This window comes from Pituophis catenifer, unplaced genomic scaffold (genome assembly GCF_029215685.1).
Source record: "Pituophis catenifer annectens isolate HBS135680 unplaced genomic scaffold, rPitCat1.0.hap2 SCAF_3, whole genome shotgun sequence".
In the NCBI taxonomy this organism is placed as follows: Eukaryota; Metazoa; Chordata; class Lepidosauria; order Squamata; family Colubridae; genus Pituophis; species Pituophis catenifer.
In genome coordinates, this window is record NW_027256883.1 from 72474786 (window position 1) to 72535733 (window position 60948).

The window sequence follows — 60948 nt, forward strand, 5'->3', positions numbered from 1 at the left end:
GATATATTCTGTCAGTCAAGCTGATCAGATCTCTCACAACATCACAAAGGTTACTTGGAATAGTTATTCTTCCCTCCTCTTCCAAAAGTTTGCCATCACCAATATCAAGTAATAAGTTAGAAAACTCTTCTGTCCTCAAATCACGTTGAAGGTGGACATGCATGTTAACTCTCAAAAACAGGACTTTGACATTAGGCTATAAAATGGATGACTTGAGACAGGCCTTGACTTCATCTGCATGTGTTCCTCGTGGCACAACAGGCAACGTCTGTCTAAAGTCACCAGCCAAAAGCACCGTAACTCCACCCATAAGAAGGTTCTGCCCCTAATGTCCTCAAGTGTCCTGTTTAGAGCCTCAATACTTCCTTTGTGAATCATGGTGCACTCATCCCACACGATAACTTTGGCTTCTCAAAGCACCTGAGCCATGTCACTCTGCTTAGAGATGTTACAAAGTGCAGACTCAGAATGATTCAGGTTGAGAGGTAACTTGAAGGCAGAGTGAGCTGTCTTTTTTCCGTTGATCAAGGTAGCTGCAATTCCTGAGGAAGCAACGGCAAAGGCAATATTCCTTCCGCCCCTAATTTTGGCCAGCAACAGAGTGATCAAGAACGTTCTGCCAGTGCCACCAGGAGCATCAAGAAAGAACAACTGTTCAGAATCAGAAGCAGTACTGTGCATGATTTCATCATAGGCTTTCCTCTGTTCTTGATTTAATTTTGGAACAATCACAGCAACTGCTTCTCTCAGCTGAACGGTATTATAAGACAGTTCATTCAGGTATTGATGGTTGCTGACAATGGCTCTTTGCTCTCGTGAAGGTGGTGGAAATCCGAAGTGATATGGATATGACAATATCCTCAAGAAGGATAAGGCATTGGTTGTAAACAATTTGGAGGACCAATTGGGCATCTCCATAATCTCTCTCCATTAGCCGTCTAACATCTTCCGCAAGACTGTCTCTGTATTTCTCCCACAAGCTTTAAGTGTTAATTTATCAAGCCCGATCACATAGTTTTGTAGCGAAGCAGGGGTATCCAGCTAGTAAGAAATATTTGTATAGCAAGAGTTATTTAGCCAGCAGAGGCAATACATCTTTAATTTTAACCCTTCTACAGTACGTATATAGAGAGCCAGGGAGATAGCCTTGAAATAAATATTCAGAAACAATTATGTAAACAAAGAGGGCAGAAGCATTTTTAAAATTTCTTTTCTTTGAGAAGGGAAGTAAGATTAATAAGAGTCTCAGGATGATTCATCCCAGACTCGCTTGGTCTCAGATTTGCAGAAGTCTGTTACTGTAGCCTATGGTATGTGTGGTGTGTCTCCTGATCTGGTCTGCTTTAAAAGCGTGACATCACGCATGCTTAGAAAAAGTTACTTAGCAAGCTTTACAGATTACATCACTGTATTGTAACTCACTCTTAGCTGTGAGCCTTTTATTCAGTGTGAAATTCAGTCAGCATTATCCGGATCACGCAATCAGGTAGCATTGGTGGCAGGAGGCTCCGCCCACCCACCCGGACATCATCGCGTCCCATTTTTGACCCTCTGCACATGAGTGGAGGCATGCACGAGCATAGCAAGTGCACACACTCACATTTGCGAATTGGTAGCGAAGGTAAGCGAATACTACCCCTGTGTGTATTCCTAGTTGTAATAATTAAAATAAAACCAGCATGTAATCTAATTTAACATCTTGGGGGGAGCTAGGTATAAGAGCAATGGCCACACATTAAAAAACAATGATTCCCTTAAAAATGTTTTTAGCAAAGGGCTCACTTAATCTGGGTTCCCAGATTATTGATTGGAGATACCAAACTATCCCTAGGTTTCGTCTGCTAGAAATGATGCCTTATTTTTGGCAGAAAGTCGATTATTTGTGTTTCCAAGTTATCAACCAGAGATATTGCATTGGTTTCTAGGGATACCATCTTGCTTAAAAATATCTCTTAAAAAGTCTACTGTCTGAAGTTATGGCCAAGTCTCTGATAAGATGTGATATCAAGCCATCTTCACATATTATTGTCTGTACCTCCTGTCTCTTAGGAATGGAGGCAAAATCCCCCAGGTAGCTTAAACCTCAGAATAGACCTAAAATCCTGGAGGAAAAGGAATTGTGTAACTGTTGGCCCAGGAACCTGTCTGGTAGCACATTGGGGATTACTGATAAAACTTAAAAGACAGGAATGGGGTACATGTTTCCCTGTAACTCTCAATTAAATCCTTTTTGACATTTTATTCTGGTTTTAGCTTGTTGTCCAAGACTCCTAAAGAACTTACTATCTCCTAACTGGCTGCCATTAACACAATATATAAGCAAGAGAAAACTTACATTTTAACAAAAGCAGGGCACCTTCATAAGAAGTCCTTCAAGTTTAGCCAATATAATTAGTACTTAGGGATGCTCGGAATTGCAATTCAGCATCATCTAGATGGGCACAGATTGACTACATTTTATGTAAATGGGCTGCTATTATGCATTTTTGGATCTTTGAGAGGAATCCAATGCCTGACTATTCAAAAGTATGTACTATTACACTTAATAGGCCGATTCTTTTTTTTTCTTTTTTTTTTAATAAAAAAGTTTTTATTTTCTGATCAAACAAGTATACAATATAAACAATCATTCATACTATCATCAGAAAAAAAGAAAAAAAAATCAATTTGGTAAACTCAATCTTCAACCCCTCCTTACCACCCCCCACCCCCGACTTCCCAGAACAAAAACAGGGCATAGATTTCACCAAACATTCGCTAAAATAAACTAGCTAGCTGCAAGATTTAATAACTCCCAAAACCCCTTAACTCCCCTTTTACAATTTCATCAACCTCCCTTTATATAAACACAAAGTAACATGTGATCCAATAACTCTAAGAATTTTAAAACCATTAACAAATCTTAAACATTCAAACCTAAAAACATTTTTCCCCCCCTCCTATTTTTCTCAAAGTTCAGATATTTTGAAATCTCATAACAAAAAATAAACCTTAGATATTCACTAATTAAATTTCTACATTTTTATAATTAACCATTAGTACATTAACTAGAAAACCAAAAAAGATTAATCAACCATTAATACATCATATTTAAAAAATCAATATTCAACTTTATACTTTTTCCCCCTCAGTAGTTATAACACCTAAAACATAATCAATTTAAACCATGAATAGAACAACTGCAAAGCCAAAAAAAAAAAAAAAAAAATTAATCTTCCATTCTTGGTTTCTTATTTTGAAATCTCATAACAAAAAATAAACCTTAGATATTCACAAATTAAATTTCTACATTTTTTAAGTTTCTAAATTTCCCCCCTTCATTATTCCTCCCTCCAATTTTTAAAATTTAAAAGATAATCAACAACATAATTAACCATTAATACATAAACTAAAAAACCAAAAAGGATTAATCAACCATTAGTACATCATATTTAAAAATCAATATTTAACTTTATACTTTTTCCCCCCTCAGTAGTTATAATACCTACAACATAATCATTTTTAACCATGAGTAGAACAACTACAAAGCCAAAAGAAAAGGTTAATCTTCCATTCTTGCTTTCTTTTTATATTTTTTCCAATCTTTCTGCATCCCTCCTACTTCTATTTTGAGGAGGTTTTTCATTTTAATTTGAGGTTGATATAACTGCAAAAATTGTCCCCTTTTTAAAAAAGTTTCCTCTGATTTAGAGCCCCCAAATCGCCTCTTCATGCTTATATAAATCAGTTCATCCCTTCGTCTGTAAAACCAAAGTTTGTCAAGAGTTTGTGAAGAAAAGTTCAATTGTTTCTTTTCTATTAAATGTATAGATGCCACTGACAAGTCTCCTTCATCTTCTGAAACTTCGAAAGTCTGGTCATTTACTACTTTTTTCCAAACCAAGTCATAATTTTGAAAGATTCTATCGATTTTTCCGAAAAGAGCAGAGAGTAAGCTCGAAAATTCTTGAGAAAATTCTTCCACCCTCTCTGCTGCAATATCTCCTGAGTTGTCATCATGCTCCGTAGTTGTTTTGGTTTCCTCAGTCATTTCTGTTGTTATCCCTTTAAGAATTGCTATTTGGTTACTTATAGCTGCAGTATGATTATTCATGGCTTCTTTTATAAATTCTGTAAGTTCTGCATCAAAATCTTTACAACTCTGTAAATCAGACAACTGATTCGTTTCTGACACCTCCAAATAGCATCCAGCACTTTCAAGATCTCCTTTCTTAGAAGCCATTTTATTTTAAAGAAATTTTCTTTCTTCCCACAACCATAAAATCATAAAGTCAGAGCCATCCTTTTGAGCAGCATTCAGCAATTTCTTTATAAACAATCTTTTCCCAAACAGCTCTTCAAAATCTATTCCAGCAACTTAAAGCCAGTCTCTGAGCACGAGTCTGTTAGCAAAAACTTTTTCTAACTTTCCCTTTTAAAATCGCAACAAAGAAACGCCATCTTAACTTCCAGCTCAGAAAATCCAATTAGAAACATTGTATCCCCGGAGTTAAGTGTTATACTTGCAAAAAGCTTGTCCTCCTGCTTCTGTTCCGCCTGCTTTTTTGAAATCATTTAATCTTCTGTTTGACAGCAGAAATTGGACGCAACACCTAGCTCTGTAAAAAAAAACAGAGTCCCCCCGGATCCGGAGCTTCAGTGGGCTGAACGGGGAGCTCTCACCCTCCTAACCCCTGGAATTAATCCAGGGGTTTTCAGGGAGCTCTACCCTCACCCACCTGCTCTCCTCCCCTTCTTTTCCCGAAGGGGAGATTTTCAAGCCGTTTGACAGCTGATTAACGCTGTCAGAACGGCTCAACGGAATCACGGGGGCGGCGGTCTAAAAAGACCGTCAATGGTGCTGCGGAGCCAACCCGGAAGTCGCAATAGGCCGATTCTTAAGAGTCCATTGAGTTGGGCAGCCAGTAAATTTGAATAAATAAATTAGTAATTTCTGGCTCTAATGAAGAACATCTAATGAGGTCTCCAAAAGATTGTTAACCTATATACTCTGTGTGTGTGTGTGTGTGTGTGTGTGTGTGTGTGTGTGTGTTTATCTGGATCTCATTATTGCAGTTACTTTTGAGTAGACACATCTATCAAAATCCACTATCTCATTTTGTCACAATGATATCTATGATATTTGAAGCCTTGTTCTTTCCAGACAGTTTCTAGAAACAAAAATCTACCATTTCAGAAGACAATTTTTTTAAAAAAAGTCACAGAAAATTTTACACAGCAGATGTGACTATTAACTTTAGAAGACAAATTGATCAAACCAGTAAGGCTAGGAAACAAGGAAATGTTGATGAAATTTCCTAAGATTAGATTAAATTTAACTATGTTAACATAGATACATACGGAATAAAACCACAAATTATTATTATAGCGTTTATTATGGCACAAACTTTGAGTATATTTTCATCAAACAGAAGCTTTAGATTAAGCTACTTTTGAATAAAATTGGTACAAAATATTATTTAAAACATTTTCTGTTAAAAATGTATTTTGACTATAATTTAAATATTAAAGTCTCCAGTCTGTACTAAGACAAATTCTATTTTTGTACAGCAGATTTTAAGGTGTTTTCCCCCCCTATATTTCCTGAACATTTTGCTAGAACAGCACTGGCCAGTGAATTCTATATTAAAGACATCTAATTATATGTGTGAAAAGTAATTGAAAGACTTCTTTCAGCCTAGCAATGCAAAATATTTGAACTCTGTTCCTAACAGCATGTCTCCCTTTCATCATCTTGATTATTCTTTTTCAAGGCTGCCAGATTGAATTTTCTGAAGTTCATGTAATAGTTCCCCAGCTTGTGGCTTGGAAAGATCACATTCATGATTCAGATACTCATGAGTTCAGCTATATTTACAAGCTCTGACAAGAGCAAAAAAAAAAAAAAAATCAGATATACAGCCTAATCTGTATTTGTTCTGCAGGCAATGTAGGAAGGTAAACATCATAAGAAAATTGTTGTGAATATATACAGGAAATACTGGAAATTCACAAAAGAGCACAAAAATAACCATGATTACACCCAAGTTCTTGTTATTTGGACAAAACCAGTTCAATATATTTAAAAACATCAGAGTTCCTGTCAATCAATTCATATTAGGATGGCATCCTTTGTGTTGTATGTGTTGTACCTGGAAGACCACTGGCAACCAGTGCAGGTCATGAAATGTTACATATGTGTACTGTAGTATGTCCCTAATTAGCCATGGTGTTGCATTCTGGACCAAATGTCACTTTAGAGTAGCTCACTAGGACCTTTCATGTGGAGTGCACTGCAAAAATCCAGACAAGAGGGAGGTATGGAATGAATGACCATCAGTTGGGCGTTCCCACCTGGTGAAATTGGCAGACAGGATGGATGTGTGCAACAGCCTTCTGAGTCACGGAGTCTATATGTTTTCCAAGTAGGATCTGTGAATTTCAGAGAATACACAAATTGTACACAGGGGAAGTGTAGGGATGCCAGAACATAATCTTGCTCTGCCCATGACCTGTTTGCATTTCTCAGCTGCCTCTCTCCTATTTGACCAGCTGCTTGGATGGAAGCAACTTTTTGTCCTCTCTTTTTGCTTATCTGTTGTGGAATGATGAGACCAAACAACATTCCTGGGTCAGCCCAGCCCAACAGTTTTATTGCGCAAGGTTCAGAGCCAGTTTTGTACTTGAAGCTTTGAACAAGGAAAGAACTCTGATACAACTGGTTTTATACATTTCTAAGACAAAGGATTCGGTGAGATCATGCATTTTCCATATATGGTCAACATGAGATCATACATTCTCCATATATGGCTAACACGCACCTGTCATATGATAATTGACACACTTCCTAATTAATAAACCATTAGTAAACCATTATTTTTAGTTTATAAAATTATCTTAGCTACACAACTTTTTCTTAAGTGCTTGTAGTTGTTAATGGGAGAGTTACTGCTGTCCTTGGGTAAATTTATTGGATTAAGTAACTCTTTGTAACATATATGTCTTTGTGTCATTCATAGTGAGGTCACTCAGATGTTTTCCATATGGCTGTCCTTTCGTGACATCTAGGTCTCATCAGAAGATATATTACCACTTAATGAGGTTTAACTGTTTGTTAATGTAATTTCCAACAAGCAATTTTCTATCTTATAATAATGTGAATAGAGAAGTTCTCTCAGAGTTCATGTATCTAAGCACGTCTTCCCCTTATAATAATGTGAATAGAGAGGGTCCTTTAGAGCTCATATATCTGACTCTGTATGCTTCCTTTCTTTTATCCACATTATATCTACCTGACCCACCTAATCCCTGCCTACCTAACCCAGGACTGAAATGTTCAAATACCATCCCTTTCTCTCAAAAAATTAAAATTATGCAGTTGGTTTCTTCAATTAAAAAAACCTTTTTAGAATATAACTGCACAATAGTAAGAACCATGTAGACAGATCAATGAGAATACTGCAAAATTGTAGGGTTTTCCAAAGCATTTAAAGGGCTGTGGTAGTAGCATCAAAGCACTGAGGAGGCACATTCTCAGAGACTGATGAAGCTCCTTTGAAGATTCTCATGTTGTATCTATGTGAGATTCCATGTATAGCTTCTTTGCTTTGCTAGTAGTTCCACCTAACTTTTTTGTATTTTTTGTATTTCTCCCTCTCTCTCTCTCTCTCTCTTTCTCCCACCCTCCCTCCCTCCCTCCCTCCCTCCCTCTGTGTGTGTGTGTGTGTGTGTGTGTGTGTGTCTGTCTGTCTGTCTGTCTGTGTCTGCATATATAGTTTGGGCAAGCCTGAGAAATTATTCTTCCAAAGGATGTAGCTCTCTCAACCCCCCCAAGAAGGGGTATTCATGCAAACATGTGTTGCAAACCATCTTGAGCATATTTTATAAGGATCTACTGACTAATAAAGCTATGAGTCTTTCAGAAACAATTAAGAAGAGGAGCTCCCAAAAGCAATGTGTATATGTGTGTGTGTGTGTTTTCACAGACTTCCTGATGAGCTTCAAAAAAAAAAATGCAGCTGCTTTTGTGATTAAGGATCACGTTAAAGATGTAGCTGCTTTTACAAATAGAGCTGTTAAATAAAACCAAGTGGTACACAAGCCCCCCCCCTCAAAAAAGGTTACATCTTCTTTAAAAAATTGCTACGCTTGCTCTTCTGCATCTTCCAAAGCAGCTCTTCTTAGTCATTTTTGAAACAGATATAGCCCTACTAAAGAATCCAGCGGCATTCTGTTCCTTGGTAGCCAGCAAAGCCCTGACAAGATTGCTATTACAACTGCCCTCCCATTCATTTATACAGAGAAGTGTGCTGTTTCTGAGTCTGAAGGTTACTGTTAGGATGATTAGAAGCCACTAACGGTTTCATCCAGTATTGATTTGTCTAATCTCTTTTAAAGCGACAAAAATTGGTGACCTTTCTAACAAGTGCGGCAGTATATGTCATAGTTTAATTATGCCCTGTGTGGATCATTGACAGTTTAGCTTCATTTGATGATGGCTCTAAAAGAGAGGAATAAAAATTCTCCCTCTCTGCTTTCTCTCTGTAATTTTGTACTCCAGTATTGTCTCCTCCGTAACGCACCAAGATTGTCACTGTTTCTTAGGGTCTGTTAGGCATGCCAGAGTACTGATAAAAATCTGGGCAAAGTATCAAGGAGAGCACTACTCCATTCCAATCTCACCAGAGTTTATCAACAAATGCAACCCATGGTATCTGAGTACCTGGTATTTATCTTCAATATATTTCAAATCTTATGAAATCTTATGCCTTCAAGTCATTTGCCTAATATGGACAGATAGAAACTGAGGACAAGGCAAATACATACATACATACGCATACAATTCTCATGTTCTCCATATTTCATGCATGAACATTATACTAGTTTTATTACTGCTCTTGATTATTCTTCTGTCACTCATGTTTTAGTCCCTGATAGATTCAATATTTAGGTTTCCTTTTAAATAAAATTTTTGCAGAGGAATTAGTTTGAATCTCTTTTGAGCAGATTGGAAAATTCCTAACCAACATGTTCTCAGTTATTATAAACCGCTTTTGTCTTCTGCGGTCTTTCATACTGTCAAATGAAGAAAATATCACTTTTTACTGCTACTAAATGGTTTTATTTTGCACTTAATCAAATAAAATGGCAATAAATAGTTCCCATGGATTTGTGATTTTTTTTACCACCATACTTTTTAAAAGTTTGGGTAAAGCTCAAATATATACACTAGCGATCAGTTGGGGAATGTTGGGCAAATGCCATTAACTGTTATTGTGTAATCTTGTGCACATTCACTAATACATAAACCCCACTGAATCAATGTTTATTTTTTGGGATCGGCACTTATCACTTGCAGCCTTAAACCCAAGAAGGCATTTCTCCTCTAATTCAGCTGTTGGAAGAAATGTCCATCTGGGTTAAGCTCCAAGTGGGGAAAAAGACACTGGAAACATGGAGATGCTTGGAAAGATGGTTTAATGGTGGAGAGGAATCACATGGCTTGAGTTCCTGAGTAGAAAGAAGAAGAGCCAGATGCTGGGAGTGCCTTGATATGGTTTTGTTTTTAAACAATTTTTTATTTTTTTCAGACATACAAACATAAAATACATACCGTATTTTTCGGAGTATAAGATGCACCTACCTTTTGGGTTTTTTTTTTTAATTTTTAATTTTATTTTTTAGACAAACACACATACAATGTATTGTCTTTGAACAGAGTATTTGGCTGGTTCACAAATTTAAACAGTGTTTAGTCATTTCAATTAAATTTACAATTTCTATATTTCCTTTTTGCCATATTTATTCCTCATCTATTTTTTTAAAAAACCAATATTATCCTTCATCCTCATCTCTAATCTTAATCAAATTCAATTTTTCCCTTCTATTCTATATTATACCCCTTCCCATTGTCTTCTATTTTTATATCCTTCCTCACATTGGTTAATTATGTAATATTACAATTGTTTAATACAAATTCAACATTTTAATATAAATCAATTAGTTATTTAACTACATTTTTGTATATTAATCAATATGAACATGAATATTCCAATTATTTCCATGCAATCCAATTTCTTACAAATCAATTAATTATATTTACCAATAATAATAAACCAAATAATTTCCCCTCTTATGCTACTCATTTTCACATCTTAAACTCTCCCAATAACCCACATAGTTTTGCCCATATAATCCTCCAAATCACAACTTAATCATTTCTACTTTCATCACAATATATAATTAAAAATATTTCAATCATTACAATTTCCCTAATTAAATTTAAAAATGTTCTAGCTGTTATCCAAGCTACAATTTAATCCTTTTTTACTTTCACCACCATATACCATTAAAGGTATTTCAATTGTTACAGTTTATACTTATTCATATTTCTAAAAAAAATAAAAAAAATAAAAACTTATCATTGTCTAGATTTCAAAAATACAAAGACAAATATTCCAATTATTATTCATTTCATTTTTACAATCATGATTTCCCCATTTATTTCTTAGTACTATTCATATTTCAATTCTAAATATGTATAACATTTTTCTCTTTCATTTCTTTTTCTCCCTTCCCATTTTTCTTTTTGCCTTTTTTGTTCTCCTTTTTTTCTTTTGTGTTTAAAATCTTGAACTCTCCTCTTTTGCCCTAAATTTCCCATTGTTTGTACCTACCTTTTTTGGTGAGGAAAAAGAAGAAAAAGAAATCTCCCTGTGTTTCTGCCTAATTTTGCCTCGTTGGAGCAAACAGCAAACAGCCTGCTTTACTTTCAGTTTCGTTTTCTGCGTAGCTTGATTAGCACAAGGGAAAAAAAATCTGCTCCAGCAATTTAGCTCTTTGTAGCAAGCAGCAGAGCCCTGAGCAAAACAGCTGAGAGCAAATCAGCTGAGAGTCGGAAGGCGATCTAATCAACTTGTGTTAATTAGTCTATCCTGAAGCTGAAAGGAGCTGTTTTTTCTTGCTGTTTGCTTGCAAGGAGGTAACTGCTGCGAGGCACAGGCCAAAGGGTGGGGGCCAGTGGGTGGGCAGGGCTACATTCGGTGTATAAGAGGCACCTAAATTTTCACCCCCTTTTGGGGGATAAAAAGGTGCCTCTTATACTCCGAAAAATACGGTAATTTCTGAACTTTCCCCCTTTTATCTATATTTTTTGTAAAATATATAGTCAATATTACCATTTGCCCTCGCCTCCTTACCTTCACCTATCACAATTTTTTAACCTTTTGAGACTCTTTACTTTAAGCACAGTCATTCAAACATTTAATTTTTCACAATATTACTACTTTATCTGTTATTTTACCCTTTTAAGCATATATTTCTTTATATTTGTTTTACATCACCTTTATCTAAAAATTAATCATTTTACCATTTTACCCAAAACAATACCATTCTTTCCATTTACTTTTATCACCCCCTTTTTAAGTAAACCTAACTTCCATTTCAAAATCATTCCAACTTTCCCCTTCAAATAATTCCTTTTTTATAATTCAATTTTTACAGTCCCAGTATTAATACAATTTCTTTACACTTTCAGGGTTACAAAATATACTTCGTCTTATTCAAATACTATAATCATCAATATTACTTCTAACATAATTATTTATATGGCTATTATTATACTTGTATATAATTTCCCCTTCTAAATAAATCATTTTATCTCAAATCAGTTATTTTGGCAGTTAAATTCAATTTTAACAATCCCAATATTTTTAACTTTATTCATTTCCATTTCATTTAAATTTCAATATTGTGAGCCTTGGTAGTACAGTGGTCTAAGGCACCCTGTTATTAAGCTGGTTATTAAGACCAGCTGCCTGCAATTACTGCAGGTTCGAATCTCGCCAAGGCTCAAGGTTGACTCAGCCTTCCATCCTTTCTAAGGTAGGTAAATTGAGGACCCAGTTGTGGGGGCAATAAGCTGACTTTGTATAAATATACAAAAGAATGAAGGCTATTGCTTAGCGCATTGTAAGCCGCCCTGAGTCTCCGGAGAAGGGCGGCATATAAATCAATATATATCTATATCTATATCTATATATCTATATCTATATCTATATCTATATCTATATCTAGATAGATAGATAGATAGATAGATAGATAGATAGATAGATAGATAGATCTATCTATCTATCTATCTATCTATCTATCTATCTATCTATCTATCTATCTATCTAATTTTAATCCCTTCTAAATATATCCAACACTAGAAACAATACAATCCTTCACCTTTATTTTTATAATACATTTTATATAATTCAATTTTTACAATCCCAATAATTTCCCCTTAAATAAATCATTTTATATCAAATCAGATATATTGTCATTTAAATTCAAGTTTAAAAATCCCAATATTTTTAATTTTATTCATTTCCATTTCATTTAACAAATCTCCTCTTATTCAAATAATAAAGTCACCAATATTAATCCTAATACCATTGTTAATACAATTATTACTTTACATATATTTCATATTACCCTTCCTCCTATCCATTAATTACTCCCTTTCACCGTTTTCTCCTGATCCATCTAATATACCACCTCTTTTCTTTTTTTCTTTTTCTTCTTTTTATAGTTATCCTCTCTTTTGTTCTCTTCTGTTCTATTTCCCTTTTCTCCTCTTACCTATCTTGTTCCCCATTGTTAATCCCAATGTAATCATTCAATTTTTCCCCTCTGAATTTTCTATTTTTAATATTGTCAATCCCAATGTAATCATTAAAAAAAAAACATTTCTTGCCTAGATTGCCTTCTATTCTCAGCTAATCTATTGCCCATTTTTCCTCTTTGCTTCTTTCTGACCTCTCTACTTTCAGCACTGTTAATCTCAGTGTAATAATTGAAACTATTATTCACTCTCTTTTTTTCATTGCTATTCCCAATGTAATCATTTAATTTTTCATCAGTGTCTTTGTCTTCAGTGTTATTTTCTTGCTTCTCATTAGTAGCTTGTTCATCCTGTTGACTGTGCTCCGGAAAAATTCTTGATTTTTCTCTGTCCACATCAAATGATAAACATACCATTTGAACCATCTCGATTAGTTCTTGCCACATTTTGACATTCTAGTTACTTTTTAACTCCAATTTAAAGTTTGTTGTTTTCCACCTCTTGTATTATCAATGTTCAGTTGTTGAAAAGACAAACAAATCTTCCTTACAAACTCTCACGGCTCGTTCCTCAAGGACGCAGTAAATTTCCCATATTTAAAGTGTTCAATGTAGTACTTTTTTTTCCTGCCAGTAGATGGCTCTCTAGAATCCACAAGTTCCAAATCAAAACTTTAACAAAATATCCAGTTTTGTATATTGAGTCCAATTAGCTTTCTTTCTTTCTCTTTTAAGTTTTTTATACTTTCCAATTTCCAACTTTATATTCCAGTTCAAGTTCAATTTAAAATCTTTAACAGGGCTTTTCTATTATGGGTTTTTCTTTTTTCTTGTCTTTAATTTTCCTTTAAAGTTCAAAATTTTTCTTGCAGTTTATATCCAATCCTATTCCAAAAGTATCTTCTTTTGGGTTTCTTTTTCTTATAATGAATTTAGTCTCTCCAAATTCAGTATCCACCTTTAAAATTTAAACATCAAACTCCATTTTGGGCTTTAGTGTTTTTTACTACCACTTTCTCTCTTCTCTATCAATTAACTTCCCCCGACGGTATTTAGCTGCTGTTTCCACGCCGGGATAGCTTTAAAAATTTCCAGCTTTTTTTTCTTATTACCTGTGAGTTGGCAATCGCTCACCCGGTACCAATACTCCGTCCAAATCTTCACTCCTGCACAATTCGTATTCCGGATGCCCCGGCTTCATGGCGGTCACAATGGCCACTGCCCCCCACTGTCGGATTGAAGAGTTTTCTCTGGCTTTCCGAGGAACTTGCCTGTTCCTCTTTAGCCGTCCGAGATGCTTCTCCTTCTTCACCGTCCCTACAGGACGGTTCCGGTCCAAAGACCCCCTTCCCCCCGACAACGGTTCGTCTGGCTGAGTTTCGCCAATCTCATTAGAACCTGGTATTATCCCAGCCAGTCTCGCCACGACGCTTCCGGTCTCCTGGAGTGCCTTGGTTTTTTATGCCCTCTGTTGTGCCCCACCTCAGAGTTTCTTGTTCCTGTATAAGAAATGTATCCTGATTGGTTGTGAGACTCTCAGGGGGTGGGGGTCTTAGCTAGCCTTGCTGGCTAATGTAATCTTCTCAGGTGCCATGTGGGGAGTTTCTGTTGCTGGATGGGTCCTTTGTGTTGCAGATGATGGTCCATTGACAAAGGTGGGGGAAAATGAGTTTCTGCCTCAGGGCCATTGACAAAGGTGGCGGGAGGCAGGAAGCTGCTTTGTCTTTAAAACATGTTTCTCCATTTCTCATCCAGGGAAATATAATATTCTGCCTTTTTAATATTTCCTAAAATATTTCATTCTTCTAGGAGAGGGGTGAGTGCTAACTTCCTACACAGCCCTAGTTAAAGCACTAAACTATTTTGACAGAAAACAACCCAAAACAAATTCATCTGTACTATAGTTCATGTTTCCTGTGAACATGTTGAATAAAGTATTTCTATTTTGGAATCTTTAGAAAGCAGGCCATAGCAAAGTTATCCCTGACCATTAAACACCGTCTCTAGGCAACCATAGGGAGATGCCACACATTTGTTAAAGGAGCAGCTGCCACAAGAGAACTTTTCCTTCTCCTGATCATGAAATGGTGGTGTGTGTGTGGGCGGGAGAGAGTGTAATTATGAAAGGTAGTCATCAGCCCAACTTGGACAGCTGTAAGAGGAAGAAAGTTGTGAATGACACTATATAACCATTGTAACTATGGTAGTAGCAATTATCGTCAGCTTCACAGGCAATAAACCTTTCAACAATTGTTGCAGGGGAGATAGGGTGTTATAGGATTCCAATTAGAATTTTGAGTTGCAGCAATAAAGAATTCAAGAACTAGCAAGCATCCTGGCTTCTAAAAACAGCTCAAGGAACTGAGTTTTAAGCATGTTTAAAATTAAGCTTTTAGTTGTTCTTGTTAAAGAATAAAATAACTCGAGCTTACTATTTTGGTTTTATACAAGTACATTTTACAACAATGTATACAAAATAAGCATCTTCGCTGAGGTTTAAACAGTCTTCACTATATTGACTAATTAAATTTGTAATAAAAAAAACAAAACTTTGTTCTCAGTTGAATACTAAATGAATAAAACAAATAAATACAATATGCAGAATGTCATCCTGTGAACAATTTTGTTGAAGAGTCAAATGCTGTGGGAAGTTGTTGTTTTGTGCACAGTGCATCAAATTCTTGCACAGTTTCCATTTATTTTAATAATATTTTCTCTGAAATACTTTCCAGCAAAATATATAGTGGGTTTTGCTTTTTTGTTATTACTGACTAAAACATGGATACATTTGTAGAAAGTTAGCACTTCCACCTCCTAGAAGAATAAAATATTTTGAGGAATATTAAAAAAGGCAGAATATTATATTTCCCTGGATGAGAAAAGGAGAAACATGTTCTTAAAGACAAAGAGCAGCTCCATGCAGCTCCTTCCCCCAGCAGATATTTGGTGCCCATGAGAAAGACTGGGCCAGCCTATCTACAAGACAAAAGACCTCCAGCTTCAGGGTGATGGGATTAAGACATGACCCTCCAGGAGGTAATAGGATTATCTATCAGCAGAGCTCACCACATGGCACAACCAAGCCCCTATATTACATCAGCCCAAGGTTCAACCAAATTTGAGTTCAAGACAAACATGACCCCAAATGGCCCCATGGGAGTCTGACAGCAACCAATAGAATACATGCTCTTGGTACAGGGACAGGAAGCTCAAGTTCAAAACCCAAGAGAGGGTAAAAATACCATTCACTCTTCACTCCATGTGGTCAGCTACCCAGAATCACAATGCTCGGGGTTCTGCTTCACCATTAAACCATCTTTCCAATCAGCCTCCATGTTTCCAGTGTCTTTCTGCCCACTTGGAACTGAACCCAGATGGACATTTCTTCCAAAACATTAAATAGTTTTATTATTTTTTTAAAAAAATATGTTTTTCTATTTTATTTCTAACCAGTCTTTTCTGTTGTCCACATAGTGTGGAAAAAGAAATCCTGCATACAATCAATTTACCACAGTGGGACCAGTTTGAAGAATAATATTAGATGAGTAGATAAAAGGCATTAAAGTTTCTCCCTAAAAAAAAAAATCAAATTTATGATCTTAATCTCCCTCCCCCAAAATATATTCCACTGCCCGTATGTATATTTCATTTGTATAAAACATTGAGCATAGTAGTGGATTTCACTTACCTTTGCTACTGGTTTGGATCTGTGAGTGTGCATGTGCGTGCACTGGCTTCGCTCATGGCACTTTTGCGCATGTGCATAACCTTCTGTGCATGCGTAGAGCATCCATGATGATGTCCGGGCAGGTGGGCAGAGCCTCCCCTCGTTGCAGCTACCTGTTCGTCTGAACTGGGGTGAACTGGTAAAAACTCACCACTGGTTGAGCGTTTTTTTTTACTGCATGGACTGTTTTAGGAATATTTTATTATATGATTGTAACAGAAAAAACTCCCACATAGTTCTCAGAACAGAGTTGTACTATGACCCAACTAAGGATCTTCCAGAGGTTTTACATAGACATTTTGAACAGTTTTTAACTAGGGGTGTGTGTGTGTATGTGTGTGTATGTGTGTGTGTGTGAGAGAGAGAGAGAGATAATCAGTTTTAGAACCTTTGTTAGATCTAATACAGTAAATTTCTATGGAGATTCTCAGTCGTCCAGGTCCTGGTTGTCCTGGATGCACCTTTTGGACATCTACTACAATACTGTTCCAGCTAAATTTAATTCTTATATTTGGAAAACTTTAAATATTGGAATTTGTTGGATGCATGCTAATTTTCATATCTTTTATAGCAAGAGTATACTATTTATTCAATTTCACACACATCCTATACAGTATGGGTTTATTTTGTCCCGATCCAGGGGTGAAATGCTCCCAGTTCGGACTGGCTCAAGTGAGTAGGTAGCAATGGCAGCCGGCAGTTCGGAGAACCGGTAGCAAAAATCCCTGCCCCTGCCCCCCCATTCCCAGCTGAGCCGCGCGATCATCAGAGCCTCTGACGATCCAAACTCTGACGATCCCAGCTGAGTTGCCTGCTAATCAGACCCATTTAAAAGAAAAAAGTTTCTTTTTTTCTCCCCCCACCCCGCCCTGCCAGCCTCCAGCTTGCTTACCTTAGTTTCTGGTTGCAACGCGCTTGCTGTAATACCTGCAATCCATTGCATCAATAAGCAACTGAATCTGCCTGCCTGCAATCAAGATCATCGGTGAACAGCTCTATCTGCAACTTTAAGACTTGTGGAGTTCAACTCCCAGCAAAGCCGGCTGAGGAATTCTGGGAGTTGAAGTCCACAAGTCTTAAAGTTGCCAAGATTGGAAACCCCTGTTCTATTGGGTAAGTTTTTTTCCCCTTTGGGAGCTTTAAAAAAAATAGTTAATTGGGATTTTTTTTAGTTGTTCTTTTTTTAGACCTAGCCATTTAAAGTTTAGGAAGTTTTAAATTTAGTTGCTTTTATATAAAAATAAAAATAAATTAAAATAAAATAATATTTGTGCAGCTTTCTGAGATTTAGTGTGTTTCTGTAGTGTTTCACTCTAACTACATAAACACACAAAATCTCACAAAGCTGTGTGTAGAATTTTGTGTGTGTAAAGTGTGAAAGTTGTTTTTTTGGGCTTTTTGTGGCTGTGTGAGGTTCCTGCTTGTTGCAGGGGCCATTTGGGGTCTAGCACAGCTGCTTTTACATTGTGGGTGAGCCAGTTGTGTTGTGTTATGTTTTGCAGGTTAAAAAAGGGCAAAGAAGTGACATTGACTTGGCCACGCCCACCCAGTCACCTTACCACAAGCCACGCCCACTAATTAAGCCACGCCCACATAACCGGTAGCAAAAAATTTTAGATTTCACCCCTGTCCCAATCCTGCTGTCTTACAATAGAACAATAAAAATATTGCATTAAAAATCAAAGTTAAAGTTACAATAGCTCAATTTGGACTTACCTTCCATCCTCAAAATATTCTTCAAAAAATTTCTTCCTACTAGCAGCTTCTCGAAGGCCACTTTGGAGAATAATCTGTTTTAAAGAGGTGAGCATGATTTTGAATAATGTATCAAACATTTGGAATTTATCTTTATGCGAAGAAGTATAGATTTATTGAGCAAAGAGCAATTACCTTTTTACAATAAAAGATAAACTTAGATTGATCATATGTGTTTGCTCTCAGCTTATGAACTGACTCTCTACCGAAGGAATGAAAAGACTGATCAATAATATTCTGTATGGCCAAGGTTTAATGCTGTGTTCACAACTGAGCTATTTTTATATACCTGGTTCTGGATCATGATCTTTTTTCTTCATTTTCCCTTGTGTTTTGGTATGTTTTTGTCATCTTTTTTTTATCTCTAAAGCAAATGTATTTATTTCTAAAGCAAATAAATAGCAATAAATAACATGCTATGTATTTCTTTTCCAAGCATAATCATGAGATGGTCTTACAGTGACAATTAAAATGACATAACTTAATAGACAGACATTGCCTTTTCTAAATATAGCCCACAGTACATAGCATCTGATGCTATGCATGTTACGCCTAAAATTTATAATTTCCTTAGTAGCTTTTTTATTTAGTAACTTTTGTATTTTTTAATTTAGCCTAGAAACTTTTTGTTGATGGAGATAACGTTTGAGTGTTTGACAGTCTATAACTGCATAGACTAGTACTGATGATTATGGAACAGAAAAAATAACTTTTTAAAATTTATTTATAGGTTGTCCCCAGTTAATGACTGTAATTGGGACCAGCAACTGTATTGCTAAGTAAGGTGGTTGTAAACGAAACAAAACAAAAATCACATGACTGCACCAACTTACAAGGACATTTCTGGCAGTTGCCAGTTGCAGTTGTTAAACAAATCATGTGTGGTTGTTGAGTGTAACTCTACATGAACGTCACATGACTTCTTGCCAGCTTCCCCATTGATTTTCTTTGTCAGAAGCCAGCTGTGAATGTCACATGGTGATCATGTGACTGTGGGATATTACAATTGTCATAAGTATGCACTGACTGCCAAGTACACAAAGCGCAATCATGTGACTGGAGGACTGCAAGTGTCACAATTTTGAGGACTGGTTGTAAGTCTCATTCAGTGCTGTCATAACTTTGAATGGTTGCTGACTGAATGGTCACTAGGCGAGGACTATCTGTATGACACCTTTGCAACATTAGTATGCTGCAATGAAATAGTAGATTCATGTCTTATTCCAGGAATATGTGCCTTTGAAAAGAAAAATAACTTTGGACTAGCAAATTAATTTATAGAGTGCTACTTCCAAACAAATATTTTGGAGCTGTTCCAGCATAGGAAAATTAATGGTAACATTAACCTTCTTCAATTAGCATAATTCACAGAAAAGAATACTATGTTACAAAGTATATGACAATCATTTTGTCAGCTGTCATTGTCAGTTTTTATGGATAATGATTTAAGAAAAATATTCTCTTACAATTGCTAGTTGTATCTTTAAAACGGATGAGTAATGTTGCATATTATAACTGTAATTGTTGTACTGTGTACTATAACTGTCATATATTGGGATTTTTAAAAATTCTTTATGAATTTTATATTGTTTAACATGCTGAGGCTGTGAGTTAATTTTAACATGGATGTTTTATTATGTTGTAAGTGCTAACGAGAAAGAGGAAGAAATAATAATAACAACCACCACCACCACAACAACAATAATAATAATAATAAACTGACTAGTCTATACTCACTTGTTGCCAAGCAGTTCAAGAACAAACTACAAGGAGGTGAAATTGAAGAGTAGCTAACATCTGGCAAACCTACCTGATATTGAAAGATCCAGCAAAAGGGGCAGCACCAGGCAATTACAGACCAATTACCTACTAACCAACAACTTTCAAATTGGGAACAGGTATAGTAGCTGATGCAGTCCAACGGTATTTAGTTGAAAACAAGCTCTTTCCACCAGAAAGGAGACTGCCTAAACAGCAGAAGAGCAAAAGATCAACTCCTAACTGGCAAGATGATTCTGGAAAACTGCAAGAAAAGGAAGACCAACTTGAATGTAGCCTAAACTGATTACAAACAGGCCACATCCAGTTTGAACATCTGGCTGACTGTGCAATGAACCATAATAATAATAATAATAATAATAATAATAATACTCTTTCCACCTGAATAGAAAGGAGACTGCCCAAACAGCAGGGGACAAAAGATCAACTCCTAATTGGCAAGATGATTCTGCAAAACTGCAAGAGAAGGAAAACCAACTTGACTGTAACTTGGATTCATTGAAAGAAAGCATTTGACTCCTTGTCATATGATTGGATAACCAAATGCAGGCCTGTCAAACTGGCGGCCCGCAGGCCACGCCCACCCCAGCTCTGCAAAGGCAAAAAAGTCACAATATGTCATGATACATCACGTGACACGATCGAGTTTGACATCCGTGATTAAATGCCTAGGAATAACAGGAGTCAGAAGCATCAGAAGCTTTGTGGAAAAATCAAGGGCATAAAAGAAGACCCAGTTGCTGGTCAATGGTGGTAGACTGGGAGAGGCTACTACCGTATCAAGAGAAGAATCTTTCAAGGAGACTCACTCTCGTGACTACTGTTCATTGTTGCACTGATTCTTCAACAATACTGAACAAGTATTGTTGTTAATAAAGTATTTTTTTTAATAAAGGGTGACATGATTAAAAGTTAGAATAAGAGATAGAAATAAGAGAAGGGGGAATATTAGTGTATGCACTTTTACAGTATATACAGTAATAAAATAAAAGCAATAACAAGAGAAAACATGGAATAATTGAATAATGACAGACTGCATAATGTGTATCATTATTAGAAATATATAAGTTGATTGAATGTAATAACTATGATTAATTCTACTAATTTTATTTGTATTAGAATGTATGACACCCAGGTGCCACACTGTTCACATTTTGATATGTTTGTAAAAAAAATAAAAAATAAGAAACTTGTAAAAAAAAAACAACCCAATACTGAACAAGCCAGGCCATGGCTATCAAACATCAAAAACATCTGCCAGGCTATCCCACCTCCTTTACATGAAGCTGTATGGAAAAAGACCATCCAAGATAGAATCACTATTCATATACGCCAACTATTTATTTTGCTTGTGAGAAGCTTGCACAGAGAAGGATAGTGGAGTAGCCAGCAAGAAATCATAGGTCCAAGGCCAGCAGGCAGGTGAATGTCTGCTGTTGGTTGTGGGAGTAAATGATGGGGTATGTGGAGGTGCAGGTTGTGAATGGTACATAGGGATGAGCGAGAGATACCATGCTGGATGAAAAGAGTGCATAGGTTTGTACAAGAGATGCCATGTGTGTGTGAGAGATGCCATGTGGGTTCAGGGAAGGTGTGTGTGGGGGGGGGGGGTTGACCATTGAGTCATAATTTCAGATATTTCCTTACCAGATTGCTCAATATCTTCAGTGATGGTTGAGCTTCTAATGCAGGGGCGTCAAACTTGCGTCGTCACATAGTCATGTGATGTATCACAATTTTTTTCTCCTTCGCTAAACTGGGGTAGGTGTGCCCAGCGTGTGACGCATCCAGCCTGCGGATCGCTAGTTTGACACCCCTGTTCTAATGTACTGGAAAACTTCTTAAACATTCAGGGAGATATTCAGAAATATTTCCATGGAAATGGAAATGGGCTGGTCACATAGCAAGGAGGACTGATGGCAGGTAGACCAAGGCAGTCATAGAATGGATCCCACTTGATAAAAAATCATCCACAAGAGAGACCTAAAACAAGATAGATCGACAATATCAGCAAGTATTGAGGACCCAATTGGCAAAAGAAAACTCAAATCCGTATTGGGTGGAAACATGAGGAAGAGGCCTTCATTCTGTAGTGGACAGACAATCGCTAGAATGATGGTGATGATGATGATGATTCAGAGATATCTCTGAAGTAGCCCATGTTGAAGTGTATAGCACATCGAACATCAATAATTGGCCACAGGAATTGTTTTATGACATTTTATGTTATGTCATAAAATGTTTTATAACAATTTGTTCTGTTATATTTTATAAAATTTGCCAAAAAATTAAATTACACAGGAGTCATGAGTCTTGGATTATGGATGCATTCTCTAAATTAACTCTTTTGAGGTAACTTGATTTAAAAAGTTTTGCCCTCTGATGCACCATTTCACTCAATTAAAGTTTAGAGAAAAGAGAGTTTTAGTAGTATAGTAGAATATATGCTGAATCATACATGCCTAGTCAGAAATAGTAGCCATTTGCTCTGCTGTAAGTGATGTAGTGGATGTATAATTCATTTTCTACACCATTAGATACTGCCTTTTTAGAGTGTGTGTGTATGTATGTGTGGGTGTGCTTTAAAATGTTCATTACCTTGAGCAGGGAAAAAATAAGTCTGAACATAACCCTAATTATTTAATTATACAAATGCTTATTAATTTCATTGTGATTGTCATGATAGCCTTTAAAATGTCAAATCAATAAAGTTATTAAACATTTTAGCCTGGAAGCATTTAATTAGACTATCAAAATATGTTGCTAGAAAGCGGTGACCAGAAACAAGATTAAAGGCATTTTTTTTAAATTGGCACTGTAATGTTAAGGTTGTAATGTTAATGTAATGCTTTATTTTAAACCTTAATTCTATGATTTCAGATTTTTTTTAAAGAGGAAAAACATTTCATAAGGAGAGCCTGTATGTCATAAATAAGACATATAGGTCCGATGATTTCCAATAACCAATCATACATTGCCTCTTGGTGGTCAGTATAAATGAAATCACCACACAGGAATATACACTGTGTAAAAATATAGAAATCAACAGGCTCTCATCCAGCAGTCTTGTTTGAAGTAACTAATGTTCTGTTAGGGAAAAATCAATACCAAGATTTCTTGCCGAGCCATTCTGCTCAATTTGCACAGCATTTTGTAAAAATCACTCAGATTCAGCAGAATCTTGATTCCTCATGGGCAGAAAATTTAGTGATTACTGGGTTCTCTTGTTACATTCCTGGGACTCCTTCTGGCTTTGAACTCTTAGGAAGCAGATGGGGTGCTCTCTAGATTATCATCTGCCAGTAGCAGGCTTGATCCATGCCTATCCTGGCTCAGACTGGTAATGTGGATCTGGGATAATGTCAACATCTCCTTAGGTGAGGGAATTTTTCTTGCAATAATATATCGCCTCCTGATGAATACCCATCCCCTGACACACAGGTATATAATTATCACCTGATCTTCAACCTTTCCTTTTTGGGAAAAGTTATTGAGATGGCAGTCACAGATCATCTGTAGAGCACCCTAGATCAGGAGTGTCAAACTGGATTTCTTCAAGGGCTGGATCAGTATTGTAGTTCTCCTCCGCAGGCTGCCTCCCCACAGCCTGTTTTGGTCAGCAGAGTGCTGCAGGAGGCCATCCAGGCCAAACAATGGGGCATGGGAGGCCTGCATGCAGCCCCCCATTGCCCGTTTGGGTGACAGAGTCACCTTGTGCCAGATTTAAGCACCCCACGGGCTGGATCCATCCCAACGGCCTTGAGTTTGACACCCCTGAAGTAGATTATCTGAACCCTTTTCAGTCAGGGTTCATGCCTTGATAGAGGATGGAAATGATATTGATCACTCTCAGTGATGATTTCTATATCAAGATCTGAAGGAGGAGAAGACCCTTTTCTTGATCTTCTTAGTTATTTTGGAGGCCTTTAATAGAAAGTGAAAGATTTGTATGATCTGAAGGGAAACTATAACGTGCATTGTGACCTTTAAGAAATGTATTCAAAGTTGAAATTCTGCTTAAAGAGTGAAGCATCCAGTCTTGCATTAAAGTCTACATAAGCTCAAATAAGAAGTATAAAGTTGCTCAAAAGACTTTATAAGTCTCTGTATTTTAGACTAAATAAATTAACCCAATTCTCAGTGAGCACTTGAAAGGAAATTTATAATTTCCTGAATATTGATTTTCATAACAGGAGGAGAAGAGAAAGAAGAGATTGTCGTTCAACATAAGCACCAGGAAAAGTCTGACGCAGCTGAAGATTGATAACTAGGTCCAGGAACAAAGCAGTAGGGCTGTAGATGTCACTGATTCATTCACATTAAGTAATTATTATGACTGCCTGGTCATTTTACAAGATGAGTTAGTACTGGTGGGAGAGGGAGAGAACACAGAAAGTGAGAATGATTCAACATCTCCTGTCGTATTAAAACCTTGTATTAAAAATTGGGATAAGAAAGTCCTTCTCTATCAGCTGCCTGATTACGGGGTAGGCAATGTATGGTAACAGAGGATATTGTCTATTTAATTTATAAGGAATTGAATGTAATTAACGATAAACTGGACTCTAAGTCTACTACAGCCATGCAAAAGTAACCGCACAATGACTAACAAACATCAAACATACTCTTACAAACAATTCAAGAGACCTTGAATACTTTCTCCACCATCCCAAATGACTTCATCATTTGTAATAATAGATTGAATGCTGATAAATGGGATACTGACAGAAAAATAATCCTTTCCCTCAGCTTATTGTTGTATATTTCTCTCTCAGGTAAACTTGAAAACCATGGATTGAGTGCAGTTTTACTTACATGTTATTTATTTATAGACAGTCTTTATTATTTTTACAAATAATTCATGGCAGCAAACATATCTAACACATCTTCCTCCTCCTGTTTTCCCCACAACAATCACCCTGTTGGTCTGAGAGTGAGTCACTGGCCCAAGGTCAACCATCTGGCTTTCATTTAATATGTGCACAATTCTATCTATGCTATTCAAAATGAGAAATTATTTAGCTTTATTTCAATTTTTTCCAATCAAGTTCTCAGACATACTAATAACACCTCAGTTGAGTCTTTCCAAGTCTGGGCATGTTGCCAACTGTAATCTTGCAAAACAAAACTTGGATAAGAGTTGGCCTTTTTTCCTGGAGATGATGTCCTTGGACAGCTGAGAGCAGACTGCTTTTGTGAATGACTTAACCCTTCACTTTCTTCAGTTTTAATGGAAGAAACTGATAACGTTGATTCTGTCTGAGAATAAACAAGTCACTGTTGTTTAGCGATTGGAGGAGCCAAAAGATCTTAATACTTTACTCAGCAGTGGACAAGATACTGCTGTTTCTTCTGAGATCCCTAATAAACACAAAGCACATCCTGATCTAGCTACACTAAGTCCTCAACTTACTACCACAATTGGGCCCCATATTTCTATTAAGTGAAACATTTGTTACCTGAGTTTTGCCTCATTTTACGACCTTTCCTGTCACAGTTGTTCAGTGAATCACTGCAGTTGTTAAATTAGTGACAAGTGAATCTGGCTTCCCCATTGAACTTGCTTGCCAGAAGGTCCCGAAAGATGATTACATGACCTTGGGATATTGCAACCGTCATAAATATGAACCAATTGCCAAGCATCTGAATTTCGATCATGTGACCACGGGGATTACTGCAACTGTTGTAAGTGTGAAAAATGGCCATAAGTCACTTTTTTCAGTGCTGATGTAACTTTGAACAGTCACTAAATGAACTGATGTAAATTGAGGACTACCTGTCATACGAATTCTTGTTCTTGTTCACATTGATTGATCTCATTCCAGTCACGCTGTCACAACAATGCCACATGTCCCACTCAAATGTGGTTCTCCGCTCTAATGAATAGTACTCTTTTAAGCTCCTTAATGAAGATTATAATGCAGAGCCAAGTGTATAAGTCACTGAAATCTTGTACCTCTCTCTCCCAGGTAGATGATTCATACAGGGTACAGGCCCCAAAGCTGCACAGAACTATTTGGTCGACTCTAACTTACAGGGCCACTGTAGTCCATATGCCCAGTCTCTGGCCAGTGCCTCTATGCTGGACATTAAGAATGACTTTCCATCTTCTAACATCTTCTTCAAACTCTCCCACATGTATAAACTACTGGAACATTGCTGAATAGTATGTCAAGTAATCTAGCTTGGGTTTTGAAGAATTTATAAATCAAATTTCAACAATATTTCTACATGGGATACTAAATCCTTACAACTTAGAGCTGTGATGGCGAACCTATGGCATATGTGCCAGAGGTGGCACACAGCGCCCTCTCTGTTGGCACATGAGCCATTGCCCCAGCTCAGCTCCACTGCACATGTGCATGTTGGCCAGCTGGTCTTCGGGTCTCTTCCGCACATCTGTGGGGGGTGGGGTGCATGCAGGGGTGCGTGCGCATATGCAGGGGATGGGGCACATGTGGGGCCACACATGCATGTGCAGGGGCATGCAGGGAGCTGCACTCGGATGCCCGGGGCACGAGGCGTGGGGAGCATACAGGGGGCTGCGTGCACATGATTGAGGGCGGGCTGAGTGCATGCATTATATTTTGGGGTTTGGGTGTGTGTGCGTGTATTTGGGCAAACATGCATGTGCTTTGGGCACTCAGTCCGGAAAAGGTTAGCCATCACTGACTTAGAGGTTTCTCATATTATTCATTATCATCCCATACAAGTCTGAAGAGAGGCCAATCATTAGGGGTATCAGTATCTTATTATCTGGTTCATTTAAGTAGTGTCTATCTGTAGATGTGACCATCTAGGGCCGTGATGGCAAACCTATGGCACACGTGCTACAGGTGGCATGCAGAGCTATATCTGTGGGCACGCGAGTGTTGCCCTAGCTCAGCTCCAGTGTGCATGTGCGCGCCGGCCATCTGATTTACAGGCCTTCCGGTCCCACCAGAAGTCGGGGAACAGGCCGTTTCCAGCCTCCAGAGGGCCTCCAGAGGGCCTCCAGAGGGTTGGGAAGGCCATTTTTGCCCTCTCCAGGCTCCAAGAAAGCCTCTGGAACCTGGGGAGAGTGAAAAACGGGCCCACCGTGCCACTGCATGCCAAAACCGGGGAAACCATGGGGGGGGGTCATACACACATGCACGGGGAGGCGGGACGCATTGAATTGTGGGTGTGGGCACGCACACATGCAACCCCCCATGCTCCTCCCGCTTTTGGCACGCGACAGCAAAAAGGCTAGCCATCACTGATCTAGAGACAACAGTCTCTATATTAATTAATTTAGTTACATTTCTTTTGACAAATGACTATTTTTCTTAAATCCTGAACAGCTCAAACTACTAATTGTTGAGGCTGTTTTGAAATTTGGCTTAGTGACCCAATAATGCAGCACCCCAATTTTACTTTGCTATGATTTGTGATTTTAATGTCAGAATGGGACCAAATGATAAGGCTTTATTACAACAATTTGTGCCCCATATTCTTCATATTATGGGGAGATCTCACAGAAGTAAAAAAAATAATACTGACATTATCACTGTAGGTTGGAGGCTATATTTATTGACATTAACATTTCTGTGGAAAAACCTCTCTCCACAGAACCAGTCTCTGGTGTCCAAATGGTTGGGGGCCACTGAATTAGGATATCTAAACCACGGTTCAATAGAGAATGTGCTTGGTTAAAACCCAGGTAATGCAAACCTAAAAGAGGGCACTTTCCACCAATGAGTTCTACTCCTATGAGCGAGAAGTTCAGCTAATACTTCACTTAACACAAAACAAGGTAACAATATTAATTCAATCTTCTTTGACATTTAGTACAGGTATTTTCAAAGTGTGTTTTCACCTTTCACCTCAGAATTTGTCTCTCATTTACATTCTAGTATTACATTCTAGTATTAGAGGGCATTAATTCCAGAGTAGCCTCCAGTAACTCATATGGGCATTCAAAAATTTATTATACCACAAAAATAATATTTTTTCTGAGGGTATTTTTAGTTATTTTATTGTTACATTGTCTTGTTTTTACACTTATTTTGTTTCTACCATGAAAGTTCAGATATTTATAACCCTTTTTTCTGCGAAGATTAGTTTGCTTGCAGCAAGGTATAAATGTAACAAGCTGTATGTCTTGAACAATTAAAAAACCATTATTCAAAATTTACCCAAACTTTCAGCATCCAGTCTTAATCATAAAATAAGGCAGATTATTTCAAGTTTTAGAAAGATAGGAGAAATTGATAGTAAATGCAAAAAGATATCACCAGATGGCTCATAGAAAGTTGCAAACAAACACAGCAATTCCATACTGCTACCATGTTAAGAGCAGTTCCATACTCCTACCAGGTCTTATTTATTCTAAATTTTATTTAAGATTATAGCCTTAATAAGCTAACATTCTACTTCCTAAGCATAAGAAATGTTACTCTGTTTTATGAGCCATCTGGTACAGCCAGAAAAGTAGGGTATGAAATAAATAGTAAGAAAGGTTTGTAAAATGTTATGAAATACTAGATGTTGACAAATTATAAAAAATTATACATAGCTTTTAACCTGTTTAAAGTGATACTTTTTATGTAGTTATATAGGTTTTTCTTCTCTCTCTATTTAATAAGGTCATTCCTGATTATTACTTTTTTTTTTATAAAAAAACAACAATTCACTGTTTCAAGATTTCCAGCGATGGATGAAAACAGTGATTATCACACATTTCTGCAGTACGAAAACACGTATATTAACTCATATTTTTGTCATTATGCTAGACTCTAGAGAGTTTAACTGAATTGTGAATAAAGCTGGGCTTATTTTTGAAGTGTGTTAAGAAGCAAGGTAATGCTAAGAACTAATTAGGTCTTTGTGGATTGTTTGATGAGATAAAACATTGTCACAAGCCCATGCTTCTCTTTCTTTCTTTTTGTGGGATCCTTGGTGTTCTCTGAGCTTGGTTGTTTCATCAGTACTCTGATGATGTTACCTAGTTTGATAATAAAATGTCTGCAATAAAACAACCAAGCTCAGTGAGCACCAAGGACCCTATAGTTCCGTGATGGCGAACAAATGGCACACATGCCACAGGTGGCACACGGAGCCATATCAGTGGGCACGGGAGCTCAGCTCTGGCACATATGCGCACACCAGCCAGCTGATTTTCGGGCCTTCTGGGCCCACTGGAAGTCAGCAAACAGGCCATTTCCAGCCTCCGGAGGGCCGTTTTCACTCTCCCCAGGCTCCTAGAAAGGCTCTGGAGCCTGGGGAGGGTGAAAAACAGGCCTACGAGGCCCACTGTGCCATCACATGCCAAAAGCGAGGGAAGCGCGGGGAGGTGTCACGCACACATGCGTGGGGCGGGACGCATAGAATTATGGGTGTGGGCACACACACGCGCAACCTCCCTGCGCTCCCCCCACTTTTGGCACACGATGGCAAAAAGGTTAGCCATCACTGCTATAGTTCAATCCTCAGCTGCAAATATTCTCCTCTAAGTTTTCTCTTGCTGGATTTCTCCAACCTGCCATTGGAGGGGAATTCTAGACAATTCACCACCCAACTATAGCTGACACTGAGAAGTAAATATTCCTCAAGATATGAGTTGTGGTGGGCAGGACAAATTCTATCCATTTCATATTTTCATCAAGATGTAGTTTATCATTCTGATGAAACTGATAGTTGCTGCAAACTCCCATGTTCTAACTTGTAGGTAACACTCTATTTCACTTCAGCAATTTATACCTGCATGAGTCACTAATTCACATCATAGAAGAAATACATGCTATATGAAGAGCGCACATTGTTCACCTAGGTGTCTTTTCCAATCCCTGAGCAGGGTTTGAGTATTGCTTTCTGTATTTCCCTGTTCCCACCACAGGCTTACTCCATTTAACTACAGATTTAGTAAATATATATTGCATATTCTTGCAACAGATAATAATACTGATGGTCAAAACCCACCATTTTGGCAATACAGACTGACACCTCCCTCAATTTTCTCTGCAAAATGTTTAGAACTTCATGAGCTCCTGTAGCCATATTGACAAAGTTTCCTGATATCGGTTGCCTGTTCCAGACAAGCAGGACAAAATGAGATTTAGCTACAACAGCCAATTATGTTGGAAACTGTATCCAGTGCTATCAAATCTTGGAAATAAGTTCTATAATTGAATTGGTTTTTCTTTTCAGCTGGTGTTTCTTTCTAGCTCCTTTGTCTGAAAACTTATTATGAAAACCCAGACTAGGTGATCCCATATCACAGCATGCTATGTGGAATCAGTTCAATCGAATTGCTTTGGCATTACATTTAACCTCCCGGAGATTGCTTGATTGGGTTAATTGAACCCTATTTGGTGTTCCCACAACACATAAACCCATTGACCCACTTAGAAATATAGTGAAAAGAAAACAATTCAAAATGCTGGTTCTGACCTTCAGATTTTGGAACCTGGATGGCCAAAGAGTTTGAGAGATGGATAGCCAAAGAAGCACAAAATCTCCCTCAACTAAGGCTAGTCTTGTTATTTTATTTATTTATAATTAAAATTGAAATCCTTTTGAAAAAGCTATGACATTAAAAATAGCATTTGACTTTTTCTAATGGGATGGACACAAAGACATTATTGTGCTCTGTAGATAGTCAGTTCCTGCCTAACCTTTTAAGTTTTCTTGAGTTAACACAACATGTTGCTCCATAAAGAAGCCAAAATTCCTTTATATTAGCATATTGTGCCAAATCTATCAATGCCTTAGTTTCTCAATGTTATACCAACCTAATAGTTGCTTTATTTAGTAAACCGTGGTAGAATTAATCATGGATAAACTTGTATGCAGACATTATCAATACAGTCCATTTAAAAGTATCTCATAATATGTAAAAAAGACTTTAAATGGTGATTTTCTTCCATCATTCCACATTAGAGCCTATGAGTTACCAATACCAAAATGCCTAAAAATCAAAATGTGAGCATCCAGAGGACGACAGGAAAGGCAGCAGGGTAAATACTGGGTAAATACTGATGCCACCAATCATCTTATATATCTATAGCCCAAACATCTTATATATTTATAGCCTAAACAGGTATTATCATTCGGGTTTCATTAGTTTGCTGCCGGGCCAAAACTCAATTATTAAATATTTTAATATGTTGGAATATGTTCCAAGGGCTAAGAGAGTGGTCCAAGATCATTCAGCTGGGTTTGCACCTAAGGCAGGACCAGAACTCACAGACTCCCAGTTTCAAGCCTGGTGCTTTAACCACTACACCAAAGGGACTCTCTAATTAATATATCTGATTTGACTTTGTGTATTTATGTGGCTACCTAACTCCTTAAGATTAAAATCTATATTGTTGTAAATGCTCCAACACTGGAAGTTTTTAAGAAGAGATTAGATAACCATTTGTCTGAAATGGTGATGGGTTTCCTGCCTAAAAAGGGGGTTGGACTAGAAGACCTCTAAGGTCCCTTCCAACTCTGTTATTCTATACTAAGCATACTGTTGTAAGTCAAGGACTACCTGTAATCTGTGGGGTATGCAATTCGTCAAGACTTCTTCTAAGGAGTCCATGGAAGAGTATATATATAACTCAGGGTTGAGCCGCAGAGTCCTTGGTGCTCTCTTGCACCTGGCTGTTTGTTTACAGACGTTTCATTTACCCAGCTAGTATTAATGGCGTTTACAGTTGGGTGATGAAACACGTGCCAGCAACAGCCAAGCTCTAGAGAGCACCAAGGACCCCACATTTCTGGAGCGCTTCTCTCAAGCAGGCAGATGAATGTTACCCGTGGACAGGACCAGTAGATGAAGTCAGAACTGATAGAATAAATACAAAACCTTTAGGAAGAAGCCAACCAAATCACCTGTCCAGGTTAACATAGAGCACAGGTCTTAAAACCTGACAGCTTTAAGACTTGTAGACTTCAACTCCCACAATTCTCCAGCCAGCATAGCTGAAGAAGTCCACAAAGCTGCCAAGTTTGAAGACCTCTGACATGGAGCTAACATGTTTGTTTCTCTGCCTCATCCGCTGCCGCAGCCGTTTCTCGCCCCCTGTAACGCGCCGTTTCCCCTCAAGAGGGCGCTCGCGCAATTGTCCCGCGTTAATCCGGGAGAACCGCCATGGACTCGCCGGAAGAAGCCCCGCCCTTCTCTTCCCCAGCTCCACCCACCCTTTCACCCCACCCACCCCAAGCAGTGGGAGGAGCGACGACGATGCCCCCTCGCGGCCTTGGCCGCTTCTCTTAAAACACGCGAGCCTCGGCTTGGCTTTATCGCTCGGGCGGTCGGAGGCGGAGTCTCTTTGGCTGACTTTCTGGGGGCATGTTCTCCGCTGTCCTCCTGAAGTTCCTGAGGCCGAAGCCGTTGCGTTTTTGCAGCCCGCTTTGGGGGATCGGGTGAGAGCCGCTGTCTTGGGGAGGGGGGGAGCAGAAAGAGCTCCCTAAAGGGGGAAGCGGGAGGAGAGAGAAAGGGGTCTCATGCGGAGAAGTTGGGTCCGCCAGAAGAAGCCCTGCCCGAATATTTCTATTCTAAATATATCAGATTTACAATGCCCATCGCCTCCAGCTGTCTTGATTTTCAGCAGATACAGATTAACAAGAGTTGGAAGGGACCTTGTAGGTCATCTAGTCCAACCCACCCACCCCCAAGCAGGAGACTCTACACACCATTTCTCACAGATGATAGTCCCGTCTATTTTAAAATGTTGGATTTCAGCATTGCCTGAAAATAAGGGTTCCCCTTTGCAAAGATGCCCGGCGTTAAAGCAGGCGCTATCATTTTTTTAATTTATTTTATTTTCCCCACCATAACGTGGAGTAAAGGGAAAAGAAGTATTTAAATGCTGGATGCTAGAAGGGTGTTTTTAAGAGTTGACTTAAAAGTAATTAACAAGATCGAGTAAGGGGGTTTCTTAAGTTTATATTGGGAAATAAGATAAGGAGAAACAGTGCTGACAGTTGCACCGCTTCTGCATATTCCAAAGATGTAAGGTGAACTGTTTTAAAATGTGGTTGCTTGCTGGAAAAACTTTCCTATTTATACGTACTAATATATGTGTTTTAGAGTCAGGAATTGTCAGGAATTGTCAGGAATCCAGATCCTCTTGGACTCTACTCAACTGTTAGTATTTCATCATGCTAAAACTTTGTATGAAATTGAAATAGTTATTTATGATGGGTTTCAAAACCATGCTCAAAGCTATGGTTTATATATTTGTGTTTGTGTATCTCTCTCTCCCTTTGTATAGTGCAACAGTTGGATAATAGATATAAGGATGATACCTGTAATAATCCAGATTTTGGGGGAATCCTGGTTTTAAAACAGTTTATTTTTATGCAGTAAATAAATACATCTTTTTTTTTTTTAATTTGATTTATATGCCGCCCTTCTCCGGAGACTCAGGGCGGCTTACAATGTGCTCAGCAATAGCTTTCATCCTTTTGTATATTTATACAAAGTCAGCTTATTGCCCCCACAACTGGATCCTCAATTTACCTACCTTAGAAAGGATGGAAGGCTGAGTCAACCTTGAGCCTTGGCGAGATTAGAACCTGCAGTAATTGCAGGCAGCTGGTCTTAATAACCAGCTTAATAACAGGGTGCCTTAAACCACTGTGCTACCAAGGCTCTTGGTATCTGATAATATTGTTAGGTTAGGCCAGTTTAGCTCTGTCGAAGCAATAGAGGTAATAATTAGGAAGATGAGACACGGAAATATGTTCATTCTTTACTTTAAAGTGTCCTCTTTTTCTCCCATCAGTTTTTGGCTGCTGTGTTTTGATGAATCTACAAATACATCCAGGATCAAATATCATCTCACTTATTTGACAGTACATATTTGAAAATTTGATCTCAGCAGTGCTCCTAATTATTTAAGACACTCAGAGCCTGATTCTCAGCCCATTGTCCTATAGCTGTATTTGTCCACTTTAGGAAGAGATGCCCTATTGTCTCTGCATGTTACACCATGCAAACAGATATCACTAGAAACAGCACACAGTAATCTCTTTCTAGACAGTATGCAGCCAGATAAATAAATTTCATCTTGCTATGAAACAATGAGAAAGGAAATGCACTTCAACAATAACAACACAACACACTTTAGATGGCCATTCTGTTAGAATTATGTTGCTGGTGGGAGTACTATACTAAATGTGAAGCATGAAGTGACTTCTTATCTTTTTTCCATCTATGCATAGTGTATATTCCAGGGACAATGTTTCAAGTTTTACACTATTATTGGACTATGGACTGGCTCTGCGGTGTATAATTGTAAGTGCTTGAAGTCTCAGAAACTTGGAGTATACTGACCTAGGCATATGTAGGGATGTCCACTCAATCATTTAAATATATCAAAGATGCATGTCTGCATAGAATCTATATTGATATACTGATTACAGCTAGCATATATTTTATAGTCACAGTATATATATATGTGTGTGTGTGTGTGTGTGTGTATATATTTCTTTTTCGTAGGCTTTTATGTGCATATTCTTTCTAGCCAGGTTTTACCTACGTAAGCTACATAGCAGCAAGAAATAAAAAGCCCAGAAACTTGTGAATGAGATTTCACAGAACCAGGACTGCATAACATCGTAGCTTACGTAGGTAAAACCTGGCTAGAAAGAATATGCACATAAAAGCCTACGAAAAAGAAAGAAAAAAAAACATTGTACCTTTACAGGGAGGATACCTGAGAAGAGGGTGTGGCTATAATTATAAGGCAGAAATAGCTATCTGAGTCTGCCAAAGGGCAGCACAGAATCTGCTGTCTGTCAGCAAGAAATAAAAAGCCCAGAAACTTGTGAATGAGATTTCACAGAACCAGGGCTGCATAACATCGTAGCTTACGTAGGTAAAACCTGGCTAGAAAGAATATGCATATATATATATATATATATATATATATATATATATATATATATATATATATATATATATTATATGAATATATATATATATTATATGAATGAACCAGTTCCTGAACCAGTTCCTATGCAGCTATGTAATACTGTACTAAGTTCTTGTGCAAGTTATGCACTAGATGTAAATTGGTTCTTGTGCAATGAGGTATAGGTACATAGTTTTATATTCACTCTGATGAAGGCATAAACATAGATAGTATGATGTGTTCTTTTTATACCGTTCACCATGAATAGTCAGCCAAGACAGCTCTAACCAGAATTTCCTGATGGATATGAATCTGAGGGCTACAAACTGAGTATCTGTTTTGTTTCACCTATGAAAAAAAATATTGCATCCCGAAAGTTCAGTTGAATTGGCTGCAGCTTCACCAAAAAAAGCCCCTCAAAACATTTGCCCTTTCATTGTTTTGTTGAAACAAAACCTAACCATTTCTAGCATTGTGACAATAAGGGGAACTCAGAATGAGCCTCTTGGGCTACAAAATTGGCTGCCTTTTTAAAGTTGTTCAGGTTGTTTGCAATTCAGAATTGCTACTCCTGGCTTTCGCTGAACAACATTTTTCTCAGCCTGAATTCTTCCCCCTGCCATAGCTTTGGCACAGTGTCAAAGATGTGCAGCTTATACAAAAATTTTGTGGCTGTGGCACAAGCTAGCAAAAACAGGTAAATAAAAGTAATTTAATATAAGAGACACACATTATCACATTCAACGGTGTGGCAGGTAACTCAGGTAATCTTTGGCAAAATTAGGATGGAAGAGTCATTGTCCTGATCTTCAGTTACGTTGACCATGATAACCTTCTGTATACAAAGATTTGGAGTAGTAATGCATCACTAGTTTACCCCCTTCCTAAGCAATTGATAACAGTCTGAGATGGTGGGTGAAGAGAAAACAAGTCCACTTATGACTATTTTATGACTACAACAGGGTTCAATCCTTTCTACCCCTACTTTTCAATGTCTACATGGAGCTGCTTGGTAAATACCATATCAATGTGCAGATAAAATCTCTTCACCTTTGGTTTGAGATACCTTGCAATTGAGATACCTGACTTGGTGCCCAGAGGCTGTTAGGGTTTGGATGAGGAGGAATAGGAAATCCTAGTAAGACAGAATGGCTGTGGATAGATACCTTTTGACCGGAGATATAGCTTCTTTAGTTCTGAATGGGGTCATGTTCCCTTGGGCTGAATAGGCTTATAATTTGGCAGTTCTTTGGAACTCATAGCTCCTGCTTGAACAGCAAGTAGAGAACATAGCCTGGATATCCTTTGCATAATTAACTTGTATATACCAATTGCAACTTTTCCTGGGCCAGGAGGTATTATGGATAGTCACTCAGGCTTTTTACAATTCTCAACTGGTCTACTGCAAGACATTCTGCATGGGGCTACAGAAAGGGAAATTCTGTGGAGGATCCCATCTCCAACAGAGTTCTATTTACAGGAACTCTGTAGCAGGGTATTCTCAAACATGGTACTTCTCCTATAACATAGCTTGCCCACACATATAAGAACCAGATCTCCTCTTTACTAAGTTAAAAAATAGATGACATTTTAATTCTTGAAAACAGCATTTGGGGAATGTTATGTTTTTATTTATGACCAACCTCTGCTGATTATATAATGCAGTTGTACACTGATCAAACTTATTTTAGAATAGAGTGGCATGGAAATATCAGAAATAAAAATAGAAGACTCCATTTTTTTTATTTTTATTTTTTTTGCCTCAGTTTATACATGTATACATTGTGAGGCAAAGAGAAAATGGAGTCTTGGTGATCCTAATAATGGCTTATATGTGGCCACAGAGGTGATGTCTTCATGCAGTAATTGTGAGGCCCACCTGCAGCGGCAACTCAACCATTGAATTGGCAGTTTCATGGGAAATAGAGAACTGAAATATTCTTCTTTTCACAAGCATGTGGTTAAGGAATGTAGTTCACTTTCCATCACAACTTCTTGGACATATGTAGTAGTTGAGAAAGTCAATTTCTCTGGTGCTATGGCTAAATATGTAGCTATAACCATAACCATAAGTAACTATAATTATATATATATCTGATATAAAAAAGGTGAAATCTCTAATGAATAGTGCATTTTCAAGAACATTAAGTTTGTATGCATCTTTGTAATCCTGTGACAACTGTACTATCACTCTGATTTAGCATTGTCTTCTAAAAACAAAGTAATACTGTAATCTTTTGACTAATTTCAAGATTATTTTAAGCAACAGTTCAGAGCATAATTATGGCAAAAAGACTACAGTTATTTCAGAAAATAAGTAATTGTGGGAGATATATTCCAAATCACAGTGAAAAAAACAGGATTTAACATATAATTTACTTTTTAATGTTTAACACAAAGAAAAGGGGGGAAAACACCGTCTTTAGTTCAATCTCACTTTCCTGCCAAAGAAAAAGGAGGTTGTTTCTAAACAACAGCCCACATACATAGTTTATTACAGAGACTCTTTAAGTAGAACACTATCCTATATGAATTCTTGCCAGTTTGTCTCTTTGTATTCTGAAACAATCATCTGCAAATTGAAATAATCCCTTCCTTGAGTATCTTTTCCAAGTAATGGGAAAATCAGATTACCACTACATGGATTTACAGGTAATATATATAATTTGACTCTAAATTCTAAAATTGATCCAAGACTATTCTGTTCAAATGTGCTGTTGCAGAAATTTCCTTTTACAAGTAACTATGTCACTCATCTAATTTAAAAGGTATTTTATAATCCCCTATAAAATATCTAGAATCTAAACATCAAGAGGCATGACACCATTGATCTCATCATGAATATATACTTTCATTGACCAAGCTAACGAGGTTTTTCTTGTAGGGGCAAAAGTTATTTCATAATATTGAAATCCTTGGAGAATAAACAAACAAATGGGAGATTGAAGTACTGTAATGATTTCCATATTCATTTGGAGTGTGGCACTTGCAATCCATCTAAAAGGAACATCATTTTAAGAAGCACAATTTGTTAAATATAAGAATGAATGATTAGAAGCATTGACAGCTAGAATCAAAACTGGAGGTTGAAATACAGACCAATTTAAGATACAGATTACACAACTTCGTTAGCGGAAAGTAAAGAATACAGGAATTCACTAGGAAAATAAAAATGGAAAGTGAAGTCAAAGCTAATATGAATTACATTTTTAATAAACTCAGTCAATAAGAAGTGAAGATGTTAGAATAGATACTTTCATTTTCAGAGGCAAAGAATTCATTGATTATATCAATAGTATACTAGAAGTAATTAATCCCAGGGAAGAACCGTGTATCCCCGAAAATAAGACCCTGTTTTATGTTTTTTTGAACCCTGAAATAAGTGCTTGGCCTTATTGCCATGCGCTCAAAAGCCCAATTGGGCTTATTATCAGGAGATGTCTTATTTTGGGGAAAACAGGGAAGACTATGACAGACAAAATCATGAAGAATAAAAATTTAGTGCAAACAAAGCTTAGTTAAAGTAGTTATATTTACAATAATAAGGTGTAAGTGAAAAAGCTGCACTTTTGAATTATAGATTTGAAGATTGTTCTTAAAAGGGTTGATTCTTTGTGCAGTGATGAACATGGAGAAACCTGCATGCTTTGGCTACAACCAAATTAAGAGTTTGGAAACACCATTTGTCAAGGATTGTAGCTTACTTGGTTGTAGCTAATTCCTGAATTGCTTTATATGTGTGTTTGTTAATTTATATGCAATTTATACTTTACATGCAATGCAGTTGTTAAGGGAATAATCATCCCATTTTTAAAAATGCATTTTCAGCAATTTTTCAGCAATAGCAATTTTTATCTGCTTGGCAACTTTTTTAAGGAGCTCTTGCCTTCTTCCTTTTGTTTTAACTCCTGTTGCTTTTGACAATCTCATGTAGATGGAAACAGCTGTAAATGGTTCTGACTGTCACAACATAAATTTCAAATTGGATGTTAAAAGAGAGTAGGAACTTGCATGGAAATTCAGTATTGTGTAAATCCAAACAATTTTAGCTAATTTCCTCAATAGTGCTATTCTCACTCTCTGCAATCTTATAATACAGCTTGGCTCACAGTTAAACATGTAATTTCCACTCACTGCAGGATTTTGGATCTCCTTCACATGCACACACACACACACACACACACACACACACACACACACACACACACACATACACATACACACACGTCCAATGTAAAAGTGCAGTTGAGGACTGTTAATTAGAATTGGTAGTGCCAGAATCTATCGTAGGTGCTATTGACAGGTTAACAATAGGAGTAGAGGTAGAAGTAGTGCAGATAGAAGTAATAGTAGTTGTAGTGAAGGTGGTTCCAATACTAAAACTCCCTGCAGCATAGGATCATAGGAGTACTCAAGCAATCAACAGAGGCCAAAGAAATCTGAGGAGCCACCTGGAATGCAGGTGCCAGTGACTGCAGGAGAAGTTCAGGCAGAGGTGAAATCCAACAGGTTCTGGAGAACCAGTAGTGGAAATTTTGAGCAGTTCGGAGAACCGGCAGATACCACCTCTGGCTGGCCCCAGAGTGGGATGGGAATGGAGATTTTGCAATATCCTTCCCCCAGTAATGGAGAGGGAATGGGGATTTTGCAGTAACGTTCCCCTGCCTCACCCACCAAGCCGCACCACACCATGCCCACAGAACCAGTAGTAAAAAAAGTTGGATTTCACCACTGGGTCCAGGTGTCCCTACTTCTGGTGCAGCCCTTGGTACCAATGTTTCCAGTAAAGCTACTGATAAACTGGGACTAATAGTGACCACTACCGATCCTCTGAACTGTTAACCTTTGCCCCTTTATGTTTCTGGCAATTTAAACCGCTTGCACACGTTTGAGCACTAACCAAAGATGCAGGTCACACTGTAGTTTTGCATTTTGCATTTTCATTTGCATCACCCAGCAAAACTAGTAAAAGAAAAGAGGAAGAGGTTTGTAGATGGAGTCTGGAGTAGAAATAATTCTGGGAAAGAAAGGAGAGAAAACTGGAAGAACATGAAGTGAAGGGAAAAGGTAACTCAACTATGGTTGAAAGCAAAGGAGAGAAATCCTATGTATGTGTGTATGACAAAAATGTATTTCAAAAGTAAAAATTCATCAGCTGAGCAACACTGATGACCTGAGGCAGGGCTGGCTTAGAGGCAAGGCTCAACTCTGTTCTTTACCTTAATAATTTCCACCCATTTTATAATGCTTGAATGTGTAAACACTTGGGACACTGACGGCAAAGTCAAGGTAGTGATAATTGTGTAGTTGTGATGCAAGCCTCTCTTTCCTTTCCCCTTTTGTACACAGGTTGTCCTTGACTTACAGCCATTCATTTAATGACTGTTTGAAGTTACAAAGGCACTGAAAAAGTGACTTATGGCCATTTTTCACATTTATGACTGTTGCAGCATCACCATGATCAAAACGAGATACTTGGCAACTGGCATGTATTTATCATGGTTGCAGTGTCTCAAGGTCATGTAATCACTTTTTCAATCTTCTGACAAGCAAAGACAACGGGGAAGCCAAATTCACTTAATAACCATGTCACTAACTTAACAACTGCAGTGATTCACTTAACAAGTGTGAGAAAAAGGTCATAAATTGGGCAAAACTCACTTAACAACTGTCTTGCTTAGAAACAGAAATTTTGGGCTCAATTTTGGGCATAAGGACTAGCTGTATGCATTCATCATTGTGTCCATTCAACTGCTCTGGATTGAATAAAAGTAAAATTTCTGTTCACCAGAGAGAAAAGAAAAAGAAAGTAGGACTGAGGCAACTTTGGAATGATTTCTTAAAGTACATTAGATACTAGATATGACCTTAAAGAAATATTACAACTTAGTACAGCAATATAACTAAATATTGGTATTCTGGTTAATGAGAAACACTGCTACCTAAGCAGCCAAAATCATTCTGTTTCTCAGCTACCATTGTTTTGTGCCACTGTTTCTTTGTTGTTTATTAAATTATCAAACATAGTTGTTTAATGACAAACTATGATAGTCTTACATTATTTTTGACTCTAGAGACTTTTCTGCCAATGTATGGAAAGGGTTAAGCATTGCTGCCTTCTGTATAACTAGTGATTATGCAACACTCATGACTATTTAAGTTTGAGGTTCCTGGGCTAAACTATTTGCGCAGGGATGGGGTGTGGGTGGGATCTGGGAATGTTGTAATGACACAGAGAGATGCCATTGCCAGCACCTTAGTCTTACCCTACAGCTCCGTAGCCATGTTTCTAGAGGCCTCATGCACCTAAAATTAAAAACAGTTCTTCATTTTCTGTAGCACAGGCCTCTCTCTAATAAGCCCTTTCCAATTTGGAGAAAGAATCTCATCTTCAGGTAATACACGGTATTTATATGTGAGCATATATAGTGAGAGAGGTGTATATGTATGTGAATAACTAGCGATAGATAGGTATGCATTGACAGGCATATTTATGTAACATCAAGTAGGAGAAGGAATTGTCTTACCTTTTGCTTTCTAAAGCCAGCCAAGTTGTGTTCTGTGTGTGGTTGATGGTTAAACCTTTACAGTGTCCAGATTCCTTTTTGGTAGCATCGGAATGAAGTTCACAGCATAATGTTTAACAGAAGAATGAGAATAAGAACTTTCTTATTCAAAGGTTAATTATACTACGAACAGCACTAGCTCTTCTTTGTAGTAAATTGATCTTTGGGACTGTGAATGATATTGAGCACATGACAAGTTCATCTGAGTTTTTTATTTTATTTTATTTTGCCTTATTTTTCTCCTTTTTCTTTTCACAGTAAAGTACATGGTGATCATTTCCCTGTGCTGCAATTACACACAACTAATTCTACCATGCAATTCAGTCAGGAAGATTTTGAGAAGGCCAAAGAGCAAGTAAATCTTTTGCAAGATGAGCCAAGCGATGACATCAAGTTGAAGCTTTATGCATTGTATAAACAGGTATTACAACCATTTACCTTCTTAAATATGTAAATTTTTGAAAAATATCTTTGGAATCTCTCTTTCTCTTTCTCCCCCCTCACCCTCTCTCTCACCCACACACACACATGGAAGCTGTATGCTCTGTTCCATAATTGGGTAGACCAGGTTGCCCACACACACACACACACACACACACACACACACACACACACACACACACACATTTTTATACTTTTCATAATTGCTCCTGAAATATAGCAGAAATTTTCATATAAGTTTTGGAATAGACATAATTTGAATAAAAATAAATGATTAATTTATACTTTGCAGTCTAGTAGCAGTTTTAGTTTTGTTTGATCATTATCTAATTAGTTTAAACTTGATTTGATTTAACACAGGCTACTGTGGGCTCATGTAATATTCCAAAACCAAGTATGTTGGATTTTGTCAACAAAGCCAAATGGGATGCTTGGAACTCACTTGGCAGTATGACACAGGTAAGCATACTCTCAAAAATGGTTTAAATTTAACATTTTGGGTGGGAAGAGTCCTTTAAAACAAAATATCCATTATATCCATGTTAATATAATAATGTAATTTACATAATTTGAGTTAATATGTAATCTGCATAATTGCAAATAGTATAAACAGATGCAGATGATATAGCTACATTAATTACTTAATTATGCAAATGATGAATTGTTATGTATGTGGCTTCAGGATTTTAGTCTTAAATTTTAAAATAACTTCCTCTAGTACAAGTTTTTTTACTTGATATTAAAAGTTGTGGAGAGATCCCATTTTAAATATTTTGTTTAATCTTTGAAAATATAAAATATTATAATTAGTATCATTTACATTATTTTATTTATTTTATACGAAGATGCCCATGGAACACACATTTTGATCCTTATCAAAATATGCAAAATCACAGGAAACAAAAGGAAAATGTATATTCTATGGCGACTTTAATAAAGATGTCACCACTAGAGGGGAAAAAAGGACCTTCTTGTTTTATTCAAGGCTGCATTGTAAAACCTTTCATAAGTAACGGAGATTCATAACTGATCTAAAGTGAACACATTCTGTTAAATTAGAAACAAAATTAATTTTGTTTCTAATTTAAACAAAAAAAAAGAGTGGTTTTTTTTAACAAGTTTTATTAAATTTTTCTTTTACATGTTACATATTTTATTGACCAGGTCACATCTTATACTACTTATAACATAGTTATATATTGATTTTTATAATCCATTCCAATCTTCTTTTCTGCTTTTTCCAAATACAATTTACATATTTCAATTTCTGCCATGATATTCTTTTTCCCTACTTTTTTATCTTATCTTAATCTCTTCTTAATAAATAGTATATAAACAATATCACCATCCGCCCTTCAAATCCTAATCTTAGCATTACTTCAATTAATTATCTCATTTCTCCATTTATAAAGTATATTTCTCAAAATCCCCATCACATTTTTTGGCTATAGTCCCACCTTGGGCATGAAAGGTGGCTGAGTGACTTGGAGCCAGTCACGCTCTCTCAACCTAACTTACCTCACAGGGTTGTTTTGGAGAAAATAGGAGGAAGAAGGAATATCAGATATCTTCACTGCTTTGAATTACTTATGAAGTAAAATAGTCAGGATAAATGTCAAGTAAATAAATAATGACAAACAAGGCAGCAAATTTTATGCCAGGCATTGCCAGCATATTTTTCTGCTGTCTCAAGTACTAGCACATGGTACTTTGATGTATCCTAAGACTATGGTATATTTATGCTGCAAAGAGGCAGCAAGAGACTATGTCAGAATAGCCCCCCCCCCCCTTTTCCACTGCAACATCTATGGGTAATATCCCCATTCTTCAGGAATATATACTACTGTGCAGAACTAATAGTAAAAAAGTACTCATCTCAAGGTCAAATTAAAAAGGTAATAAATAATAAATAAAAGATCAATCTCCTGGCACATACTAAGAGTAAATAATTCCATTTAGTAGCGTCATAGCTGCTAGGAATTTATAATATTATAGAGAAGAAATAATGTTGAAATGTGCCACTGAAATTAATATGATGTCAAAATGCTTAATTTTGCTATACCATGTCGAAGGCCTGTTTTGATTGTTTCATTATGATCTGCAATGCAAATTGTATTTTTAACAAGAAAATTGCATATATTTTAAAATAATTTAAACTATTTGTATTCTAATTCTGAAAAAGCCATAGAAATAATAGCATTCAACAAACATCAACAAAGGATTTTCCAAAGATACAAATTAATAAAAAAATTAAAAACATAGCAAGTAGATTTGCCCTATTGTCATTTAAAATGTTGAACATAAAATACAGTATTTATAATTTTGAATCCTTCACTTTGTTTATATTTATTCATTTATTTATTCAATTTCTATAGCCGCCCCACTTCAACCAAGTGACTCTGATAGCTTACAATTCAAAAATTATAAAACAGTTTAAACAAAAGAACATGAAAAGAATAAAAACATCTACAAAATAAATAAGTGTAAACAGCAGTCGTGATGATTAATCAACTGATAGCAAAGCCAAGTTATAGGTTTACATTTTCTATCTTGATATCATTTTTATATTCTATATATTCTATTTTAATACTGACTTCTCATTACAGGACAATGCCAGACAGAGCTACATTGAACTAGTATCGAGTTTGGTTCCTACAGAAACTTCTCCAGTTAATGAAATTCCCCCTGGTAGCAAATCCATCTATGAAACGCTTGAGGTTACTATTAAAGACAACATCACAAAGATCATATTAAACCGGCCAAAGAGGAAAAATGCTATCAATGTCAAGGTAAAGTTTGTAGATTTTGTAGTTTGGGAGCAAATAAAAGCAGAGAAGGAAAATACTTTTTCAAAAGACAAACCCCAGACATCTGAGGAAAAGTTACCCCAGCGCACTGTTAGGGTTCTTTCCCTGTCTTCTCTTTTCCTCATCTGTTTTGGGTTTTTTTTTCCTCCTTGTCATTTTTCAAACACAGGTGAATCAGGTACACATGGACTTTGCTTTGTATTCACCTTGGATCCACAAAATTTCACCAGGAATGCTACACATATTCATAATGATAACTACTTACCCCCCCCTTTTTTTTTACATTTAAACAATTATTTGAATTTTAAAAATGGAAAACTGCCAACCACAAAGATGTCTGGAGATCCAGATAAGTCCATAAGCTTTTTTTCCGAAAACAAAAAACAATGAACAGACCCAGTCCAGTGCTTTGTTTGGAAGTGTATCTATCTGTCAGTAACAAGAAATGGACGTTGTCTTACCTGAACTTCCCTTTTCTGGGTGCTGCGACCACTATCCATAGCTGGGTTTAGTCCCTCATTGCTTGGCAACAACTGAGTGAGATTTGCATATCCTTTCCGTGGCTTAGCCACGCCTCCCATCCCATGATCCCCAGTCAGAACGAAGGCGCAGCACGATGAAAGGTTCGAAAATTTTTTTATTAACAATCAACCGGTAAACACTACAGGTAACGAGTCCAACCCCAACCGGGGCAGGAAGCTTAACAGGGGAGGGAATGGATAGTGGTCGCAGCGCCCAGAAAAGGGATGTTCAGGTAAGACAACGTCCATTTTCCTGAGCGCTGCTCCCACTATCCATAGCTGGGATGTACCCACCCTAAACTTCCAGGGTGGGAGGCTGAGTGCCCCCCGAGTCCGTGTCACTGAGGGCCGATTGTAAAACTCGCCGGCCAAACGATGCTTCCGCCGAAGCGTAGGCATCTATCTTGTAGTGGCGGATGAACGGTGAAAGCGATGACCAGGTAGCCGCCCGACAGACATCTTCCACCGACGCTTGGGTGGTCCAGGCCGCTGTCGTGGCTGCGCTACGTGTGGAATGCGGGAGGATCCTGTCCGGAACCGGCCTAGATGACTGTTCATACGCCAATGCAATGCAGGCCTTGATCCACCTGCCCACTGTAGCAGATGAGATCTTTGCGCCCATCGACGCTGGGTTGAAGGAAACCAGCAATGCTTCAGACTTCCGGAAACTAGCCGTCCGACGGATGTAATGATCTAGGGCCCTCCGCACATCCAACTTGTGCCAGCGCTGTTCTCGTTGGTCTCGTTGGTCTCGTGGGGAAGGGCACGGTAGAAGTCCGGTAGCACAATCGCCTGCGCGCAATGAAAGGGAGAATTTACTTTAGGGTTGAAGGAGGGATCCAGCCGGAGGACCACTGTGTTATCTTGGAACTGGCATAGATCTTGCCTGATTGATAGGGCCGCAAGTTCTGACACCCTCCTGGATGACGTGATAGCCAGGAGGAAGGCCACCTTGTACGAAAGGTGTTTGATGGAGATCGACCCCATAGGCTCGAACGGCGGTGAGGTCAGAACTCTCAGGACCAATGGGAGCTCCCACGTCGGGTATCGGTGGACCGTGGCTGGCCTCAAGTTTGTGGCGCCCTGCAGGAACCCTCTAATCCGTGGATGGTGGGAGAGAGACGGGTAAGGTGCGCATGTGATCACCGTAGACAACGCTGCTGTCTGACGTCTCAAGGTAGCGGGCGCCAGGCCTCTGTCCAGGCCTGCCTGGAGAAATTCCAAAATGTTGTTAATTTTCGCCGAGGTGGGGTCGGCCTGATGAGCCAAGCCCCATTGGCAGAACGCTCTCCAGGTGGCTTCATAGATACGTGCAGTGGAAGGGCGTCTGGCTGCCTGGATTGTGCTGATGACATTATCAGGCAAATTGTCCTTCTTCATAAGGCCCCGTTCAAATGCCAGACGGCCAACTGGAGCCACGGGGGGGTCTGGGTGGCAGACAGCCCCCTGGAATAGGACAATCTGTTGAGGGGGGATCACCCATGGTTGCTCTATGGAGAGGGCTACCAGGTCGGCGTACCATGGTCGACGGGGCTAGTTGGGCGCTACCAGGATCAACTCGGCCCTCTCTGCCAGGAGTTTCCTGACGAGCCGCGGTAGGAGCGGAATCGGCGGGAACGCGTACAGGAGGCCCTCCGGCCATCTGCACCGTAGGGTGTCGTGATCCTCTGCATTGGGAGCTGGGTAGCGTGACACGAATCGAGGCACCTGAGCATTGGACTGGGTCGCGAACAGGTCGATAACTGGGGTTCCGAATCGTGTGACTATCTTCTGAAACAGCCGGGGGTGGAGTTGCCACTCCGCTGGATCTATCTGTTCTCGGCTGAGCCAGTCGGCCCGTACATTGGCTGCTCCCGAGATGTAATCCGCCTTTATGGAGCGAAGATGCCTCTCCGCCCAACTGAATAGGGCTTCTGATTCGAACATCAGCTCCTGTGACCTTGTGCCCCCCTCCCTGTTCACGTGGGCCTTGGTCGATATGTTGTCGGTGAGGACTAGGATGTGCCGGCCCTCCACCGTCGAGCGGAATTGCATTAGAGCTAGCCTGATTGCCCGCAGTTCCAGTAGGTTGATACTGCAGCGGCGCTCTCTCTTCGACCATTGACCTTGTGCGACTAGGGTGAGAAGATGAGCTCCCCAACCCTGCAGGCTGGCATCTGTAGTTAGGACCAGCCTGTCCGGCTCCAGGAAGTCGCAGCCCTTGGTGAGAGACGGGGATGTCCACCAGTTGAGGGAGTGCCGGACTTGTGGGGGCAGATGCACCTCGAGGTCTGAGTCCGAGTTGCCTGCTCTTTGGAAGGGGAGCAGGAACCACTGGAGGGGCTGGGAGTGTCTGCGTGCCCACGGAACGATGTTGAAGCAGGACACCATTTTTCCAAGGAGGCTTGAAAGGAGCAGCAGGGGAACCTTCTGCGAGGACAGGACCTGCTGAACCACTTCGACGATGCTCCGTGCTCTGTCCGGGGCTAGAAACACCTGGCCCTTGGTTGAATCTATCACGACTCCCAAATGGAGTAGTCAGGTGGATGGGACCATCTGGCTCTTCTCGAAGTTGATGGTGAATCCGTGGTCCAGGAAGGCCTTTATGACTGCCTCCATATCCTTGGCTGCTTGGATCGGCGAAGATGAAAGGACCAAGATGTCGTCGAGGTAACAGAGCACTCGTACTGGTATGGTCCTGAGTGTTGCAGCAACCACCGCCACCAGCTTGGTAAAGGTGCGGGGAGCTGATGAGAGTCCGAATGGCATCGCTCGATACTGGAAGTGTTGGCCCGCAAACTCGAACCTTAGGAATCGTCGGTGGTCGGGGTGAACTGGAACGTGCAGATAAGCTTCCCTCAGATCCACTGACTGCAGGAAGTCTCCCCTCCTCACGCCTGTCAGGATTGATCTGAGAGAGTGCATTTTGAACCTGCGGTACCGGACCGACAGGTTCAGATGTTTCAAATTCAGTATGCCCCTCCAGCCCCCGGAAGACTTTGGGACCAGGAAGAGTGTGGAGTAGAACCCGTCCCGGTGCTGGGCTGGAGGCACCCTCTCTATGGCTCTGATGTCCAGAAGATGTGTGATCTCTGCGTTCATGAGCAGGTTGAGGTCCCGGGATGCCGGGACCTTGCAGCGTAGAAATTGTCTGGGCGGGGCCCCCATGAATTCGATAGTGAGCCCTAGCGAGATAGTGCGTTGCACCCACAAGTCCGATGATGAGCAGGCCCACTGCTGGTGGAACTGGAGCAGTCTCCCGCCTATGGGGCCCCGCGCCTGGGAGTCACTTGCCCCTCCTGAAGGGCTTGAACGGGCTGGGCGTTTGGAAGGTTGTTGATTCCTGCTGTGGTCCTGGAACTGTCGTCTGTCGTGATAGCTGCCTCCTCCCTGGAACATGGATCGCTGAGATGAGGACCCGCCTGGTCCTCCGCTGTTCTGAAAGGGCTGCCTCTGAGGATACGGGGCGTAGCGGCGTTCTGCACGACGAGACGACGACAGCAACACCTTCCTCTTGTCCTTGTCCTCAATAAGGACAGGATCTAGTGCCACACCAAATAAGGATGGGGCCTGATATTGGGCCGCCGCCAGCTTCCATTTTGCTTTGCGGTCTGCTTTCCAATGGCGAAGCCAAAACAGCCTTCTGGCTGTGACAGTGGAAGCCAGGGCCCTTGAAGCGAATTTGACCGAATTCAGGGAGGCATCCGCTGAATATTCTGTGGCTGCCACAATTATGTTTATGTCCTGATGCAGCCTAGTCTCCTCGGGAGGCAGCCTCTCTTGAAGCTGCCTTAGCCAGATAAGTGTTGCTCGATTGAAGAAGGACGTGGCCGTTGCTGTTCTGATTGCCCATGCCACTGCCTGGTGTGATTTCCGAAAGGTCAGTTCTGCTCTCTTGTCCTCAGATCTGAGCCCGTCCAGGGCGTCGGTGGAGATCACCGAGGTGGAGGCCAAGGCGGCCACCGGCTGGTCCACTGAGGGGAGTGCTAAAAGGTCCTCCAGTTCGGGGGGCCGAACAGTAAAGTTTTTTATCCTGGCTGTTGGGTGAGGTCAGCGAGCCAGGTTGGTCCCAGGGGGTCTTGATTATCTCTGAAAACAGGTGAGGACAAGGGATGAAATCTTTCTCTTGCTTTGCGACCTTAAAGAGGGCCTCGTGGGGGCCTACAGATGTCTGGGCCTGCTGTGGGGCATCCCCTGGTACTCCCAGGTTTGTAGAGAGACGTGCCTTATGCAGCAGCGACTTGAATAATGCCGGGCAGAACAGCCCTGAGACGGATGGATTGTCCGGGGCGAGTCCTTCATCCTCGGAAAACTCTATGTCCTCTGGGCATTCTTCTGCTTGGTCGGAGTCTTCTGACGATTCCTCCTGTCTGCGAGTGACCCTCTGCTGTGGGTGTTTCTGCACTTGGGCCCCCAGACCGGTGGGTGTCTGGCGCGGGTTCTGTGCAGTTTGTTGCAGGCCCACTGCCAGCAGGGATGACAGGGCAGACGAAAAGGCAGATTGTAAGTCCAGCTGCGACAAGGGCAAGGGCGCCTCCATGGCTCGGAGGCCCGCGGCCGTAGGGGTAAAGGTGGCTTCAGGCAGACGCTGGCGTGAGTAGTGGCCGGTGGTCAAAGAAACATCCGGCATAGAGGTGGATACCCCCTTTGACAGAAGCAATGGGTGATCCACCGTATCCGGCTCCTGAGGAAGGACTGCTGCCTGTGAATGCCCCTGCTGTGCCAGCTCTACTCCCAGGTCTGCTGGATAGGTTGCCTTCTGTGCCCTGGGACACCCTCGTTCGGTGTCCTGGCTCTGTGCCGACTTCCCTTTGTGGGTCTTGCGGCTGGATGCCTCAGACCGATGCCCCTGGGACCTTCCGGAGTTTGTGCCCCGTTTTAGTGGAGGGCTAGCCTCCAGGTCTGAGTCAGATGATAGTAGGGCTTCTGCCATGACTGCTCCCCCCCCCGTCTGAAGTTCCCTCCCTTGGGAACTTCGCACCGGTGGCGGTGTGGAGGTGAGGAGATAATTAAGCCCCGGGATTTAGGCTGGCTTCCGCAGATGCGTTGAGGGGTGGGGAATGGCCCGCAGGTCCGATCCCCACTGCGGAACTTCCGGGGGCGTGGCTGAGGCGGGGATTCAAACTTGGAGGCCCGGGGGTCTGTCCAAGATGGCGACGTTGCCACGTGGTTGCAGTAATGGCGGGCGCGAAGCGACGGACTTAAACTGGCGGCCCGCAGGTCCTACCAGAACCCGCTGTGACCCTGCGCCCCTCGTTGCTCCCAGCGCCATTAGGAAAGGATCCCTCTGATTTGGGTCGGGCGTGCACGGCGCGGACTTAAATTGGCGGCCCGAAGGTCCTACCAACGGCCGTGATCGCTCTGAGTAATGGGGAAGCGCTGCCGCGCTCGATCGGCTCACCCGCACACCAGCTGATCTCCTGCAGACCGAAAGGCGCCGCTGAAGTGAAGCGTCGGATGTTCTCTGCTCTGCAGGCTGCCGAAGGTATGCCCCGAAGCCCGCTGATAAGGGGGGGGTCTAGATGATGATGCGTGGCGACCTGGAGCCCCAGGTACGCTCCCCCTTGAAATAGTTGATCTTTTTCCGCTTCGGATGCAGAAAAGTGGGGGGGAAAAACCAACCGGGAGGTAATAATCAAAAATAAATCAAAAGCCTAAGCGAACCTTAGCCAGGAAAGGAAGGAAAGGAAAAATTGGGGAAGAAAATCCTCTGAGCTAAAATTTCTCAAACAGTTCTTGCCAGCAACTGAGTGACGACTGGGGATCATGGGATGGGAGGCGTGGCTAAGCCACGGAAAGGATATGCAAATCTCACTCAGTTGTTGCCAAGCAATGAGGGACTAAACCCAGCTATGGATAGTGGGAGCAACGCTCAGGAAAAAAAAGATTTTTTATGTGCGCTAGGCAATGTTTTTCAGGTCAAAGAAGCTAATTGGAGTCGTAATCAGTATTTTGGTGGATCGGTTATTTGAAATCGTTGATTGATATAATCAGTCACCTATGGTATATTGTCAAGTATTCTCTCAGCAGCCATTTAGCACAACCACTCAAATGTTCTTAGAACTCCAAATGCTCAAAATAATTGGGTTTTTTTGTTTTTCTATTGCTTATGTTGCTCATTCCTGTAAACTCTAGACAGCTAATAATATTTACATACTACCAAACCTCTTGTATCTGTGTACTCTTTATCATAAGGTAATTTTTTTTTCAACCAAGGTACCACAAATGGGATAACTTACAGAATGCCATCAGTCTCAAGGGAATAAAATTTAGGGACATTTGGGGAAGTTGTGAGTGCTTCACTTCTGTGGTCATCTACATACCAGAAGCATGCATCATGTTATAGTTTAAAGACTGCATATGTTCATTACAAAGATCATAAAGTTTTACCTTTCCATTTCTGTCATAGAAGAAAAAAGTTACTTACATATCCTGAAACACAAAAAAACCACAATTTGATATTCTGTATGTTTCATTATTCTCAATTTTATTTGTTGGAAACGTTCTGTATCTACAGCAGTTCTTAAAAAAAAGATTGTCATTCTTTGGATGATATTGATAATCTAAGGATTCAGCAGTTCTCTAACTTTCTGAATTCTAGAATAGGAATTTATTTTCATTTGTAATTCTCTTGTGCAGATGTACAATGAAATTATGAAAGCACTTGAGGAAGCCGCAAATGATGATTCTGCTATAGCAGTTCTTACAGGTACTAGCTTTTACCATGAAAGTTAAAATCTGTGCCAATGTTAAATATTAACAAAACAGCAACACACAAGATTGTGTCAACCTGCATGCATAGGGAATTTACAGTTGACAATAAAGAAGTGAAGGTGTTGGTTCAAAACTGATTTCAGATGGGCAGCATGCTGAAAAATCAAGGAGAATACTAGGAGAGGGGACTATAAAAAACAGGCAAAAGCATGAGTAGAGATATTTCAGTGATAACAAATATCAGAAGAGCGAAAGTAAATCAGCAGGAAGAGCTAAGGTGGTTTGAGAATATACAAAAACTGACTGTACCATTAAAACAAGCATTAGGAATCAGAAACTCATATATTTTAAGCATGTGATGCAAGTGGACGTGTATAACAAATCTGACTCTGCTTGACAAGGCTGAAGAAAGCAGAAATGATAGATGGGTGACTGGATGGCAGGGATATTACTGGGATATCTTTGGAGGAGCTAAAAGCAACTAAAAAGGCTATCTTGTTCAGTCAAATTTGAGTTATTACGGGGAAGAATATGGTAGTAGTTGCATTCACATGCAGTAACAGCATCTAGGATTCTTCAGAATGCTAGTTTTTCATACTGCTGCCAAAATTATTGCTCCCATTTAGCTACTGATTTCTGGAAAGAACTAAGCATGAAAGCCAGCTGGGTGACTTTGGGCCAGTCACTGTCTCAGTCAACGCAAATAGTTATAGTTATAGTTATAGTTTATTATATTTATATACCGCCCCTCTCCCGAGGGACTCGGGGCGGTGAACAGCCAGCAAATAAAATACACAGATACAAAATTTAAAACAATATTAAAATCCAATTAAATCAATTTGGCCCATAGTTAAAAACCCTATATTAAAACCCCTAATTTTTTAAAACAATTCTTTTTAAAAAGAGTAGGTCAGGTCAGCCCTGCTTGATGAAACAAAAACGTCTTTAGGGCAGTTCGGAAAGCGCGAAGGTCAAGGATCCGCCGTATCTCTGGGGGCAACTCGTTCCAGAGGGTAGGTGCCCCCACAGAGAATGCTCTCCCCCTGGGGGCCACCAGCCGGCATTGTCTGGCCGATGGCACCCTGAGGAGGCCCTCTCTGTGGGAGCGTACTGGTCGGTGGGAGGCTACCGACCAGTATGATTTCAATAAATACATTGAAATCAGTGTGGTGTAATAATCTTCAACTAATGTTGAACCCTGTTCAAAATAAATTGATTAGTTCTGTCTAGAGCGCTCTTTCTGAATGTAATACTAGTACAGGTAGCCCTTTGTTAGTAACCTCTTCGTTCAGCAATTGTTTGAATTTACAAAGGCACTGAAAAAGCAGATTTATGTGCAATCCTAGAATTTGTAGCTATTGCAACGGATATTTTGGGCTCAATTTTGGTTGTAAGTTGAGGACTATCTGTATGTCTCAAGTTCTGGTCATATGACTTTATGTTTAACAATCATGGGTGATTTGTTTAATGACCAAAGAGGAACTGAGTTGAGTTGGGTGTGGTCCCAATGGAATTGCTGGTTCAAATTGTAGTCATTAAGTGAAGACTACTTGTATTTATTTCATTCTTTTTAAAAATTTGCTTCTATATAGGCAATGGGGACTATTACTGTAGTGGAAATGACCTGAACAACTTTACCCAGGTTTCACCTGGTGGAATGGAAGAGTCTGCAAAGAATAGTGCAGAGATGCTCAAGTATGACTTGTTTTCATTTTTGTTAAACTATATAATGAATATGCAGAATGGATGATAAGCAGAAAAAGGTCCTATGCAGTTCTATAACAGAAGCACGTAAAGTTAATATAGAAAAATCACTGCACAGAGTGCAGCATGGGAATCAGAACTGGAAAAAAATCCTCTTTTGTTGAGTTTTCACCAGAAGCCTCTGCTTCAATAAATACCTGTCGTGTATTTTCGCCCCATTTTCCCATATTGTCAGTTACATCCTGCTCCCTTCCTCACCATCTTTTAGTTATAATTTTTATTTTTATTGTATTAAGGTGTGTGTGTGTATGTGGTTTTATTATTGCTTTTGATGTTGTAAGTTGCCTTGTGGCGAGATGGGTGGCAAACAAATTTAATAAATAATAATTAAGAAATATTTCTGCCCAAGAATATTTGGAATATTTGGAAGAAAATATGCTATCTCAAATTATTTTTAAATACCTATACAAACAATTAATTAAATAATAGATTTTAAAGAAGCCAGTTTCCACTATTCAAAATGTACATCTTAGTTCCTTTTTATGTGCATAGTGCAGAAAGATATGTCAAATACTTTGTGTATCTCAATCTAGAAATAAATTATTACCAAAAAAAATTGTTTTAAACAAAATCTTCTGATGCACTTTTCACCAATTCAGTACTGGAATAATATAGTAGGAAAACCAAAGGCACTTTATGCCTCACAGAATGATTTCAAGGTAAATATTGTATATTTAAAACTCCAGAAAGATGTAAATTCTCAGGGAAATTCAGCTGTAAGAATATGTAATAAATTGTTAGGGATTTTTTTCCCCAACAGAAAAAATGTTCACATGTTGTGACATTCCAAAATATTATCTTGTTTGTAAATCGATTCCTGTTGCTTTCTATTTGCAGAAAGTTTGTTCAACATTTTATTGATTTTCCAAAGCCATTAATTGCTATGGTAAATGGGCCAGCTGTTGGGATCTCTGTAACTCTGCTTGGGCTGTTTGATATCGTATATGCTACAGACCAGGTAAATTTTCTCTCTTTGATTCCTGTCACTACCATTAGATCATCGTGGACATAGACTTGTTGGAATAATGTTTATTTGTTCAAGGTATAGAGCTCCTTTTTTCCTACTATGAGAATAACTGGAATTTTCTTCATAAAATTGAATTATATTTTTTACTGAAAATTCTCATACTGGAATGTAGGGATATAGGCATGTAGGCATGGAATTAAAAAAGAAAAACCTCTCTAGAAGCACCTGTAAGCTGGCACACTCATTTATAACTCCAAAAATACAATGAAACTGTATATTTAAGTGCAAAAATAAAGTCCAAAAGAAAACCTTAATAACTCTTAGCTTGTAAAATACAAGATAACCTCTTCCACCTTCCCCCACTGCTTATGTAAATGTTTGCCTTGGGATACAAATGACTTTCCTTCACTAACCTGGTTTCTCTGGTTCCTCCCCAAAAAATGAATGTAAGGGGATAAGAATGTGTCCCTTTTACTCAAACTCTTAAGTCCTGCACCTGAACCTCCTGGGTCTTGCACTACATTGCTACTTATCCAAGGGTGCCTTTTCAGTACTGTTTTAATTCTTCTTCATCTGTTGCAGAGGTTCTCTGGTCCTTCCTGCTGATCAGCTGTGGATTGTCTAAGCTGCCTGCTCATCCAGTTGCCTATCTCACGGGCAGCATATCTGGCAGAACCTGAAAGACCTTCCCTCCTCCCATCTTCATGCAACACTGTTTTCTTACTCCTTGTTTTATGTACCTCTTCTCTTACATTGCCAGCTTGCAGAGGGTTTAGGGATTTTTTTCCCCCTCCCTGCCTACATGTCAATTTCCTTGCCTCCAGCATCAGCTGTCTCAGAAATAAGATTCTTTAATATGGAAGGCTACATTCATACAAAGAAAGTTCCAATTTTCATATATGCAGCTCCCCCGTAACGCGAGGGAGTGTCACCATCAAATAATAACAGAGACATAATGACCATCGCACTATTCCTTTTTCATTTAAGCAGTCTCATAAAACATCAATATTGTGGATAATTCTGGTTTAAAGAACATACTATAATTACATCCTAGTAGGGTATTTACTCCAAGGGTTACTTTAAACCAGATTTAGGGAATTTCCTTTTAAAATCTGCCAGTTTCCATCTGGGATAGTATGGCTCAGAGGAGATTTGACATAGAATATGCCATCCATGAATCACTGAATCTTACACATCTCAGCATCAGAGTCTTGCCACTTGTACATAAAACCCTCCCTGTAAATACAGGACTATCCTGTGTATGTTAAAAGTTACTCTTGCTAGATAACAATTCTAGATAACAATTCTATTATAACTGGATCAGAGAAGTTCATACTTAGAGCTATCATTACCATACCATTTGAAAATGACATGGCTATATTCTTCTAAGGAAAAATAAAGTCTCTATGTTGACAATATTTCTTTCCCCCACAGGCTACCTTTCATACTCCTTTTAGCAACCTGGGTCAAAGTCCAGAAGGATGTTCTTCATACACATTTCCCAAAATTATGGGGTTAACTAAGGTACATGTGAACATTTTATCTGCTTGATGGTTGAGTTAGGGAAAAAAAATGCTCTTAGAATTTGTTCAAGAAGGAATACATGTTAGAAATGAAGAACAAGGCCAGTTTACGTAATGATGGACATATGTGCCATATCGGGATATGATCAGGTCTGTATTTTAATAACATTTTAACATTCAGAGCAATTAGCTGACCAAAATATACTAATGCTGTAATAATATCATAGGGAACTGCCTTGTCACATAGCAAAACTGCTTCTTGATCAGTCCAGTTCAAATGGCCTACTCCTATGCTGCCTATCGAAGTCATGGGTAAATGTCAATGACTGAATCTTAAGATAGTTCATGAATGATACACTGAAATGTTCTTCTATCCCTTATATATAACAAATGCACTAGAATTAGTGGGAAGTCAGAATGAGCCGTTGTTTCTTTTCTCATTTAATCAGGCCACTGAAATGCTGCTTTTCAACAAGAAGCTAACTGCTGCAGAAGCCTGTTCGCAGGGGCTTGTGACTGAGGTTTTTCCCGACAGTACATTCCAAAAAGAAGTGTGGGCAAGGCTGAAGGCTTATGCCAATCTTCCTAAAAAGGTTAGTGTTAGCAAAATTGCTTATCTAATAAATTGAATTAAAGTTTAAAGCATAAGTTAAAAATATGATTTTCAAGAAACCAGCAGAATGTATTCTAAAATAGTAGTAAATAATAATAGGGCAAGAAGATAAATACCTACGCAGCTCAAGTGAGTAACACTTTAACAGAAGAGAACCTCACCAAGAGAGGACAAGAGGTTAATAACAATCCCAAACCATTTTTTTAATTTTTAAATGCACTCTAGAAATTAAAAGGAAGAGTAGCGAGAGTAAGAGCTTGCACAAAGTGCACCTACATACCAAAGCTAAAAAGCAACCAACCAAAATTTTATTAGTTTCTACTTCTACTTCAAGCTCAGACTCAACCCCTCCAAGACCGAGTGGCTGTGGCTTCCGGCGTCCTGGTATAGTCAGCTGGTACCATCACTGACAATAGGGGATGAGATCTTGCTCCCCACAGAGAGGGCCCGCAACTTGGGTGTCCTCCTGGATTCACGGTTATCTTTAGAAGATCATTTGACGGCCGTGGCCAGGGGTGCCTTTTATCAGGTTCGCCTGATCCGCCAGTTGCGTCCCTTTCTGGATCGGGACGCCTTGCGCACGGTCACTCATGCCCTAGTTACCTCCCGTATGGACTACTGTAATGCTCTCTACATGGGGCTCCCCTTGAAAAGCACCCGGAGGCTCCAACTGGTCCAGAACGTAGCCGCGCGGGTGATTATGGGCACAGCTCATTACGCCCATGTAACACCTCTCCTACGCGAGCTGCACTGGCTCCCGGTGGTCTTCCGGGTGCGATTCAAGGTGTTAGTTATCACCTTTAAAGCGCTCCATGGCTTAGGACCTGGGTACCTACGAGACCGTCTTTTGCCACCAATAGCCTCCCACCGACCAGTTCGTTCTCACAGGGAGGGACTACTCAGGGTACCGTCAGTCAAATTATGTCGACTGGCGACTCCCAGGGGGAGGGCCTTCTCTGTGGGGGCTCCAACCCTTTGGAATGAACTGCCCCCGGAGATACGGAATATCCCTGATCTCCGTGCTTTCCGCCGTGCCCTCAAGACCCTGATGTTCCAACAGGCAGGGCTAAACATACAAACATGCAAATGATTTTTTAAATGTTATCTAATTCTGGGTTTTATTTAATTGACCAAACTAAGTAACAATTTTAATTAGCAATTTTATGATGTTTGTGTGTCTATATTTTTCTTGACTGTACACCGCCTTGAGTCCTACGGGAGAAAGGCGGTATAGAAATATAATAAATAAATAAATAAATAAATAAATATTCAGCCTTATCAATAGGAGCCCTGATGGCACAGTGGTTAGAATGCAGTATTGCAGGCAAATTCTGCCCACAACCTGGAATTCGATCCTGACAGGGCTCAACATTGACTCAGCCTTGCATTCTACCGAGATCGGTAAAATGAGAATCCAGATTGTTTTTTTGGGGGGGCAATATGTTTATGTTGTAAACTGCACAGAGAGTGCTGTAAATCACTATCAGGCGGTATATAAGTAACTGCTATTGCTATGAGTATTGGCCATAGCACTGCACACACCTACAAAGCTTATTATGCTTGCAAAATAAGGCACAACTCAACATATATACAAAACTTACTCTTAATTGCAGCCTACCTATCTACACAACCCTAACTTTTCAGAGCAAATAGCTTATAAAATATCAACAGCTATAACCTTAACCAGGCACACTGGATGGAGCTGCAAGCAAACTTTTTTATGCTGAACGTCTATTTTTCTCTTAATATTCCAATCCCATATTATTCCATTCAAGATAAACCAGAAGCAGCAGGAACAAGACAGGTCCCCATTACAGTACTGGCTGAACTGGAAAGAGTAAAAGTCTCCAATCACAAAAGGGCAAATTACAAGTAGTCCTCAACTTACACTTAAAAACAGTCACTTAAAAACTGTTCAGAGTTACAATGAACCTCTCCAGAGCTACCTATGACCTGTTTTCGTAGCTGTGATGGAAACAAACCCCCATAGTCATGATTGCATTTTAGGAACTTGACAATTGGCTCACTTTTATGGCCATTTGCAGTGGCCCACAATCACAACTTGCAGTGTTTTTCGCTGGTTTCTGGCTTTTACTTCTGCTTTCTGGCATAAGATGCCCATTGAGGGGGATAGATTTGTTTAACAAGTGTGGCCTCCATTTAATGACCGTTGTAAAAAACAATTGTCACTTCAAATCCAGTCACAGGATGCCTCGACTTACAACTGCAATGACCTGTGTCTGAAATTCCAGACTTAATTATACTTGTAAGTCAAGGACTACCTGTAAGAACTTCAGAACAAACTGTATACTTGAAATGACACCACTTGAAGCAAACGTTTTGTTCTTGGAGCTATATGTGCTTCCTTTGGAAAGTTGTAAGACTGAAATATTTTGTACATTCCTAATGCCATCATCAATTCACAGGAGGGAAAGTATAAGGAAGCCCAGAAGAAGGTTGCAAGACAACAAATGAATTAGAAAAAGAAATAAAAGGAAAGGAATGTAAGGATTATTCCAAAATATCTCACTGATTCTGAACTAGCTTGGTGCCCACAGAATATTGAAAAATGGTTGTGGAGGGACAACAACAAACTAGGAAAGAAAAATATAATAAAAATATTACGCATTTATTTTGTTTCAAATCTTACTTCAAATCCTCTTTTGTGGAACTCTATAAAATAGACAATAGTGACAGCTTGAAACTATCCATTTAACAAGCCTCTAGGTCTGTTAACATTTTTTCAGACATAAACATGGCCTATCTATCTTATCCTGGAAACAACCAAACCATGAATTATATCCATGCTGCAGTTCTGTACATCCCTATCTGGTTTTAAATCTCTTACAACCAATTACAACTTATTTCTGAGTACATATTTATAGAGAAAGACTGCATGTATGTGGAGACGAAGAGAATTGCAATTAAAAATCTGTTGAATTCAAATCATAGTTATATCTGCCTGATTCTTTATGTTAAAGACTCTTTATGGCTTTTGCGGCAGTTTTTGACATTAAATAAATGCAGTAAACTAATTCAAATTGATACTTTTTTTTGCATTGCGGATGGTTTTAACATATACTGAGAGAAATGAGTATTAGAGGCAGAAGGATATGGAATGACTGATTTTATTTGTCCTAATTACCTTCTTCCTGCTTTTCACTTGTGATGTAAAGAGACAGCTGTTGACCATCTATAAACAGAAAGACAATTTCTATTATAATTTCTTCAATAATATAAAAATAAAGTCTGTTATGCAATCTGCTTCATTTATGAAACAACACCCAGGGGTTTTTTTTGGTTGTTGTTGTTGTATAGCTCATGTAATTGTAAGTAAATTTGTGATCCAGTCCTATTCTTGCCCAAGAAAGCAATATAACATAGACATTTGGGAGATAAGTATCTAATTATTCCCCTGGGATTGTTTTGGGTTTAGAAGTCAGCTGAAGGGGAAATGATTGAGCAGAGAAAAGGCAGAGGGCAGGCCCTGATGTTGCGCTCTAGTTCTGTACGTAAACTCTCTCCTTGATCATCGGTTAACAATACCAGGCAGATGGACTTGCTGTGGTCCATATTAACCAGATATTACTTATTTCTTTTACCTCTCCAGACTTTGACAGTCTCCAAGCAGCTAATACGAAACATGGAAAAAGAGAAGCTATACGAAGTTAATTCTCAGGAATGTGAATGTCTCATAGAAAGATGGCTATCTGAGGAATGCATGAATGCCGTAATGAACTTCATACAGAAGAAATCAAAGCTCTAGTCTCTAGCCAATCATGCAAAATAAATTGCTGTAAGTTGTTTCTGTTCCCTTACTACAAAAACTGTCATTAAATGAATACCTTGGATACATATCCAGATGGTCCCTTCATTGTGGCTAGAGCTTAGCTTTCTTTGTCTTTTAGAATTTTGTATTGTGACATGAATTTATGATGCCAAAAGCACTGGAGTTGCCTGTTTGGGCCATTAGGCGGGAAAGCACTCACTGCTTTGCATGCAGAGCGAATTTCTTTGAATGTGACAATGACTGTTTGTCTTCCACAAGGGATGAGGGATTCAATGTCACCAAAATTCGCAAGTTCTTGAATAGTTGATTGCTGGTCATATTGAAATGACATGGTCTTCGGTATCCATCTATTGTGGAGAAAGGAAAAAAAAACACAAAATAATAGCACTAACTGTATTAGAAAAGGATGATCAAATATCTGTTTTCAAATGCATACAATAAGGATTAATACTTTACCACTTCATTAGTCTCTGATGTATTTTGCATAGTTTTTAATGACTGTAAATATGTCATTGAATAGTTTTTAAAAAACTTATCGCTGACACAT

The 60948-nt window shown here is 39.1% G+C and overlaps 1 protein-coding gene across 3 annotated transcripts; it reads left to right on the forward strand.

The window, feature by feature from the left end:
- Positions 1-32095: 32095 nt before the first annotated feature.
- ECI2 (enoyl-CoA delta isomerase 2) lies at positions 32096-60468 on the forward strand. Of its 3 annotated transcripts, none has more exons than XM_070940723.1 (10): positions 32096-32221; positions 41541-41703; positions 42084-42182; positions 44330-44512; positions 51670-51739; positions 53337-53439; positions 54346-54466; positions 55910-55999; positions 56448-56591; positions 60222-60468. In XM_070940723.1, the coding sequence occupies exons 1-10, from the start codon at positions 32148-32150 to the stop codon at positions 60375-60377; spliced, it is 1203 nt and encodes a 400-aa protein (XP_070796824.1). In that variant the 5' UTR covers positions 32096-32147; the 3' UTR covers positions 60378-60468. The 3 variants fall into 3 exon arrangements, with proteins under 3 accessions (XP_070796824.1, XP_070796825.1, XP_070796826.1); XM_070940724.1 differs by lacking the exon at positions 32096-32221 and adding an exon at positions 34025-34097; XM_070940725.1 differs by lacking the exon at positions 32096-32221 and adding an exon at positions 39765-39783.
- The last annotated feature ends 480 nt before the right edge of the window (positions 60469-60948 follow it).

Excerpts from the sequence above, each read along its gene's own strand:
- ECI2 (XM_070940723.1), top strand. The coding sequence starts at position 32,148 with ATGTTCTCCGCTGTCCTCCTGAAGTTCCTGAGGCCGAAGCCGTTGCGT. Across the intron at positions 53,440-54,345 it reads AATAGTGCAGAGATGCTCAA|AAAGTTTGTTCAACATTTTA; the intron begins GTATGACTTGTT and ends TTCTATTTGCAG. Across the intron at positions 54,467-55,909 it reads TCGTATATGCTACAGACCAG|GCTACCTTTCATACTCCTTT; the intron begins GTAAATTTTCTC and ends TTTCCCCCACAG.